Source organism: Ixodes scapularis, unplaced genomic scaffold (genome assembly GCF_016920785.2).
Source record: "Ixodes scapularis isolate PalLabHiFi unplaced genomic scaffold, ASM1692078v2 PGA_scaffold13__105_contigs__length_92229423, whole genome shotgun sequence".
Classification (NCBI taxonomy): Eukaryota; Metazoa; Arthropoda; class Arachnida; order Ixodida; family Ixodidae; genus Ixodes; species Ixodes scapularis.
In genome coordinates, this window is record NW_024609839.1 from 72,366,207 (window position 1) to 72,427,426 (window position 61,220).

Genomic DNA, 61,220 nt, shown 5'->3' on the forward strand with positions numbered 1-61,220 from the left:
CATTTTGAACCCGCTTGTTGACGCAGGAAACTGTAAAAGTTGTCAGATATTCCGTCTCGCAGCGCGAGACGGAACCCGTCGATGTGCTACGCGGATTCCGTCCCACCGCCGTTTAGTAGATAACAGGTCAAGTCGTTTTCAGGCAAGGTGCACGAACAAACCTTTTCTGCAATGCTAACTGGTGGTTCGGCTTTCCAATTGAAGTATCTTTATTCGCTATGCTAAGCATGATAAAATGGGCAGTTCGGTTCGACTGTCTTTTTCTTTCGAGCACGTTTCTGTCACTGATCTATCGCTAGGCTACTGTTTGATGTATTAATTCGTTTTTAGGCGAGATGCACGAACAAACCTTCTCCGGAACGCTAATTGATGTCTTGGCTTACAGATCAAATCGATTTTTCCCCGCTGGATTAACCACTAATCAACTCAAAAGGGGTGGCGGTCTGGCAGCACCTTTCGTCTCGACCTTTCCGTAAGTGTAGCCATCTTGTTTGTGGACGTGACGTACCGGAGCGCGAAGTCACTCGCGCTCCGAGAAATCCCCGGTGCACGAAGTGTGCGCTCGAGTGTCAGTCTCCGGGGGCGCTCCTGTCCGGCTAGCGAACGGAGCGCCAAACTCTCGCGCACCGGAACACGGACTTAAAAAACCTGCGCAACAATTTCAGTGCTTTGCTTAAATAAGTCGTGAGTTGGTGTCCCGACCTTTCTGAAGCAAAGAACAAAACACCGCTTTTGCCTGCATGACCTAGTTTTTATTCTAAAAATGGATAAAGATTGAGGTTTTCGGCACCTCTCAACCCCTTCACATTCTTCCGAGTTACGTACGCTGTGGCGTGAATGGGGGACGCGCGGCGTCCCGGTGAAGCTCTCTCTGTAGAGCCATCAATGAGCAGAGAGAACTCACCCGTTCGCGACCACGTGCTTGCGCAGGCAGCGCGATCAACATGGCGAGAGGAGGAAAGTCTCATCCGGGTCCGGCCATCCCCGTCCGGCTCTGCCCCCGTTCCCCTCCAGCTTCTGGCGGCTGCTCACGGTAGCAGATAGAGGTGACGATTTTGTTGACCTCGGATAGATGGCGCCACTAAAGCTCCGTATAATAAAAGTTTTGTTGATGATACCAGATTTGTCACGCATTTATAATTATGTTGGAACGAAAAGGATTTATAACAAAATTACCTTTTATCGAGCTGGTATTTGCGCAACTCGCTATCTTTCTACAAGTCCCCCATTGACGTCATGCCGCGTGGTTCTCATGGCCGCCACTCGCGGCTGGAGGTCGTGAAATATTCTAATTTTCGCCTAGCAATTACGCGGTGGAATCGCAAGAGTTTGAAGGAAGGAGATGTGTTTTCTGTCCTTTGTGAAAAGATAAACAATGTCAAAAGTAGAAGATGCAAACTCTTTCAGCGTTAAAATCGTTGCCCAGCTCCTTTAACGCGCCCATTGTTCGCGCGGTAGTACCCTTCTTGTGTGCTGTCACGTAATTTGCCTTTTTTTTTCACGTTATATCAAATCTTTTCAGTTAAGAGCTGTCAACCTTTCACAAAACATACTGCACACCTAAATGGATGTCCAAACAGGATACCGCAAATCCTGTCACGGCAAACAACAACAAACAAAAACCTGCAACTTTTTTTTTTTTTTTATCTCGCATCCGTTTTTGGTTTGGACACCAACCACGTAAACAGCTCGGCTTTCTTTCTCGCCTTCTTGCGGTCACTTTTCATCTTTCTTGCTTTCGGAACAGCGGAGGCCTTGATGACCGTCAGCAGAGCATGTGAGTGGCTGTCCGAACTCAAATGATGGGCATGCTCCAAGCCTTTGTCCAAGAAACGAAGGGAAGCTAAATGTTCCCTCGTCCAACAAAACAACAACAAAAACCTACAAACGTTGGCAGATCTTCGTTTACATTACAAAGCGCCATTCAGAGAGGTGTGACGTTGTCTGCACACCGCGGAACAAAGCGCAACTTCTGCGGAAACGGAACGTGGAAATTCTGGCTCCTCGGGGCGAGGTTGATGTTCGCGCCTTCCGGGGGCAAAACCCGAAATCGCTGAAAGATGGACGCCACGTAGAGGAAGACCTCCGCCATGCCGAGGATTTCTCCGGGACACATTCGCCTTCCTGCGGGAAGAAAGCCACATCAGGTCGAGGTCAATGTTTTTTGCTGTTACCTGACCACCGATTCGCCTGACGATGGAACGCAGCGGACTGTATACGAGTCATTCCAAGTGAATCCAAAGCTTTAAACGCGTCACGTGACCAGTTACCCCGCGCGTTGTCGCACCCCTCCTGAAAGTAACGTAATAATCACGCGGCTTGAGTTGGCTTCGATAAATCAAATGGCTTGAGTTGGCTTCGATAACTCGTAGCGTCCCCTGCGGTTCATTGTTAGGTGAAACTGAGTATAGGTAGGAACCAAAGCGATGAACGTTGAATACGATGACTGGCGTTTCCTGTGTGTGTGTTTTGTGCTTTTAATAAAGTTTTGGTGAGTCTCGAAGTGGCGAAACAATCGCTTCCTCATTCAGAGCTCTCCATGAAATTTGTCTTGGTTCCGTTTTACGAGAGCTGACATCGTTTATCCTCAAAGATTGCGCTAAACTATTCTGCTAAAAGGCACTCATATAGCCATTTATAAGTACAACTAGATGAAAAACGATTTCAAACAGGTGTTGGTAAGGTTGTGAAACCTAGATGACAGAAAAAGCGAAATAGGAACTAGCCGCTTCTGTTTACAGAAACCTTCGTGTCGCGTGCGTTACAAGCAATGTATTTTAACGTGTGGTACAGGCAGGCGTTGCGTGTTTAATTTGCAACGCCTGCTCATCATTTCGGAAGAATATTTTGTTCCGGTCAAGCTAATATTCCGGCCGTAAAACGTTACGTACCAAGTGAAAAGGGAATCAGGTATTCTGGCTTCGGGATGAGACAGGTGCCGTCTTCACTCAGAAACCGGAATGGGTCAAAATCTTCTGGGTTCTTCCACAGCCTGGGATCGCTGTGTACAGCCCGGACATTGGGCAGGAGCATCGTTCCCTTGGGTATGCTGTACTCGCCGACGATGATGTCTTCGATTATCCTGAATAGAAGATTTGTTTTTTCTTTAGGCGCTATAAAAACAGGAACTGGAGGAGAGGAGGAGATGAAAGCGCACGAAGCTCCGCTCTGATTGGAGTGACTAGTGGGTGCAAAGGATATACTGCCTTCCAAAGCAGCACGTGATTCGGCCAAGCATTGGCCAATGGCTGGCAATGATCTTTCGGCCAATGGCCAAAAAGTAGCCATTCATCGGTCAATGCTTGGCCGATGCCTGATGTCCACTGGCCATTGGCCAAGGGCCAAAGAAAGGCCAGTCATCAGCCAGTAGCTGGCCACTGTCTTGCCAATGGGTGAAGCACCATTTCCAGCCATTGGCCAATGATTGGCCAAATCTGTGCTGCTTGGTTTGTCTCTAACCACCGTTTCCCTCCAATCAAAGCAAACCAGGGCGCTGTCTGCTCTTTGCACAAGGTCTGTCATTGAAACGCCAAATGTTTTGAACATCAGTACATTCAACCAGTTTTGAAATGTTCAGATATACGTTATAAGTATGGTTACGGCTTGTGTGTACAATGGTGCACAAAAAAGACAACTACTGAAGAAAGTAACAGGCACACAGTGCATCACTATCCGTGTGGTCACCTTTTGTGAGCGCAGTTCTCACCGCGCCTCGAAAGCATGCTGCTCCAACTAGGTCAAACTTCAGTCGCATTTCGTGCAATGAGTTCTAACGGGAAGCCTTGATTAGTGTCAAGCGAAGTGGATGGTCTTACTCTCGTGGTCCGCCAAAGGTTGAGTCGGTCCTCCAGCGGAACATCTCCCATATGGTGGCCACGGTGAGAGGCATATTTTCGTGGTCTTCCCACGATGGCGACCGATCTTTGCCGACCACTTCGTCGATTTCGCGCTGAATCATCAACTGGAGATTGTCGGGCTGAGAGGCCAGGTACAGCACGTTCCACTGTATCGCCGAGCGGACTGTCGTGGAGCCGGCGACAAAGAAGCTGAGCACGTTTCCCAAGAGGTGATCCACTGCGTGGGGAGAAAAGCACTCTCAAATCTTGGAGATCAATCAGAGCTCGTCGTTCTGACGTCACAAGAACCCCTGCAAAAGAAGCAGAGGAACTTGCGCTCCGCATAGCGAAGAGCAATAATAATAACATTCTTATTTCTAGCGCCCACAAACACCAGCGCCGTTGACCTACAAATGTATGTCTATAATCAAAACATAAAACAAAATTTACGAAGAAGAAAGACGATTATCACGAAGTTATGGGAGTTATTATGACAGGTAGCTTAATTTGAAAACATGTTTTAATTATAATATTAATGATCTTTACTTCCTATTTTCAAAGGCGGAGACCGAAAAAAAAAACGCACAAAGCGGCTTCACAAGCTCTCGGCCCCCAATATGGCATTCTGCAGAAGAGAAGACGCAAGATACAAAACTGAAAAACATTATTAGACGAAAAAAGAATAATACATCAAATCACGTAAATCATGCATCGTTTTTTTTTTTTTTTTTCTCTGAGATAGCATCATTCGAGTGAAAAGTATTATGCAGTTTTGGGTAAACTATACCATAACCTTTCTTTTCCAATATTTAGGTCACAACTGACCACATCCAAGTATTAGGGGTTACATATTGTATATTCGGAAACACATTGGTATTAACCAGCCAATTTTGTCATGTAGGTATATTATTGAACAGCTCATTTTCTTATCTTCTAGAAAGCCTATAATTATACATGTTATTATGCTTATTATTTTATGCATTCTGAACAGGTTTTCAGTATGCGAGTAAAAAGGCACATTAGCAATATTGCGTAATATTCGCTTTTTGAAATATATGCATTATCTAGAGATTTGTTGCTGTGGTAGTACACTAAACCTTGTAGCCATCAAATAATAATTATACTGTGTATGTTTATGCTGCAGGAAGTGAGTAAGCCCTCATTGGGCTCCTGCTGTCTTTGTTGTGAATGAGATATTTAACCAGTGCAGTATCACTACCAGCCTGGAATCAATAACGTACATCACGCAGTACTGATACATTACCGCATGCCGCCACGATGTTCATTCAAATCGAATTGGACAGGGTTAGGGGCTTAGCCCAGGTTTTTGTGGCCATGAAGGCTCAGAAAAATACATTCAGGTGCTACGTCATTTTACGCTAGGCGTCGATGTAACGTGATACAAGTAGACAATTTTGTATCTAGTTTGTGGGAACTTTGCATTTTTGTATGTTTAGATGGGACTAGAAATATCACTTGTTCTACGTCCTCAAAAAAAAAAATATCCTTACCTAAAAAAAAAGTTTTTTTGTTTCATTTGTGTAAAAACTTACGCCTGGTCATTGTATTTTGTTCAAATGTTTAGCCAGCAAGATTCAATACACACAAGCTGGTATGTTTTCCTGATGAGCTAGTTCCAACACGACTCAAACCGAGACTAAAAGCCCATGTCACGACGCATTTCTTGCCGTTGATTGGATCAGTTGACCGTAACACATGCTTGCAAAAAATTCCGTGGTCTTCCGCTTCTCGAAAAGCTTGATTGGCCCCATGGGCTCGTGACGTTGGTAGCGCTCGGAAACCAAGATATACAGCTATGCCTCGTTAATATGAACTCCGTTAATATGAAAACCCCCTGTATGAACACCATTTTCGGGGACAAGCTGGGAAAATACATGTCTTGTTATCTAAGACCATTCACATTTCGGACTTTTTTTTTTTTTTTTCTTGTGGAGCGAAGGTGTTAATTTTAACGAAACATCAGCATCTTCCAAAACTATTGCGAAATAGTGTGGCTTCTTGCTCGCTTTTTATTTATTTCTGCTTAATTTTGTTCGCTCCAATTTGTTTCAATATTATCTTTATTTGCTCATAGTTAGACTTACTTGTGTAACTGGAATTCGAATCATCTTCGTGTTCCTTGATTGTCTTCAAATAACTGTCGATGAAATGCCAATCTCCCTTTTCTGTCTGTGACTCCCGATATTCCTTGACTTGATTTCTGCAAATGAAATTAATACCACAATATAAAGCAATTCAATATTTTGATCGTGATTATTTGCGTCCGTCCACTCAATTATCTCGATTATGCCGTCCCTTTTTCCGACAACTTTACTTAAAATCCTTGCTGTGGTTTGTTTCACCGTAAGTGAGAAGTGCAGTCAAAGACTAGGAAACATTCGGACACGGACACAGATCGTACTAAAATCGCGAGGTCAGGGTGCGTTCACTGAGCTCTGTTGGCTAAGCTGATCATAAAAGACGCACAACGAGATGACGAACACTCTGACGTTGCATATGTGGATATCGTATATATATATATATATATATATATATATATATATAAACGAATATGTGCAGATGAATGAACCGTACTTAATCCAATGAATCAAAGAATCCATGTTTTCAGGAACCCGCCGAAAGCCAAAAAACGGCGGAGCCAGGATTTGAACTCTGGGCCTCCCAATGTCCGGTCGGGTGTGCTAACCTCTACACCACTCCACCTTGGCTTTCTGGCGTTTCCTACCTGTCTTATTGATGCACAAGAAACGAAATGTGTCCAATCGGAAGTGTTCTGGAAACACACCGCCGCGTGGAACGCGGTACGACGCTTAGTGTCACGTGGTACGTGCTCGTTTGTGCTCCAGAAATCCTCCCACTGTTTGTCTCGCCCCGTGTACATGTAGTATTCTACATGTACACCGAAAGCCAAAAAACGGCGGAGCCAGGATTAAACTCTGGGCCTCCCAATGTCCGGTCGGGTGTGCTACCCTCTACACCACTCCGCCTATATATATAGGTGGAGTGGTGTAGAGGTTAGCACACACACCACACACACACACACACACACACACACACACACACACACACACACACACACACATATATATATATATATATATATATATATATATATATATATATATATATATATTAGCGCTTTCTTTGTTACTTTTTTAAGAAAATTGTATTTTAAGACTAGACACTTTTCTATTTATAAGAGAAATATATCCGCCAATGCTTTGGTCATACCCGACGAATGACCTTACAAAAAAAATATATTGCGTTAGCACGTTCTTATGTAGCAATAAAATTGATTTACAGAAGTACGCTACTCAACGTAAAATTAATCACGCCAACGCGTAAGATTTTCAGTGTTCAATGTCATTTCTTTGCCTGCCAACGAACATGATCTTCACTTTTCGACTCATGCCCTGGAAAGCACCAAAACAGAGCTACACGCTTCTTACTTTTTTAATGCGGTAGAATTTTTGGGCAACGTCTATTCACTCTTGCGCCCGTGGCAAGGTTCGTAAATAAAGAAACAGGCGACGCGCATCTGTTATATATCCACTTTAATTATGCATAAAAGCGGTAATGTGCCCACGAATTTGATATAGCTTTTATAGCTTCCGAGCGGCTGGATATTATTATGGTCGTATCAACGTAGTAAGTGCGAAACGTTTGAACTGTGGTATTCCTACAACAAACGTCGTTGACCTGTCCGCGGGAAGTAGACAGATAGAACAAATTATGTGGATTTGGTTTAAGTGTGATAAAAGTATTCATAAACGTCGAAGAAACATATTTTACATTTTTTACAGCAGTTTTTAAACAGTGTTAAACAGTGTAACAAAGAAAACACGTTTTTGCTGTACGAGACGGTGTTAAAGTGTTATCGCATTTCAACAATAACCTGCGCAGCTATTTTCTGGCAGCAATCTTTAAGCACGGAGAACCATAGCTGCAGCGACCAAAAATTAACTTCCAATTTGCAGAAAAAAGAATCACGTCGGTTATGTTGTTCAAGGGCTCCAGAGATGTCGTACCTGGTATACTGGAGGAGATTATGCCCAAGACTTTTAATGAAGTTGCACGTGGAAGACGGAATGAGCGCCATCAGGTTGAACGCCCACAGGGGTAGCACCGAGACTATGGAGTCTTTAGTCAGAACGTCGATGGTTTCGTCGAGGCGGTCGTCCATGTACTTCCGTCTGGCGTCGTCGTAGTCGTAGCGACGGCCGAACACCAGAGCCGTGATGTTGTTCGACACGCTCGGCTTCAGGTACTCTTCCAGAAGGTTCGGAACGCCGGCCCATTCGGCTATCCGCTTGACCAAGTACTGGCATTCCTCCTGCGTTCTCAGTAAAATTAGGACTGCTTCACACATTTGCGGCTACTTACGACTGTGCGCCCTAAAAGCTCCTAAACTATCTCGCGACGAGAAAACACACTGCTGAAATCTATGGGTATAGCAGTGGAACACTTTCAGGTTGAGTGTACTTTTTTTTTTGCATCATTTTTTTTTAATTATTTGAAAACCTTTACACAATACCCTAAAGCGACTATTTCTCATTGATAGTACCTACATTTGATCTCGCTAATACCGAAAAACATTCGGTCTCGTGAAATGCAGTTCGAGGGTAAACTCATAGATGACTCCAGCGTCCCAGTGAGTTACTCTAGTCGGAGAGATTACAAGAATGTCGGTCCTAAGCAGATGCAAGTATGTGAACGGGCCCTAAGGGCCCGTTCACATACTTGCCAATCATGTTTTTTTAAACCTGTATACATTCAATTCAATGACAAGATGCGAACGGCAGGGAGGAATAAATTCAGAAAAAAAGTTCGCGCTGGAGGCGCGAACTTTCGTTTTTCGATAATGTTTCAGCGTTACGTGAGCCTTGAGCGTGCACGCGCATCCGAAGCAGGTGGAAGGCAACGAGCGCGTCCTGGAGCATAGCCTCCTATATACTGACAAAGCCTGACAGATCGCCTCGAGAAGCGGCCGCCAAAATGGAAAAGGTGGAGCGGCAGGCAAGGGATGGGATGTAGAAATAAATGAACTGCGCAAAGGACGAGGACAGAGGTAGAAACGAGTACGACACACGGAGCTTTGTCCTCGTCCTTTGCGCAGTTTAATTATTTCTACAAATCATGAACCAACTAGCCCGCCAAGATGTGTTACTTTAAGGGATGGGAGGGGAACCACGTTACTGGCGCCCCGCTGCGGCGAGACGCCAAAGCACACTTCTCTCGAGCGATCAAGTGTGTTCTGGGTCCTTGCCCCTGCAAAAGCTGTCCTCTGACGTCCAGGTTCCCCGAGAAATGGCTCTTTGATGCTTTGTGCTACCAGATCCTCTCGCTCTAAATTTGCGACCGGGCACTCCGTGGCTCCGTCATCGAACTGCCAGGCTTTGTGAGTATAGAGGAGGCTATGGCTAGAGGCATGGAGTTCGGAAGAGACGTCCTGCCATTCTCACTCTCCTCGTGACCATTGGCGATTATAAAGAAAAAAACTAAGGCGTAAGAAAAAATAACTTTTACCCGCCGCAAAAACCAAACCCCTGGAAGCTACTTGCGCAATTACTGTTGAGAACATCGTGAGGCCGTACATTTTGATTAAGATATTACCGTTATCCCGGACGAGGTATAAATACAATAGTAAGGTTAACAGTAGTTGGTTTCAGACTGTGCTTGCTCTAGCTCACATGCGAAATAGTTAATTGATTGGCGTGCCTATTCCCGCTAAGAATTTTACTTATGCTCAAGCAGTTGGGTGCTTCTCAAAATTGAACAGCAGACCTGCCGTGCTGCTTACTGCAACTTGTTGAAATAACCAGTTTGAATTACCTCGATTAAAATTTTTCTACAGCATGATCAGGTGCCACCCTACGTAGCAGTCATATGCTCGTTTGAGGTCATTGCTTTTGCTGTGTGATTGGCTCTGATGAAGCACAGTATAGCTTGGCTCGCTGACATGACTGGTTAGTTTTGTGACAGAAAACTCGTGGTGTTGCGAAAAGGTTCTCATGGCACTTGCCCGAACGCGTTCCTTCATTGACGTCTGACCAATGCCAAGTTCCCTCAGTGCATTTAAGCAGACCCGTCTGTTGTCGACCCAGGGTTTGCCGTTGAGTGTCGCCACACCTGTGTCGTTCAAAAGAGTTACAATAGACAGAATAAAAGCATCAGTAAACTTGGTGATTTGAGGAAGACGCAGTCGCTGCCCCGATAATTTCAACGCAAGCGGTCATACACTTGCTTTTTGTTTGATTGCATTCAGTAAATACTTAAACAACAGAATAAATTAAACCCAGCTATATACTGAAAAAAAGAGACAGATTGCTAATTTTTTGTATGAATAAGATGCATTCTATGACTATACCTTCGCAAATTGATTTTCATTTTATTCCTCAGTTTATTCTAGAATGTTTGAGTGGAATGCTCAAATGAGTCACTAAATCGAAATCGATTTCAAGGTAACAAATAAACTAATAAGGTCAGTTAAAAGGTAATACATTAATATAACTAATACTACCATCACACATTCGTTTAATGTACCAACTTTATAGGTAACGTAAAGCTCGGAGGGCTCGGATAACGCACCCAGAACTCCGGAATGCCTGATGATCCAATCAGAGGGACGGTGAACCATGTCTTTCCTGGTCATGAACGTCTTGATGGACTCAAAGTCATTCAGGATGACCACATTTCCAATACCGATGTTGATCCTGAAAAGTGGTTAGGCGTTACATCTACTACCGAAAACCAGATGAAGCGATGTAACTGGCTCTTCATTTTCTAAATTAGTTATGAGCAGAAATATTAAACGGAATTTAGTATGTGTTGTATATGAACGGCAACAAGCTTAGGGTATAACATCTCTTAATGATCTCCAAGTGGTGGAGTCAAATGTCGGCCGGAGGGCCCGCCATAGACGAAGCCTTATTGCGAGACTTATAACCGAGACTTCGGCTGCACGTCACAAGGTCCCTAGCTGGTAGAGAAATTAATCCTCAGAACTCCGCTGGGGCGTGTCAGATACCCTTCGTTGTTTTACATGTAAAACCCCCAATCTCTGGTTTTCTTGGTTGTGGAGTATTTTGAACGAGGTAGCCTTGTACGTATACATTTTCTTTCCCAATTGTCTATCTATGCTTCAGCTTGCGATCATTTTTATGCTATAAATTATTTTCAAATGTGCAAGCCCGCCAGCAGCTGCTGCGCCGATCATCCGAGGTCGCCATGGTTTGAGTATGCACTTTGAGCACTCCTTGCACACGACTGCTGCGTCCGTGTTCGGCGTTAACTCGGATCCTATCACACGCATCACGCAGGAAGCACTTCTCGAATAGACGGATGAATGGACGCTAACGGCTGTACCCTTTATAACGGGCGGTAGCTTGCGCCACCAAGCCTAGAAATTAAAATACGAAAGTATGATTTCTCCCTGTCCCCTTCTAAGCCAATTTTCTTCCCCTCTGCAATTTTGTAACTATCACCAAGTGGTGTAAGGTTATCAACAATATGATCTTTGGGGGATCGGGCACAAAAAAAAAAAAAAAAAACCTAAGAACCCTAAATTCTTACTCATGTCCAGGTATTTTTGAGGCGCTCTTCGATTAAGCGTGTACCAACCAGCCCACTTAGTCATTTTACTTTAAAAACACCCCCCCCCCCCTCTCTTCCCCGACGAAGGAGTCGCCAATTTTCCTCTGGTCAAACCTTTTCGGCGTTACCCCAGCACCGGACCCACTGGGAGACAGGGTTGACACTTTGGGCCGGAGCCACGCGGGAGGGAGTCCCGATTTTTCCTCCGTCCCGCCGGTCCCCAGCTGTGTTAGTTAGTTGTATGTCATTCAATTCTCCCTAGATAATTTTGATTGGGTGCCAAAATGTGGCCCCCGACAAGTGTTGCTCAATGAATTTTTGAAGAAGAGTATATCTTATGTAGCGGCTTTCCGCGCTCCTGAAACAAACAGTCATTAAGAGAATTACCGAGGCAGCTCTGCTTTCCAAATAAAAGGTCCACTGCAGCGATGCTTACTAGTAGAGCGGAGCGCAATTGGTATGGCCGCATTTACTCCCAAGTGCTCTGCAGAAAGTCTAAATATCTGGAGAGTGAAAATTAACGTACCTGCAATCTCACCCTGCATCTTCGCTACAAAAATGTAAGTTCAGGACTTGGTTTTTATTTAAGCTGTTGTCTTTACCGCACCCCACGCAGCAATGAACACAGTAATGCACACGCCGGTACCGCTGTGTGATGTAGGAATGGCGGGAACGATTTTCACTTTGCAGCAGCTGCGTAGCGGCCAAGGTTGAGGGGGGGGGGGGGGGGGCGGCACTCGGCTCCGGGTACTAGGCGTCCAAAGGAGGGGGGGGGGGGGGGGGGGGGGCGAGGCGACCGTTGGGGCATTGAGTCACGTGACTCGTTTGCAGAGGTAGTTTGGCTGGAATCACTCGCAGGGCCCATCACTATTATCTATCGTAAGGTGGAACGGAGGATTGCTACCGAGTACCTCCCCCCCCCCCCCCCTCAACCTCGGCTCGGATGCGATTACTTTATGCATCGGAGCAAGAAGAAGAAAAAAAAAAAGAGCGATACGACCTAAAAATCTTATTCTTGCACCTCACCTGAATATTGGTCCATATTCCCGAGCCCACTGTGCACATTGGTCAGGCTTGAAGCACTTGCTGATGAAAAATAAGTTCCCCACGATGGGAAGACCTTTGGGTCCCGGTGGCAGCTTGGGTTTCTGACCCTGCTGTCTTCTCCTGGACAGGGCGTGAATCAGAAACCCCGCAAAGACGGCGAGCAGCACTGCGAGCCGCGTGTTTCTTGACTCTAACACCGCATCCTGAACAAGCAAAATGGAGTCACAATTTCAGTGTGCTGAGAGCCATTCCTTGTCGTTCATAACAAGGTGATCATCACATTTATACTCCCACACGTATTCATTAGGTTGTTACATGAACCCCGACCTTATCTTGTGACGCGATCTCCCGATAAGCACAGCAAGTAGACGACGCACTCTTAGGTCTGCTCGCTGCATCTATCGGGAGGTGGCGCCACGAGTTCCAACCATTGCAGTCTCGGTCGGGTTAACAGAAAGGGAGTTAGACCTCGTAATTTCACCTGATGAAATGTACCACCTCAAAGCACATTCGGGGAAAGTTTGAGGTTTCTCGTTTTACAGCGCTAAGATTTAATGTGAACCCCCTATACCTCTACTCTTCTAAAATGATAAGCATCGCAATACTCAACTTGGCCGTACTGTAACGGTCACTATTCAAGTTTCTTTAGCGCAAGAACACCATCAGAAAGCCCTTATTATTGTTCCCTGCACCGTGCGAATCCCGTCGACGGATCCGCGCGATATATCAAACCCACATGTTACAAAAAAAAAAAAGATTGCCGATTTAACTGAGATTTTGTCATCCCGAAGTATGCACCCTTCTCACAATGTGCGTTTCAGTGGACTGAAAGCAGTGAACTGTGATGCGTTGACCTTTTCGTTATCCCGGCAGAGTTGCCCGCACTTTGACTCAGACAGATTCCAGAAAAGGCAACCATGTAACGGTGATTTATTTCGTGCGTGCAGAGATTCCCGGGCTGTCTAAATTAATTAACAACCCTTTCATTGAGTAGTTTCAGGTTCCCTACTATCGTGAACACTGAGATTTGATTTCATTTGCCTCTATTTTCTTAGGTTTTGTCCTCACTTTGTGCGATGAATTCCTTCGAAATTCGGAGGGCTTTCAGCAGTCATTCTTGTTGTGAACGATGCTGTTGTTATTTTTTTCGCGTGTATCGCCAGAGCCTGCCGAAGAGCTGCTCACGGGCTAGCCTCGTGTGAAGTATTATTTATTTATTTATACAAGAGTACTCTGAACGCCATCTATAGGCGAGCATACCGTAGGAAGGAGGTCAAAATATGTAAGAAATACAGAAACAAGTTAGAATTACAAAGTTCATGTGAGCATAACGAACAAAACGATGAGGTACAGAAACTAAACAAGCAAAATGTAGAATATAAGCAAAATGACGATGAAGTACGGATGAAAAAAACTAGACAAAAACAAAACCCCTTTTTTGGGGGAGGGCTGGGGGAAGGGGACGAAGGGGGGAGGCAAGGCGGGCAGGGCGTTTTGTTACACTGTTAATACCTAAGAAAGAATTCAACACCAAATGTCAGAAAACGGACAACACTTTTTTCGTACCCAATATACCCTTTGCAAAAGTGCACATAAAATCTAAGCGCTACTGCGCAAATTATACAAGCCGGCTATTGTTCGGGTATGTTCTCTGAGCATTTATTGGACACGAGAGCTGCGGCAGCGTTCGGTGTGAACTCGGCCCAGCTAGCATTGAAACGGCAGTGACTATTTCGACGTCCAGGCTCAAAATAAGCCTAAAAATTATTTTTACGTCCGTGGCCCTTCCTGAAGACGTGCAAATGTTTTGAAAAAATTTCTGAGGTCCCCCGTCAAAAATATTTCTGTAGTTATTTTGACGTCTCCTACTTTGAACTTTGGAGCTTAAAAGTGCGGGATGAAAAACAATCAAAAGTGGCGGTCAAAAAAAAAAAAAAAGTAGAAGCTTGCTTGCAGACGGTTTCGCGGTTCAACGAGCATTTCCGAAGACGAATATCACGCAGTCGACTGCAGTTTTTATGACCTCTAACGTCATGTGGAATGGGAAAAAATAAAAACATCTCGAAGTACAGCAATAGTTTTCAGGCCACTCTTTACTTTTGGTTTGTTGTGCTAAACAATTCATAATAGGGCACCGTTGCTTTTTATGACGTATTCCACGTATTTCACGTATTTTTTACGGACAAAGGTGCTGAAGCTTCATGAAGCGGCGGTTAATTGGCCATTTGTAATCGGAAAATGCTCGTGTCCCGTACAACCGCGTCGCAGACTGCAATTAGAATGTTTTCCCTGGAGTCAAAGCCTTTGTTGTTCGTTCGTACCGGTCAAGAAACATCAAGGAGGCAATGTTTGAATTCGCAAAATTTTATTTAACATTCCGATCGTTTAGTAGTCAACCCATTCGGTATACACGAGCCAAAAGCAAAATCTGAACTAAACAACGAACTCACGGATGTGAAGCGAGTCTCTGTAACTAGAGCCACTATATGAGCTACGCTCAGAGTAACGGCACTCCGTTCCCCGATCGGCTAGCGAGCGCCGCCATCTTGGTGCTTAGCGCAGAGCAGACGCAACTGTCGATCGTCGCAATTCAAAACTGTGACTTCCTCAGCTTTAGATACGGTGTTGGGAAGCTCAAGTTATCTTGTTTTTCTTTGTCGCGAACTGTCTTTAAGGGGATACTTCAACAAAATTGGAAATATACCCGTCGTGTTCAGAAATAGGCTGAATATGATCCCCTCGTAAATGACAACTGCACGTTTGTGTTTTGAAAAAATAATTTTCGTTATAAACGCCCCACCCTGGCAAGCGCTCGGAGAATAGCCAGCGGAGAGCAATCGTGACTTATATTTTCTCGGAACGAGCAAAGCTGCAGCAAGGTTGACGTCAAGAGGATGTCCTAACTGTTCCTGCCTTCGGAGCGGCCGAAGCACGCCAGCGATCGGGCCACGGCAACTAACCCCAGAGCTGCTTTTGTACGAATAGTGAGTGACGGGTTAGTCTTCTATGATATTGTTGAGGGACAATAGCGAAATGAGGGCCACACAAAACAGTGTCCCAATGATTTCTGTTGCGGTGGCCAGAGGGCTGGTGGTAGACGTCAGGTTCAAGGCATCCCTGTCTAGGAGAGACAGGGATGATCACTACCTGTAAAGTTTCTTACACTGACATTACAAACCAGCAGACATCTATAAGTTAATCAAAAAAAGTAATCAAGTTACTGAGTATTGGCCTCAAATGTAATTTGAGTAGAGTAGAAGCTACTCGAATGGAAAGTAATCAAGTAAATTTCTAACTACCGTAATAAAGTAGGAATTACTTTTGAAGTTACTTATATATATTTTTTTATATTAACAAGAAAGTACATAAATATTGTGATTCGTTAGCGAAATTCTGCGAGCCAAACATAAAGCGGCTTGTGTTTTCACATAAATGATTGAATAGCTGGTTCCGCTTCTGTATGATTATTTGTTTTGTAATTTTTGCTTACAGGTCTATGATGTACCGCGGATGTACCATTTCTACTTTGAGGTTTAACACTGCCTGAGCTTAATTTTTCAGACACTGTTTGCGTGCTTACAGTGTTGCGTAATGTACATCCAAAAAGTACTTGAAATAAAGTACAAAGTCAATTATAGGTTATGTACTTCAAGTATCGTAAAAACACCGGGTGCAATGTACTTGAAGTAAAGTACTATAAATACAATATACGTTTAAAGTAAGGTAAAAATACCTTTTAACACAATCTTTCATGACGCCCTTTCATACCGTATTTTTCTTACTTTATTTTATCTGGTATGCATTGCTGTGATTAAAGGAGAATCAGTTTTTTTTTTTTTTTTTTTCGGAAATGGCGGAAAATGTTTGATGAAGTCAAGTCGCCACGGAGTAGTTGTTTTTGTTGTTTTATTCTCTCTAACGAAATATTTAACACAATACACTTATAAGACACTTTTTTATCTGTCTTATATAGCCGCCATTACTTCACTCAGAGAAATTACCAGATGACGTCTGGAAAAAGGATAGAGCGTTTTCACATGACGGTTCGCCATTTCTTCTTTCCAATTTGGGGAATTTACCTTAAAATCGGGAATGTTACTTTCTTCAGAAATTACCATAAAAATACTTCAGTAAAGTACAAGTACATGGTCAGAAAATAAACTTCAAGTAAATTACACGTTTTCTAAACCTACTTGAAATACTACTTGAAGTACCATGGTCTTAATGTACTTCCAAATTCAGCTTGTTTTTGTATTGTTTTATGCTAAATTATTGGGGGAATTATTAAGCCTCTCGAACGCTATTCGAATCTTGAAAAACCTGCATATTCTGAGTTTCGGGAGAATTGCAACGAAAAAAAGTCACCTTTGCGTTGCCCTTTAGCACGCGATCCTTCAAGAACAGCACAAGCTACAGCAGCACCAGATGGGCTTCAGAGTGGGTGCTGCATTTTGTTGACTAGTTTGTGTGAGGCTGCAGTGTGTACACCTCCTGTAATGGGCGAGAGTTCCTGCTTTCGGGAGAAGCAAGGACAAACCCTTTTTTTAAATACGACGTCTCCTTGAGCTTCGAGACACAAAGAAATCCCAGTTTTCGGTGCTAATCTCCCATTTACTGGGCCTCACTTGCGACGTGTCTGTCCGCTCCCCGCGCCTGGTAGCAGGGTTGTTGCAGTGGGGGGCTCGTGAAATTTTTAGAGGGTTTCGAACACTCCAAACCACTCCACCTCCCCCTCTGGCCTATGCCACATGCTTCCCCCTTAGATGTACTTTACGCAACACTGTAAGCAAGCAAACACTGTCTAAAAATCAAGCTCAGGCAGTGCTAAACCTCAAAGTAGAAATGACATATTCGCAGTACATCACTAACCAAACAAACAAAAAAGTACAAAACAATTAGGCACGCAGAAGCAGAACCAGCTATTCAACCATTTCTGCGAAGAAAACAAGCGGATTCGTATTTGGCTAGCACAATTTCACTAACGGATCAAAACCTATGTACTTTATTATTACCATAAAAAAAAAAGATACAAATGTAACTTCAAAAGTAATTCGCTACTTTTTTGCGGTAGTTAGTAATTTTCTCAATTATTTTTATTTCAGTAATTTTTACTTTACTGAAATTACTTTTGAGGCCAATACTCGGTAACTTAATTTAATTACGTTTTTTGAGTAATTTGTACCTGTATGAATGTAGATCACAATACGAGGAAGTTGGACGACGTGTTTGGGGAAACCGTCGAACCGATCGAGAACCTGAAATCTTTGGAATTTTGCTGCAGCACGATGCGAATGTCCACCCCGTTCAAGATAACCTTGTCCTGGTGACATATGTCCGTCATAAGAGGACAAAACAGATTACAGAGGGTACTTCCTTCAGTTCTATTAAAACGTGACATCAGGCCCTTATCATCCGCGAGAATCTCGAGCTTTTCAGACGTATTTGCCTGGTCTGTTTCGTACTGCATCGCAGAAAGAGAGTGATCGCTACTGACCTGGTTTGCGTGCAGGAGAATATCGAGATAGGAACGATAAACATAATTCTCGTACTGGCTCACCAAAGTCTAATTCAGATACACGTGTAAGTATTGAAAAAGGGAGCTTCAAAAAGTCTGAACCGGTATGGCCTTACCGGCACCATGAGAGAACAGCACACGACAAAACAGCGCGCGACAAAACGGTCAAAATAGCATGCATCAAAACAACGCAGCGTCGAAACAGCACGGCAGCAAAACAGCATTCGTCAAAATAGCACGCGACAAAACATCACAGCGCCAAAACGGCACAGCAACATAAGAGCAGAAAACTCGCGGGATCGCCATTGACTCGCACAATTTTTGTTTGGATGTGCAGAAAGCTTGATTTCAGATCGTAGGAGTGAGGGCCTAGAGAGAGAACGTGATATTCATAGACGGAAGTGGGTGCCGTCGCGTGGCGACCGGAAAGAATTCGATATATTCAGACTTTTCCAAACCAAAGTAAGCAGGCGGAAGAGAGAAGATCGAGCTCTCCGCTGGTGCACAGACAGGAACGCTCGTGCAGGGTAAAATTATCGCCCGTAATTTTTCAGGAAGCGAAAAAGTCATGCACGAGCTTTCATTTCTTTTGCCGTCCAGAAACTGAACAATACTGGGTGGACGCCTTTCTTTCATGTCCTTCGCCAGACTGCAGCTTTAGGAGGAACTCGACTCTAGTGCTTCGATAGCAAGGCCGAATTCCTTTCTTTATGGCGTCCCTCAGCGAGGATCCCTCCCTTATTCGCTCTGCGATATCTCTACCCATATACAGTAGTTTTCGACCCAGGTACGGAGCCACATCGCTTTGTGAACACTGGCGATAGCCTCTGATAAATGTTCGACAGTAGTCCGCTCCCCACTTGGAACAGGGGCCCGGACACGAAATGCGTGAGCAGTCTTTCTCTGGAACCGGAGAAATGTTCTGGACAACACGGTGAGAACTTTACGTGCATTTTGCTAATATGAAAAGTGGCTGCCAGAAATGGGATGCAGCTTCCTCTCTCGCCAAGAAGCTCGAGGCAAATGATGCTGACTTCTTTTACGACCACCTCATATTGTAGCAGATTGAAGGAATATGATCTTTCGTTTCGTTTTGACTCTACGAAGGGCACGACTTTCAAGAGAGAGGCTTTCTCGTCGGCGACGTGCTCCGCTTTTATGATATCACAACAGGTAAAAATTTAATTTCTGGGAATTAATATAATATCACGGTCTGCCACTCAAAAGAATCTGTACACACTTCTCTGACCGAAGCCAAGCATGTGGGATAAGTGATCATTGATCAAGATATACCCGCTGTTGTGCAATTGTAACTCACCGACTTTGATTTAAGGATTATAACGAAGCAATATTTTCAAGGAATTGAGTTTAAGATAAGACTAGTACGCGAAGTTTATCGCGTTAATGATATATTCTGGTGATTCGTAGAAGCCCTCGAGGATCTCAATTCGGTCCTGTGTCATGGCATGCTTAACCCTTGTCAGCTCTACCTCTACCTCTTGATCGAATATATCTTCCTCCACGGGGCTGCCTTCCACGGACTGACCTATTCCAAAAACGATCTCTGAAAAGCCGAGTTTTTTCGACAATGTAGGGGACGTGCGCAGTGTGTTGTTTCTCTTAAAGCTTATAGAGTGACATTTTCCTCTTCGCTCGAAAATCGCTTTGGGACGAAAGAGCTCTCGCAGGGCGCTTTTCACCAGCGCGTTAAAGTCTTGCTTTGGCTGTATTCGTATATTTTGGGTGCCTTTCACTTTCCCGGCTTCCGTAAGCCCGACGCAGTACAGCTCGTTAGATGGACTCGTCACATTCGTGATGCTACATGAAAAATTCAGTTCTTCTAGGGCTACCTCGTTCGGTTCGTTTAATATAATAGCTTGAGAACTTCACTTTGAACTTGCTCAAGCTATTATCGTGAAACATTTTCGACGGGGCATTTGAGACTAGATTCACTTAAAACTGATCGCTCATTTTTCTTTTTTTTCTTCGCAACCAATCTATACTTAGATCAATAGCAGACTGACCGGGCCGCTATCAGTGTCCAGTCTTTTCTTTGTCAACATCACCAACCGCTGGAGAGAGAGACACACACATAGTCATCTTAAGTCTCGTGATTTGTTTATTTCCACGAGTCTACGGTATTCATGACGATCAGGCAATATTGAAGAACGTCGGTGGCCATGCATTTGATTTCATTGTCTTTAATCTGGTGTTTACAACGCCTCTCGCGTTCGATGGTCTTCTGCGTATCCAAGATGAATTCCACCACGTCCGTCGTCTCCGACGCAGTTACTTTGGTCAACAGCTTGCCCGACCATTGTGAGAAGTGCACAAAGGGCTGTTCGTGCGATGTCCACCCCTTGGAACCCTCGTAGACGTGGGATATTGTCCTGAACCCAACGGGGTACACTTCATACGGAATGAACTTGCCAAAAATTGCAAAGTCCCCTAAAAGATCGAACGCAGAGACAAAGAAGTCGTTGTTTGCTTTTCGATGCGCAGTGCAGGCTTCGATATGGCTCTATCAAGTGTGTCCAGACGTTCACGCATTAGCATCTTGACAGATCAACCTCCGTCGCACGAGTGACGGTCTGAGTTCAAATGCAACAGCTCTTGGGGCACTACGAGGTGACGAGTTCAAGCACTGTTTGAATCGCGCTGCTTGTCCAGGATCCCGTCCATTTTGAGTTGACCGGAGGGGTGGCGGTGGCTCGAGGTGAAATGACAGGTCTGAAAATAATCACATTAGTACTCAGTGGACCTTGAACTACAAAGCTGGTGCTGCAGCTCGGTTCAACGGAATACTCGGCCAGCGAAACCATGATGCTGCAGCTCGACTCAGCGGACCGCTTGGTCAGCGCAACGCCGACAGTGCAGATCGATCCAACGGATCACCTAGCCGCCTCGTCACGAATTGATCACAGCCACACGAAATCAGCGAATCCCCTTCACATATTAAAGAACCTGGCAACACGCTCAAGCCACATGGTGCTCAGCGACATCACAAATACCGGAGCAACATCGACAACACATTTCGGCCCCGCCTACAAAGTTACAAAAAGACCGTATTGTCTGCTCAGCGTCAGAGGGCATGGTAGGACTTCACCGGGAGCGATGGATAACCCTCTAATGTTTTTCATGTAGGGGAGTAATGATCGATTTTTGTATTGTAAAAGTACGAGCAACATTTGTCTTTTTTCACTGCCATGCCCTCAGACGTGTGTGTTATTGGTACAGGAGTGTATTGATGTCACCTTTGATCTATTGTTATGCGGGGACATCGAATCGAACCTTGGACCTGATGAGGGGGCCACTAATACCAAACTTACGATAGAAGAAATGGTGAAGGCTATTCTGGTCACACAAAACGTGATTATAAATGATCTTGGTGTAATAAAAACTAGGCAACAACCGTTTGAAAGCAAATTCGACAATCTAGTTAAAAGGGTTGACCAGATCGAAGTAATGGTCCGAGAAACTGGAGAGGTTAAAAATCAAGTCGTGGGTCTTCCACAAAGCGTCACGTCAATACAAGAAGATCTTTTTGAATGTCAAAAGAAGCTTCGCAGTCTAGAAGATTATAGCCGCCGCAATAACCTTATGGTTTTTGGGAATCCGGAAGGCGACGGTAAAACGGCAGATATGTTAAAATCAAAGGTACCGGATGATGTTTTTGAAGAAACGCTTGGAATTCGTGTTAGCGCTGTCGAACGCTTGCATCGCGTTGGGAGGGAAATGAACAGGAATCGACCCGTCATCGACAAATTCTTTGATTCCTCAGAGAAATATGATTTTCTAAAGAGCGCAGACTTCTGAAGGGGAGTAAGATAACAATTGAACATGACTATTCCTGGATGACACCTCATGAGCAAAAAGTTGTGGGAATGCAGCAAACGACATCGCCACAACGGAGAAAACGTTTTCTTCATTCATGACAAGATAAAGATTGGCGATCATATTCTTTTTGTGGGACATCAATGAGCAAATGTGTATAGCAAACAAACCGCAAGCTCACCCTAACAATAAGTGACACCACAAATCAGTTAGTAAGCACCCGTTGAAATCATTTAAGATCTTGAGCTTCAATGCTAGAAGTATATTAAATAAAGTAGACGTACTGGAAATGATCTTGTTGCTTCATGACCCCCACATTGTTGTTATTACGGAGACATGGCTGCACGATAATATTGGGGACAATGAAGTTGTCCCACCTTCATACAAAATGATTTGAACAGACAGAGGGTCAAGGGGCGGTGGTGTGGCTATCATTTTTAAAGACACTTTAGATCTGGTGCCAATAAACTGCCTTACCAACGGTGAGGTATGATGGTGTAAAGTAACAATCTGCGAAAATACATTTATTATAGGTGCCGTTCATAGGCCTCCAAATACCCCGCCAAACTTTTTAAATTTATACTACTCTACTATTTAGTGACAAAGCTATAATTATTTCGACGCGGGACTTTGACCTGGCCAGTATTGATTGGACAACTAGTAAAGTGGGTAAAAATTAGGTACTTTCCTCAGAACTCCTTCTTGATATTGCTTTTTGTTTCCTCCTAAGATAGTTAGTAAACGATCCGACCCGAGAAACAAATACTGGTCAGGCAACATTAGACTTATTTTTGGTAGCAATATGGTTAAAGTGGACAAGATTGATATTATAGGTAGAATGTCAGATCATAAGATGTTGATATTTTCATCGCAACTCTCGAAAAAAACTTCCCAAAACAAGAAAAGAGTCAAAGTACAGGCTAGCTGGTGGAAGTCAAAAATTTCGTCGTTTACCCTGAGACTGGGTTTTTTTTTGAAGAGCAGAAGTAACAGAAAAAACAGACCTGTCTGTTTTTTCTGTTACTTCTGCTCTTCAGAAAAAAAACCAGTCTCAGGGTAAACGACGAAATGGTTGAATCCCAAAACACCCGTCCCGAAAACGCAGTTCACGATTTCTAAAAGGCGGATGATTTGTCTGTTTTTGACTACTTAGAAAAGCATTTTGATTATTACAGTCATCTATCTGATGTCAGCCAGCTGTGGAGAAAGTTTCAAAATATTGGGTCCCATTGTAAATGTCGTATTGTTCCTTCAAGAAAAGTGAGAACACAAAGAAGCCATCATTTTATAAAGGGGGAAATTTCGCAACTAATACGAAAAATAAAATGCCGAAGGAGAAACTAAGTTAAAAACACCTCTGAGATAGCACATTTAGGACGACAGTTAAAGGATTTTGTGACGCAAGCAAAGGAAAGCTACTGTGGTAAAGTGCTCTCACGGTTCTTGAGGGAATCTCCACAGAAGTTTTGGCGTTTCTTTTTGACTCCGACAGAAGAAATTTCGCGAGTGTTAATAATGAAGTCGTCTCTTGTCCTTTTATAATTGCGGAAGAATTCAACAAATACTTTCAGTCTGTCGTTACGGCGTCATGTGACCAACCGGTAGACCCTTGTCGACGTACCCAACGGCTCACAAATGCCAGAGTTGATTTTCTCAGAAAGTGGTATTTTTAATTTACTCTTTAATAAAAATGATAAAAAAAGCATCCGGATCAGACAATATCCCCGACGTATGCCTGAAAAGATATGCCGAGTAAGTATCGCGGTATTTACATTTAATGTTTCAAGCGTCCCTTCTTCAGAGCAGGTTACTAGAAGACTGGCTATGTGGGGAAATTGTGCCAATTTACAAGTCCGGAAACAAGATGGACCTTCAAAATTATCGCCCTATATCTTTAAAATTTGACATGCTGGAAACTTTTAGAACACATACTTTCTGAACATATAAATAAATACTTAGAAGAAAATAACTTACTGTATGACCACCAGCACGGGTTTCAGCAGGGTCTATGGACAGTCACGCAACTAATAGAGTGCACACGTGAGTTTGCATCAGGTATAAACGATCGAGGTACGGTTGACGTAATATTTATGGATTACTCAAAAGCATTTGAGAAGGTACCCCATTAGGAATTATTAATTATTACAAAAATTAAACTTATTGGGGTTAAATCAGGTTTTACTATCTTGTATACGTTCTTACTTAAAAGGACGAATGCAGTATGTTAGCTGTAATAAAGTTTGATCTCCCCCGTTAGCAGTTTACTCGGGAGTGCCCCAAGGATCAGTATTAAGATCCCTTTGATTCTGAATTTATATAAATGATATAGCAACAAATTGCCCTTCCTCTATTCAAGTTAAAGTGTTCGCAGACGACTGTATGGTCCTTTCAAAAGTGGCTACAGTTCAGGACCAGGAAATTCTCAGCCAGACACCGAAAGGAATCTTCTCTTTGGAGTAAGAAATGGGGTATGATAATTAAATTTGATAAAACTGCCTCTTGCAGTATTAAAAATAAGAAAAAGGGATTATCCTTCCGCTATTCTATAGGCGGCATTGAACTTAATAAAGTAGAATAATTTATGCATTTAGGATGTATTTTAGCTAATACCCTGCGCTGGAATAATCACGTGGATTACATATGCGCCAAGGCTTATCAGAAGTTAGGCTTTCTTAGAACGCATCTTAGAAATGCAAATAGAGATGTTCAATTAGCTGCGTATAAATGTTATATATGTACGTCCAATATTTAAATACGCGAGGTACGAATGGGACCCATACAGGAAGCAGCAGGTTGTGCAAATTTAATGAATGCAAAATCTAGCACTTCGAGGCTTTTTTTTATTTTTAGTACAGGCGCACAGAATCAGCTGCGGCAATAAGAAATGAAGAGCGGTTTGACTGTTCAGAGAAAAGAAGGAAAGTGCGTAGATTTAAAAAAAAAACTTTACGGTGTTGCTAATGGCTTGAAAAAGATGAATCCTGAACTGTACATTTTACTTTTAACATCACGCTCCAGAAGAACGAGCAATTTCACCCTAACTATAGCTATTTCACCCAACCAGCACAGAAATGATGTCTTCAAATACTTTTTCTTTTGTTGAACTCTTATTGAGGGGAACAATCCGCCAGAGCAAGATCAATTGGTGAAGTCCCGAATTATTTGAAGCACAGCTGAATTAATTGCCTCGTTAAGTTTCGCATGTGGAAATGTATATCTTGAGCATGCGTGGGCAGCTACAACCTACCTGCGCCAGCTTCACGCGATGAGTGCATGATTGAGTTACTTGTTTTCTGTGTGCTTTTTTTTTTTTCTCTTCCGTGTAGACCGACAGGCAGGCACGTAGCTAGGGGGGGGGGGGGGGGGGGCATGGGGCCCGGGCCCCCCCGGAATCTTCCATTTTGCTGGGACCTCATTTCTCCCCTCCCCCTCATACATCATTTTGTCATGGGCGCCCCCCCCCCCCCCCCCCCCCCCCCCCCCGAAACAAAATCCTGGCTACGTGCCTGCCCACAGGTCCACAGTATTTTAAATAAATAAATAAATAAAATTACCTCTTCTTCTGGATTCTGGAGAGAAAGAAGTGAAGAGGCGCGCGGGATGATCTCTCGGCATTTGTATCAAGCGGCTTGCGAAATGACGACTCACTGTAAAGTCAACACATGCGTTACTGTTGTCCATGTATAAAAAAGCGAGCCAACGGAGCGTCAAAACAGCGTATTTAATTTGCTAATGAAAATAAAGACACATTCCGAGCTGCCGAGGCATTTTCGGCCGTGTCTAGACTACTTCCTGCTAGACAGTCTCGTATTTCGCGGTCCGCTTGGACCTTGGAGAAGCTCCGCTTATTTTTCTTGCTTATCCTTTGTTGCGTAAACATTGTGAATCGGTATTACTTATACGTAAGGACGTCGCTATAAACCGCACTGTTGCGACGATTCTGAAAACTAGCATTAATCGTAAAACGAGAGTCGCGGGTATCCCGCCGCAGGAATGTGCTTCTCTCGTGTGAGTACTTAGAAACGCGTCTGCGATATCTTCTTTTCATTTGTCGGCAAGCGCAGTTGAGGTCCCCATGACTCCAGACCTGGACAGATTTTGTTTCCAAACACCGGTGTCAATCATGATGGCAGATATACTCGCAGATTGATGCGACCTAAAAGAGAAATGTTGACAAAGACTTTCACGTCGTCTACTGCATTTTTGTGTTTCCCCAGAGCTGTTCTTCGGAGGTGAGCGGGGTCCTTTTCACCAAGGAGATTCCGCAAAATTTAGACCCCGAAGAAATTCGCTGAGTATATTCGACGACTTTCTAGCAAATTGAACGAGGCCCAAAGATATTTGTGAATATTTTATAGGAGCTGCTTCTCACTATACTGCTTCTGTCATTTTCATCACGCAGTACATGTTTATTCAAGATTCGTACTTTAGAACAATCAGCCTAAATTCTTCGGCTTTGTTTATATTTCGTTCAGTTAGGATTGCCGATGAACTCGAAGTACTATCCCGACAGCCCTTTGGGGGTAAAAGGAGGCAGGTTCTGTCGCGTATTTATTCGGACGCGTCTAGAGCGGCATTCAGTTGCATTCTCATCGACCTATCGCAAACTTGTTCCGATAATTTCCGTGTGAGAGCAAATATCTTGCCGGACGAGGGTCATGAAGACGTGTACGACACGTCCGTCTGACGATTCCAATGAACCGTATCACAAAGCACGCAAGATTATTGCACTTTTTGTCGCAAGCCAAATTGCCTAGACGATGAGAATCACTAATACGTCACGCCAAGGAGGAGGATCTGAAAATAATGAGGGAATTTTGTTTGACCCTGTGCGCCGGAAACCTTACGCTCTCCGCAGCTATAAAAATTAAAGTGAACAGATTTGCGTCTATCATACGGGCACTGGGAAATTAAAAAGGTACGCACAAGAACGTAAGGAAGACCTTGGTATCTTGATATTGAAGGGAGGTTTCCTACCGCTGATCCTTCCTGCTCTGTTAGGCCTCACATCAACGATCGGGGAGAGACATCGCAAAGGCTATCGGAGTCTGAGGAAATAAAAAAAGCCTAATCTCATACCTTACAGGGAGAACATTCCCGAGATTCTAAAACAAGACGACAAACCGGACGAAATCAAGCTAAAGTAAATAATTCAAACGCTACACAAAATGTTACGCCCGTACAATTCGAGTGATAGTAGCGCACACATCGACGAGCCTGGTTAAAGCGACACTTATTATGGAAGAACGTACATACAGACAAAACGGTAGACGCTTCTGAGTCTACTGAAACAGGTGCTCGCCTGGCATCCGGAATCCTAGAAAATTTTGATCGACGATAAACTTCTTCAAGGATCCAGCTTTGTGGACTTGGTTTCCTATTTAGTTTCACGTTCAAAGAAATTGCCAGCTGCAGCTCCTTTCGAGCGCGTCACGAGGTTACTGGTCAAGCAAAACCTACCAGTGGCCATTGTCAATCACGGTCGGTTTAAAATAAGGACCCTCATAGCGCGGGCGACCATTCGTCGATGTATGTACGTCTTTTTCTTCGATCACTTCATCGAAGCGACTTCGTACTGTTTCTCAGGACCAGCGAACTGTGTCACCGACCCCCTCGCCGATCTCGTCATCGATGACCGCACCTACTCCTGCTGATCTCATTTCTACCGCACCTCGTACCTCAAAACGTCTGATCGAGAATGCATGGAATAAATTCTAGACAAGGTTTACTTCAACGTCAAGGAAATTCTCTCCGCTTATCACCCACGACACCGAAGGAAAGTCGAGACGCTCCTCAAGGCGATTTCGTTGGTAATTGCCTAAACCACCGATGGAACGCTGCTGGTTCACAAAGAGACTATCGAGGAATCCAGCATTGCAGACCTACTGCACTACGAGCTGTAAAACAGGCGCCTGCCTGGATGATAGACACTTCCGCTCTCTTCAATTGTCACCTGAATCTCAAAACGTTTCGTGATCGCCACTACCGACCAATAAAGCGGTCCGCCAAGAAAGCATGTCTTTGTCACAAAAGAAGTGGTGCAAAGCGGTCTACTACAAAGCAAGTTATCCAGTCTCTTTTTGGTGGAATCTACAAGCTCGCACGACAGGCGGGACGATGAGCGGCGGTTAAGTTTTTAGAAGGATGGGACTCATATAGATGGCTCACGGAAACCAAGCGCCCTGGCGTGTACCGCAAAACGTTATCCTTGGGACTTCGAGGCGTCTGTCAAGTGGACCTGGTGGAAAATAAAAGAAATTGCCAAATACAATGATGGAAAACGATGCATTTTGTTTTGTGATTGATACGTTTTCACGATTTCTCACCGTCATCCACATAGCTCGAAAGACGGGAGAGGAAGTTGTGAGGGTATTTAAAATTGTCTTTCGCAGAATTAAAAAAAAAAAAAAGCAAGCTTTTACGTACGGATCATGGTCGTGAATTTTACAGAAGATTGGTTAAGTCGTTTCCGGAGGAAAACGGAATTAAATTATATTCCGTGAATTCGAAGCAAAAGGTTTCGATAGTGTAACCAGACTTGTACACGTTACTGAAAAATAGTAAGGAATTACATTTACAATTACTCAAGGCTAAATTGTAATTTATTACAATTACAATTACACTTCCATGAAAGTAAGTGACCGTTACCCCAAAAAGTAATCCGTTACCTTCGTGGCGTTACTTTCAACAATAGTCTTCAATTAAGAAAAAAAGGGAAGAGGGTTATTCAAGTTCTTATTGTTGCAACCTGTTCCGTTTGCGCACAGGCGGCGGCGGAGTATCGGGTATCGTTTATGAAGTCATCGGAGCGATCGACTAAAATTCTCCATTCTCGAAATCGCAAAGCTGTAGAAGTCATCCCGAAACTGCAATAAGAATTTATTTATGTCCATCTTAAGGGCCGCCCACTCTAGCGAGAAAACGCGCGCGGCGCGCCGAGCGCGTTGAAAACGCGTTCCGCAAAATCGGTTGAGCGGGAAGATAAAAGGCGTGTCTCTGCACGCGCTCGTGGCGCTGACTGTGCTACGGCGACTTTTTGTTACTTCCCGCGATCGGCGTGCCACGCGCGTTTTCTCGCTAGTGTGGGCGGCCCTTTACTCTACCGGCATATAATAGCAAAACATAGTTGTAACAGTAAGGTGAAAATTAAATAGTAAATAAAGATTGGCTCGATATTCTTCTTCCTTCTGTTCTGAACAGGTCGAGACTCGGTTGAGACGTTGGTGAATAAAAAAAAAAAGTTTCCAGTAAATAAATATAAGTAATCGAAAAAAAGGGCACTCACAACAATTAGTATAACATCTGTTAACAAAAAAAAATTAAATGTAAACGCACGTTTGCCGCATGGACCTTTCTTGGTGACGTTCAGAAACGCACCGAGCACGGACCGACTGCAGTTTACTCCGGTGTTCTCCAGATAGACGTCCACTGATGCCACGGGCAGCGAAGGGCACAGTACTAAGTAAGCCACGCTATGGCCCCACTCTCGAGTTTCACTCTCCCCAAGCCCAGAATATCAAGTCTACGTCAGCCACTATTATGTTTATTTGTAGAAATATTTGCTTCAGATTGGGGGGGGGGGGGGGGGGGGGGAAGGGGGAACAGGAGGAAGAAGAAAGGAAGACTATTACCATTTTCAAAGTGCTCGCAAAAAGCTGACTCACAAAAAGGGTGACAGAGGGGCAGATAATCTGGCTGGAATGCACAAATAAAGTGGGCCAATTGTAGACGTTGGACTACAAAAAAGTAAGTAGCTTTTAAAACAGGGTAAAATAAGGTGAAAGAAACAAAAAAAAAATACATCCTGTTTCCGAGAAGATAAGTGTGCAGCAACGAACAAGGATGCTTGTGGCAATGGCACCTTCACATACTGTCACATCTATTTTAGGGTATACTGAGCGTTGTCTGGTGTTCTGACATAATGAAAATGGTCGTAGTCATTATAAACGAGAAAGACATTGTTAATTCTTGTCTGTGCGCTTACCGTCTATAGCTTCTCGAAGAGGTACACAATCACTTCGCGTCCTCTTCTCCCCGTTTTAGATCACAAAAAAACGACTAAAAAAAGCGGATATAACTTGCCGCCCCCCCCCCCCTCCTCTTTTTCTTTTTTCGTAGAAAGGTTTAGGGTCTAAAAAAAATAGATTTAGGGGCTTGGTGTTGCAAACAAAACAGGCTTTGCGGAACTGAAGGGTGCCAAGCCTCCCTTTGCTCGTGACAGTGTCGCTGCGCTTGACTTTACCAAAATAAAAACAACCCATCCTTTAGAAAGGGGGGGGGGGGGGGGGGGGGATCCTAAAAAAAAGTAACGGATTACAAGGAATCCGTTACGTCCAAAATGTAAGGGAATTACTTTAAAATTACTCTAGAAAACATGTAATTATTCCGTTACTAAATTACCGATAAATGTAAGGGATTACAAGTAATTTCGTTACTTGTAACGGATTACGTACAAGTCTGACTGTGTAACACGTGCAACGCACAATAATGAGTCGGGTTTACAAGTACTTTGAGTATGCACGAACAAAGCGATTCATTGAAATCTTCTCAAAAATCGTCCAATATTCTAATCTTAGCCATCACAAGACATTAAATGATAGGCTGTTCAATGTTACCAAGGAGAACCAGACCGAATTTTTTTTTTTTTCACTTGTTCCCCGATCTTGGACCGGTGAAAAGATCAAAACTTCACGTGAGTGAGCATGTTCGCTTCTCCAAAGATCGTCACGATCTTTTGAAAAATAAGAAGCAACCCTTCACGGACCAGGTGTTTATCGTGGACCGAAATCGATTAGGTGTTCCCAATACCTATCACCTAGTCGAAATGGTGAGAAAAGAGCCCGTTCTCGGCTCTTTTTACGAGGCAGAACTGCAGCGCGTTCCATAGCCGAAAACAACACCTGGATTATCGAGAAGTTTATAAGACGCCGACGTGCGACCTATCTGCAATACTTTGTGAAATGGGGGAGCTACAATTCCTCACACGGCAGTTCCCGTAACGCGAACGATTTTAAACAATAAAAGAGAGAAAAAGAAATGTTTGCTTTCTTTACGCGATGCATCGAGTCTTGTGCACTTTGTGCAGATCGCGATACACACAAATAGTGAGTCTTTTTTTAATAATTTTTATTTAAAATATTTGATACGAGCAATATATGTTCATGACTGAGATTTATCTCGTACATTGAGTCTTTCCTTCCTTCGAGCAGTCGCCGAATTCGATAGACGTTCAGAGGACATCTTCGGAGGCCCATAGACTCGCTGATGATGCAGTTGTCTTCACACTCGAGATCATATTGCCGCAAAGCAACAACGTCCATCTCCTCGAGGCAGTGCTTCAGCGCGTCAGTCTGATTCCTGTCCAACTTACACTGGCTCTTTTCAAATAGCCCTCTTTTGTCCATACACGTATTGCCAAGACCGATAGACTGATGTACTTTCTTGTCTTTGGTCAGATTCAGCTCGAGCTTGCAATTTGAGCGCAGGCTTGCGTGTGACATGCTGACGCCGATGGTGATCACGCAGACAATTAGAAAGAAGCCCAAGATAACTGTGAGAAGGGACTTAACGGGCAAGCGCGTCATCGCCATAATGATGGTGCGCTGTCGATCTGAGGACGCCAGCTCTGGGGACGCCACGAGGTGACAAAACGTAGCACGGAAATGTTCCCCAGCTAAGCTTTCAGTTATGATATTTAAAAAATGAAAGACGTTTACAATTCTCAGTAATGACGAATCAGAGCGCAGCTCTTAAAGAGGAGGAGGGGAGGGTACACAGGGGGGGGGGGGGGGGGGGTGCAGAGGGGAGGGTATGCCCCCCTACCACTTCGAACCCTCCCCTCCTCCTCTTCAGCTCCCCTCCCATTTAGCGTAATTGGTTCTTCGAAATCAGACAAAAGCACGTATATTCGTAAATTACCGCATTATAGAAAGGAAATGTTTGAAGAGACGCTGGACGTTATTTTCTACGTGTTCGTTTACGAACAACCGTTTTTTTAAAGATCACCCGAACGTTGTGTTCATTAAGGACATTCCACAAAATTTGGATTTTGAAACAAACTCGCTAATTATTTTCGAAGAATTTCTCTCGAATAGCACAAAACTGAAGGAGATATGCGAGTATTTCACAGGCGCTGCTCACCGCTATAAAGAATGTCATTTTCATTACTCAAAAAATGTTTCACCAAGCTTCATATGTTTGAACAATCAGCTTACATTCTACGGCTCTAATGATATTCCGGTCGGTCAGGATTGTCGATCAACTCCAAAAGGTATCTCGACAGCTCTTTGGGTAAAAAGAGGGCATGTCTTTCCGCGTATATATTCGGACGCGCTTAAAACAGCATCCAGTTACATCCTGATAGATCTGTCGCAAACTTGTTCCGATAATTCTCACTTGAGAGCAAGGACCTTGCCGGACGAGCGACCAGAAGTCGTCTGCGACACGTCCTCATGAATCGTTTGAAGGGACATGTACGATTTTTGCACCTCCTGTCAGCAGCTAAATCTTCTAGACAAAATCGTTCAGCCTTTCCACTCTCGTTAAGAAGGAAGACCAGCGGAGCTGTACTTGATACACTGTGTGTTTTTTCTTCGTCGTCGTCTTTTTTTCGTGCTGTTTCCTACGGTGAATTCCCACCAACACGCCCAACTATCCATTCTTCTATGATAGCTGGAAAGGTTGCCGCCATCTACGAGTGACGGCAGAAACCATACTGGTTGTGTGCTTGCCGCCGTCGTCTATAGATGGCGGTAGCTGTCCGGACAGGTTTGTGTCGGCATACCGGACACGATCCTGGGAAACCTAGCCCTTAACTGCTCCGCTGTAAAAAGAAGTCCTCTGTGATGTCAAAAAAGAACATCTAAACATCACTCGCAAAATTTGCTTAAACCTTTGCACAGAAACGTTCCTCTACCATCAACTATAAAAAGGAAGGTAAAGAGGTTTGGGTACCCCTCCTAAGATCACTGAGAAACCGAATAAAAAAAAAGTCCCGAGAATTTAAAAAGGGTATTGATACAGCAAGACGGCATCTTACCTTTGATCCTTCCGGCTTTGTTGGGTTCGTTATCTGCGCTCGGACGAAGAGCTATTGCCAAGGCCATCGGAGTGTGAAAATGAAAAACTACCATCGCGTACCTTACAGAGAAGAGCATATTCCTGACGTTTTAAGACAAGACGGGGAAGCTGAAGACGTCAAGCTAAAAAAAAATTATGCAAACGCTCCAAACGAGTTTACGGTCGCACAATCCGGATATTAACAACGTCACGCATCACAAATCTATTATTTTTACGAGAGAACAGACGTCACAGACGAACGATGTCATGGAAGATCGCTACATCGTTGCAGTCATCAATTATTTGAGCAAAACATATAAGAAAAAGATCGATCGCATCTAAATTTGTTAAAACCGCTGTGATAGCATAGGACGCGACTCGTTGGAGATTACAATCGACGAGAAGCCTCTCCAAGAGTCAAATATCATTGATATGGTTTCTTATCTAATTTCGCGATCAAAACAGATGTCAGTTCCCGTTCATTTCGAACGCGTCGCGCCTCTATTAGTCATACACAGTCTGCCAACGAGCATCGTAAACTATGATCGCTTTAAAGGAAGAGCGGCCAAAGCAGGATCGACCAGTCGACGGGGTTTGTTCTCTCCGCCCATTTCACCGAAGCTTTCCTCGGAGCAGCAGGAAACACCACCATCGCCGCACTCACTGTCGATCTTCGCTGTTGCTGCTGCAGGTTCCGCTGTTGATCCTTCTCCGTGGATATCCAAACATCTCGTCGAGAAGGCATGTAAGATATTTAGACGATGATTACTTCAAGAACGAGCTAATTTTTTCCACATCTCCTTCACGTCAAAGAAAGAAGGTTGAGGGGCTCTTGAAAAGCAATTCGTCGGTAATTGCCTATACCCCCGATGGAATGTTGGCTCTTCATGTAGAAATAATCAAGGAGTCCTACATAAACAATCTACTACGCTACAATCTCTACAATAGACAACCTTCCTGGGTGAGGTGTACAGTTTCCACCGTAATGAACAACTTCCTACACCTGTCAGCCGAATTTCGCGCTCACTCTTAGTGGCGGAAGACAAGATGCCGTCGCCAGAGAAAGAAAGCAAAGCAGACTACTACAGAGATGCCCATCCCGCATCCTTCGGTGCAGCCATACGGTACGAAGAACGGCGTAAAAGACTTTAGAAAGATCCGACGCTTAGAACCTTGTTTACGGAAACCGAACGCCCTCGTCTATACCGCAAAAAGTTGTCCCTGGCACTTCGACGTGTCTATCGGGCGGACCCCGAGGAAATTAAACGAATTGCCAAATATAATGATAGGAAAAGATACACACTGTTTGTGATCGATACAATATCTCGATTTCTCTCCACCGTTCTGATTACCCGAAAGACGGAAAAAGAGGTCATGAGAGCACTTAAAACTGTCTTTCGTGGGATGAAGAAACGAAGGTTTTTATGCACAAATCACGGCCATGAATTTTACGGAAAATTTGGCGGGTGATATCTGATTAAGAAGGGAGTTACATTTTATTTATTTTTTTTTCAAAGCAAAAGGATTCTATAGTAGAACGCGTCCAAAGAACCCCCATGATGAGCCGAACCTCTAACTACCTTGAGCATACAGGAACGAGGTGATTAGTGGAGGTCCTTCCCGAAATTGCGAAAGTCCTACAACTCCAGCTACGACAGTACGCTGGGTGCTCGGCCCATCGACACCACCAAGGAGAATCAGATCGATTTTTTTCTTCGTTTTTTCCCTCCTCCGTCGGGACCACCCGAGAGGCCGAAATTTCGGAACGGGGACCATGTGCACATATCCAAAGTTCGACACATTCTTATAAAAATGTTCAAGCAATCCTTCACGAATGAGGTATTTATTGTCGACAGAATCCGACTACGTATTCCGACAACATATTACCTCGTCGACATGGTGAGAAAAGTGCACGTCCTCGGTTTCTTCCACGAAGCTGAGTTGCAACGTGTTTCCATCCCCGAAAACAAGGTCTGGACCATCGAGAAGATTTTGAGAAAATCAAATGCACTCCAAAGAGTGCATTTGATTTTTTTTTTCTTCTCAAATGCACTCTTTGGAGTGCATTACGTGAAGAGGGAAAGTATCTAATATACAAAACACGAAGTAAGCTATCAGTCAATATGGTTCGCGTATACAATATAACATCCAAAGTGCGCCAATTTACTTACAGAATAAAGTACATCCGAAAATACGTACGTTTTAATAAAAAGAAAGCACAAGTACATTTTCGAAAGGATATGTATCAACTCAAAAATACAAATACAAGAAAACCACACATGTTTAAAGAATAACAATTATTGTACCACGGAAGGCAGTGAGAAATGACGAATTCATTATTTAAAAATATTATTTACAACTTTTTTTATGGGTATAGTGATTTGTCCCCGATATTACTTCGTTTGGCATGCCATTCCAGTCATTGATGCCCATGGCAAGAGGTGAGGCGGGGAATATTAATGAGCGTGATTGGGTTGCTGGATTACACCAAGTTCAGCGGGGAGGATGACGCTCGAGGTAACGCTGCACGAATCACTTACCATCAATCCGGGCAGGCCTACTGTATCCATCTTGCACGTCAGATGACCTCATGCGCCTCCAAGACAGCGCTCGCTTGATGATACACGTTTGGGGCTCTGTCGGAGACCGTCGAAACGAGTTTATATAGAGAGTCCCGTAGTCAGTTACCCCTCGGCTAGCACAGCGAGTGGACGTCTACGAAGGCGTGACGTCATGAGCTCTCTCCAATGGCTAGGTTCCTGCTCCATCTGTGCAGTATTTCGTGTTTGCTACACGTGCCGCAAGCTGCATTGCGCTGTCTCTTCCCGAAGAAATGAATCTTTCGCTCCTATCTGCCTTCTTTTTTTGTGTGTATCTTTCTCTTTTGCGTTTTGGACAGTCTTTGTGCATGTTGATCTGCGGAGTGGATATTTTATGGTGTCGTCACTCGAGAAAGCGGGAAGGCACGCGCCGTTCTGTATGGAAATCAAGTCTCAGTTCCTCGAGTTTATCGCGGGCAGTTTTGACTAAACGTCAAGCTTATTATTATTTTTTTTTTGCAAGGAATTTGTCTTTTTTTGCTTGATAGTAAAAAGCGGCGAAACCAACTACTTTAGAATAATTTACGTTTTATTATTTTATAAATATGCTGTTGGTTGTGCAATGTTATTTATAGAGTAAATCGGCGAATCTATTCCACTGTCTTTTTGTTTCAGCGATGTTTTTTTTTGTTGTTGTTGTTGTTGTTATTTTTAGGCAGTTGTGTGCTACGGACGCTATAACGGCGATTGTTGGTGAAAAAAAAAAAGAAACTCACAAATAACTGTGCGTGTGCATTCAATTTACAATTTATATGCACTCATAACGATTCACGCGCATCATTATACGATAAGTGCAAACCAATGACAATAAGTCTGAACGGACGATTTTTCTTCTTTCGCCAAACACTACCTAGAACAACTCTCATCGTTAATAACAGAATAAACTTGCCTTAGTTCTTCTTTCTAGGCGATGGCAGTCGCCAGCACAAAATCGAGAAATATGAGTTAACTCGGAGCCAGAACAAGCGGCCACGTGGCCTGGTGCTTATCCTATACCGCCAAGGCTAATCATAGCCACGTGCTGGGGGTTGGCAGTGTAGTGGCTAATTCGGGTGGTCATTTCCCGGCAAAATAGTTTGCCCCATCTTCGCCAAGGGCATTGGCGTGGTCTAAAGCTGGCAAGTGCGCGCCGTTCGGGTGGCGCTTCTCAGGTGTGGGCCGTCAATTTACGGGCACAATTATTGCCCGAGCTTCAAGAATTCGCGAAGCTTGTCTGCCAGACTGTATCCGGTATCGTCACATTCAAATAGGGAAATTGAACCAAACGAAACAATTGTCGCCTATAGCGGGTTTGAGTAAAAAACGAAGCCATTGAGACAGACACCCGGTCTGTGGTCTAATTAAAGACTGCAAAAACAACGGAGATAAAGATAAAATATTTAAAGGAAGCTCGCCCAAGATCAGTTTGTTATGGTACACAACATGTTATTACACCGCTGTAAAAAAAAAAATTCATTTATACTGCTGCATATTGACACTTGAACGCGCGTTACTATCTCAAAGGGCTAGGCTAAATGAGAAGGCTGAAAATTCCAGTAGAAAGGTAATAACAAGAAACTAGACTGTAAACAGCGACGCTGGTGAGCCTTTTAGGATCCTTGTAAGATGGCAACATCTATTCGGGATCAAGCTTTCATCATCAAGGTTTCCGAGGGCAAGGCAAAGAAAGAGTCCCCTTTTATCCTCGCATTTTCACCTCCACAAAGAAGCTTCTGCATCAGTGGCAGTCTGTGCAAGTATGTTTGGGAGAGACTAGCACCAGTACCCTTCTGCAAAGTCATGAACATTCCAACCCGATATTGTTCGTGACTCTTTAACGTATAATCACGCGTCCGACACTTTTCGTTCGTTTTGAATTATTTTTGCCCCTGGAGTATATTTATTGGTGATTTTTTTGTTATAACCTTAAAGTCTACGCTGCCTAGCTGAAGATTATTAATTACTGGATTTATAGGTGTTCTGTACAAAAATATTTACAAAGTGGAATTTTTAGCTGAGAAATTCGTGGTTTAGGATTCATTCAGTGACCCTTCGGTTACGTTTTGCGGACACGCGTCCAACGCTCTGACATGTTTTGTTTTTAATACTTCGTTGTTCTTTGCTTCTGTGTTTTTGAAAACATTTGCGATACAATAAACTTTGAACTTGTGACATTTCGACAATTATTGACTTTAAAATTTTATTGTTTCGGTAGACCATTCCGAAAAAAAATGAAGCGCCCCGTCCTATTTTCGACGCATTACGGCGATATGATCTACGGCACAGGAAGGATTACCCATCAACAGAAAGAACGGTCCACAACGATTTTGCGTTTCTCCATCTCTAAACGCAAAGAAGGCAGGATAATAACAAAACATGGTACGTTTCGGCTTTTGTCGTGTGTTCCTTCTGTTTTCGTTGCTCTCTGAACCAATATGATTTCCCTACCCCCCCCCCCCCCCCCCCCCCCGCTTCCTAGTTTGTTTGAGGGCGCCCCCTTATAAAAATCTTCCTCTGAATACAAAAAAAGAATAACTTAATATTTATTTGGCTCAAATAGTTGTTTTTTTTTTTTTTCGAGCGCGCTGGCTCAAAAGTGGTTCCTATAGATATTTTCCACAGGGGCGCCGCCATCATGAATTGTCGTCACTTCCAGTATGGGCGACGACAAAATAATAAAACGTTTCAAAATGTAACTAGCAAAAAAATAGAGGAGAGCCAAAACGAGAATGTGTGACGGTTAGGTTTACGTCCTAAAGGCCTTCTATTGGCGTGGCGACGGCAAAACAATGTTTTCGCCCATACTGGAAGTGACGACATTTCAAGATGGCGGCGCCCTTGTGGAAAAGGTCTATACGGAGCTGACATAACAGTAGGGAGTTTTAGAAGACCGTACGTGTTTCCCCCTCCGCTAGCCCTCCGCTACGAAGAAACCGCCACTGCGCCTGCGCGCCGATGGCCTTGGCTGTAGAGTTCCGGGTAGCGGAGGGGCTGAGGGAGCGGGAAACACGGTCTACTAAATCTCGCTACTGTCTACTAAAACTCAAACACGGTCTACTAAAACTCGCTAAAAGCATTAGAGCGCGAGCCGTTTTGTCGACCCTCCTCCGCGCTGCTTAGCTCCTTAATTGACTCCTCCTCTTCCTCTCGGTTCGCGTGCATCATCTGGGTGGAATCGCAAAGTGGAGAGCTCTGATATGCATCTTCCGCGCCCCTGTGAACAGTGTTGAGCATACACGGTTAGGAATTTCGGGGTGCGTGTTTAGTTATGGTGTTGCGATCAACTGCATATAGGAACGTGTGTTTCCCGTTTGGCCGCGTGTGTGTACAAGTGTGCCAGTTTTCGGCCGCGTGTGTGTATACAAGTGTGCCAGAGCAGTGTCGCATGGTTCCTGTAGTCTAGGTTCACTTTATTCGCAGTGTTTTGGTGCATGCTTGCTCTTTTTCCCTGACTTACTTTCTTTGTTCGTAAGTATAATTATTTTCCAACATATCACCTTAACGTTCGCGCTAAATCAAGAATGATTCATTATTTTTTCAAACAAATAAAAAGTAATCATATTAACGAGATATCGCCGTATTTACAGTCATGTTGCTTTTGCCGGTTCCTACGTATTGCATGGTTGGGTTATGTGAAGCCAGTACTTTTTTTGTTTTAATTAAAACGGAGAAGGTAAAATTAGCGGCAATATGAGCTGGATCAGTCTAGTGCTAGCCAAAAGAACTAAAAGGCCGCATGTGGTGCCATCCGCATACTAAGCTATAAAACCGACTGCCACACTGCAGATATAGAAAATGTGGCAGTCTTTTCCAACCTCTTTTTGAACAACTTAACCCCAGCGATACACCCGCCATCCCCCACTGCGACTCCGAAGAGGGCGACCCAAATCGCACGAGCTGTCCGCGTCGTGCGTACAGCCATTTCCGGTCGAGGTGCGCGACGTCGTGAGTGTAGTGTCATTTGAAAAAAAAAAATGGTTGTACGAAAAGCGATCATAAGCTTCTTCATTTTGAGGTGATTTCCCAATGTTGATTAAAAATAGTTGTGTAACGGCTATAAAGGACTACACCGAAGGTTACTGTTAGTATCAAATATCACCTTAAAGTGTTTTTTCAAGAATACCTGTTTAGTTTTTCCTCGCGTACGGTAAATGAAAGCTGGCATTTATATAAGAAGAAATTGCTTGAATAAACTGACAAGAACATACCCACTATTTCAATAAAAAATTACAATATTTACTTGTGGTTTAACCGTGAGCTTTAAAGGTTTCTGAACAAAAAAAAAAAAAAAGCGTTTCTTTGTAAAGCTAAACGCAACAACACCGTCAATGACTCGGATCGGTATAAAGTTTGTCATCTCGAATACGCGAACGAAAGCGCGTAGTAAATTTTATAATGGAGATCTTCCTTTAATGTTACGGAATAAGCTGCGAAAATTCTGGAGCATAGTGAACCCCCAAAATTCATCTGAAACAAACTTTGTAGCAACTAACGGTACTGCTGTTCCAGAGAGTGAATGTGCGAAGGTTTTTAACAATGCATTTGCTAGTGCATTTACAAAAGAGCGCTTTCGAGCCATGTCAACTGCTCTATCTTATAATTTAAATACGATGTCAATGGTCAGCGCGACGCCCAATGGTGTTCTAAACTTAATTAACACCTTAAAATTTGTTCTAGTCAGCAAGGAAAGATTGTATCATCTCCAGATTATTAATATGTGCTAAAACAAATTTCCTGTTGTTATTTATCACATTTTGTTTCTCACAAAGTTTGTCTGTAGGTCACATACCATCTGATTGGAAAATTGGTAAGGGCGTTCCGGTCCACAAGGGAGGCTCGAAATCTGACGTAAATAATTATAGGGCCGTTTCTTTGACCACTATTTCATATAAATTACTGAAACATAAAATATATTCGCATCTTACAAAATTTTAAGAGGACAATAATTTTTTTTTTTTCTATTCATCAACATGGTTTTCGAAAAAGATTTTCCTACGAAACACAATTAGCTGGCTTTGCTTTTGACATCCACTCTATACTTGATATAGTCTATCATACTGACGCTATTTTGTTGATATTTCAAAAGCATTTGATCGTATACCTCATCAATGTCTACTCCTTAAGCTTTCTGCCCTCAGCACTAACCCTAATATTCTAGCATGGTTAACCGAGTTTCTAACGCATAAGTCCCAATATCAAAAACTATATGTCTAATGTTTCTACTATTACTTCTGGGATCCCACAGGACAGTGTTTTAGGTGCTCGACTATTTTCTATATACATTATTGACCTCGATAACACTTTAAGTTTGTTAGTACGACTCTTTGCAGAAAACTGCGTCATCTATCGTCGTGTATGTGACATAAATGATTCTAATGCCTTGCATATTTTTTTGCTAACAATACAATCGTGGTGTTCCGCATGGTTAATGGTATTAAATACTAACAAGTGCACACATCTTTCTTACAGCAAAAGTAACTCTAACCTTCAAGTGACTTAATTTATTAACGATACTTCACTTGAGACTGTCATTTCATATAAATTCCTGTGCATCCAAATCACATCTGATCTTTCATAGAATGCTCGCGTTCATGTCGTTTCTAAAGCAAATCGCAGCCTCGGTTACTTCAAAAGGTCATCTTGGTAGCGCTCCTTCTTCTTAAGACCTCCAACGTACGTGTCACTACTCCGTTTTATTTAGGAATATGCCTAAATGGGACATGAATATGTGTTTCGAACCCCAACCTGCGTTACCTAACGGAGTCACAGGAAGCATTCCAAAATCACTCCGTGCGGTTTATTTATTATAGTTATTCACGTAACACGAGTGTCACTAACTTAAAGCTTTGTGCGGATCTTGAACCTTTACAGTTTCGACGTGGAGTGCCCAAATTGTGTCTCCTTCATAAAATTTACTGTTCTTCATCACTACGGTTATGTTTACTCGCACCACCCTCCTACGTTTCTGCTCATCTCGATAACTCTTGAAAGACTGCTCCCTATCAATTTCACTTCAGTTTCCTTTTCTCGCTCTTTCTTGCTTTCAGCCATTGTGAACTGAAGGCAAGCTTTTGAGGAGGAGGAGGGGAGGGTGCGGAGAAAAGGGTATATCCCTCCTCGTTACCTCCTCCTCCTCCTCTACTTCTCCACCCCCCCCCCCCTCTGCCCCTCCTCATCTCCTCGTCCTTCCTCCTCCTCCCCCTCCTCCTCACTGTCCCCATACTCCTCCACCCTCCTCCATCCCTCATTCTCCTCAACTCCTCCTCCCCTTTCCTCCCTTCCCCTCGTGACGCCACTTGGTACACTAGCGACGTCACTCGTGAAGGCCTCGTGAAGGTCGTGACCTTCGTCGTGACCTCCGTTACGTCACTTGTGACATCAAGCCGGGAACACATTTGCGAAAAAACGAACCTAAAATCGGAGAGAAATCGGAGGCTGCGAAAATCGTAGCTTGCGATTTTCGGAAGACGAGCCGCATGAGGTGGAATGCGCGGCGCGGAAATCGCAATGCACTGCGGTTTTCGTGCTCCGACTTCAGGAGGCTGTTCGGTAGTCTGGCGAACTGGCGTCCCATATTTCGCGCCTCTTAAAAACTTCAGCTATTAAAACCTCGTTGAATGCCACGCGAGCATTTGTACCACCACCCTTCGATAGAGACAAAGGGGTTTCCTACGAAGGTTGAGATGAGAACGCAGGGACGGCATACGATGTTGCCTGCGCTGCTTCCGAAGCTGCGTGAGCCGCCATGTTGCGAGCCGATCGTATCTTTTCGTTCCGTCCCGTTCCGGGCATTCGCTCACCGAGCTCCTCCGCCCCGAATTCGGAGGCGCCGTGCGAAAATATCTGGCGCTACAGATCTTTCGAACCGCTCTCGACTTTCGGAAAAGGGGAGGAGCAAGGGAGGAGCCTAGCTGCCGTGCGATTTTCGTGTGCGGTCTTCGCACAAAATTCGACTTTTTTTCGCAAATGTGTTCCCGACTTCACTCGTAACCTTCGTGACGTCACTTGTGACCCTCAAACGTCACTCATAACGTCACGTGTAACGCCATTAGTGGAAACGTCCCATGATGCAACGCGCGGGTCATTCGTGACTCGCGCGTTGCATCATGGGACGTTCCCCATAATGCAACGCGCCGGACCCTCGTGGCGTCACTCGTGACCCTTATTACGTCACACGTGACGTCACGTGTGACGTAATTATGGGAAACACCCCATGATGCAACGCGCGGGTCTGGACGTTTCCCATAATGCAACGCGCGGTTACGCCGACGGCGACGGCGACGCCTGTCAAGCCGGAAGCGGGCGCCTAAGAGCTGGGCTCTAAAAACGGCCTTTCTGACGACATTAGGGAGTTTTAACAGGTCGTTTCCACACGAGCGGTTTGCCCTCGAACGCATCGGCGACGCCACTGCGCATGCGCGCGCGAGTCGTTCGGGGCGTCGGGAGGCTCTTCTCGTTCGTTTCTCTCGTTCTGGCCGCTGCAGTCGTCACCGCAACGCAGCCAGCACCGCTCGCGACTCGGGTGAAAAAAAGGACATGGCGGTCGAAGCTTCGGTGACTGACTACGCCGACCCAGCCGAGCTTTAGGCTTAGGACAGCGGGAGGCGATTTGCCATCCCGTTAGTCTGCTTCATTTGAGAGCTTGGACCAAACCTGTTCGAGGACTGCTCACAATGGTAAGCGATCGTGAATGCTGTAAACTGCGCATGCTAGTAAATTTTTGCGATCTGCGGGCAGACTAGCCTGCGTGGCGACCGCGAGGAGACGAAATTATTCGGTTCGACGGCTCACAACGTGAACAATCATTCAAGTTCAAGAAGACGGAGACACACAACATACCTCTACGGTCGTTCAGATACTTTTTACTCTCAGTTTTTCGCTTTGCAGTTTTTGAAATCCCGACCGGAAAATGTTACGTCGACCGTCTTGTTTACATCAGTCGTACGCCGGACATACGAGCCGCCACAAATTTACACGTTGCAGAATGTTTCACATGTTTACTAGAAGATGGCGCCACCGGTCAAACAAATCATCATCATTGTTAACACTGCAGCGCCAGTTTTACGATTCGCTAAAATATGTCAAATTTCACGTACGGTTTCAGGGCACGGATTAGCTGCATCGTTCGTGTTTTCGAAACCGTGTGCTAAAAAAACGACTCGCTAAAACTCCCTAATGTTACCATCACTGAACCTCTTAAGTTTCGTCAAGCTAGTTTTCATTATTTGAAACTTGGTTAACCTTTGTTCTCATTTTTATATTTTTATACTAGGGTGCTTTTCCTGTGTGTGTTTTCCGCAATGAATCGTGTTATAAATAATTTATATAAATATGTACTTTGTGTCCATTTCAAGTTTAACTTTTTTTTTTATTGTTTATGTACATTCCCCCTAACATAATGCACTTCACGAACCTGCAAGGTACTGAAATAAATCTTTAAAGAAATAAATGACGTAAAATTCCTTTACTCCAACTCTACCTTCACCGCGGCTTTACCTTTACTTGTTTAGACTATGTTGATTGATTGTCGGTTTATCCCTTTTTATGCGCATAACTTGAAAGCTAACATCTACACTGTTTGTACTACCGTGTCTGTTCGTCAACAGCAGAATCGTTACATGTGCTGTTCGTAACTTCTTCGTATAAATTATGCTATGTAGAGTGAAAATAAATACTTGCCTGCCTGAATTAACTATTGTTTGAATAAATTACCTGTGGTTCCCATCCAGCGGAGCGCAGTTTGCAATAAAGCGAACGCGCAATGCAAGCGCACGCGACAGGCCAATAAACAAAGTACCATCGGGGCCGCCCTATGTGGCTATTTCCCCCATCCGAAATGAGAGGGCGTTATTACCAATTTAAATAATTATTCCAGAAATTTTCGCTCTTTTTAAACTGTTTCGTTGTCAATATAATTTAGATCGTGTGAATAATATATGATACACTTAGTTATACAAGGCATTTTTTTATTGACACAAGGCCCCCGATCACGTGGTTTGCGATTACCACAGGACTATTCTGGAGTGGCCAAACTGTGTATGGTAGACTGTGGTCGTGACCACGGATCTCCCCCTAATAACCGGAAGGCAGGAGTTCCCAGGCACGTGAATACACACGGCCAGCGAAGCCCTCCAAGCCAACGACGGGAGCAATCCCCTCGCTGCACTGACCGCGTTAGGGGGTGTACTTTGATCTCGCAGGTAATGCCAAGATCCAAACGCAGATGTGTTACCCGTTGAGGCCGCAGGCCGCCTCGTGGCGCTGGCTCCCATGGTTGCCCCAGCTCTGCGCTACCATATCGGTAACCGTTCGGCGCGGCTCCTCGCCTTTTTTTCCGGCGGTCGGGTGCTCCGGGGTCTTGACTCCGGGGACTTGACACGTTTTTTTTTAAGAATAAATGAGGCTCTGTCTATACTCGTTTTCACCTAAAAGAGAAGAAAAACGTTTTGCGCATTGTTCATACGCCGCGCGAAATAGTTCTTGCAAGAGTTGCGTGTGGGAGGAAGAAGCGACGCTTTGGGCGTTTGGAGCGTGTGCGTCTTGATGAGATAGCATATATTCAATCTAAAGTGTAACCTTATACATCTTAATTCTTTATATAAAGGAGGAAATGTGTAATGCTCCGCGAGGGGTCCGGACTTTTTTGTACTACGGTTCTTGAAGTGAAAACGAGTAAGCTCACACCAGGTTGGAGCGTGTGGAGAAATAGCTAGCGCTGCAGAACCTAGGGGTTCTTGGGTTCAATCCAGCTCCACCCCTGCCCTTCTCGATCCGGGTCAACATCGTGCAGGCGTGCGGTCGTGTATCACTACTGCGTGATGCATTTTAAAGACCCTAGCGGTCGTACTGCACTGGCTAGATTGCTCACCTACAGCGTAAACCGGTGTCGCCGCTTATCAAAAGCAGACCGACCTTACGCTGTAGAAACAAAAACGTCAAACTTGTTTTTAATTCTTTTTTGTTTTTTTTTTTGGTAGCGATGTTTGTTAGTTTTGGCGTTTTTGCCGCTTGTGGCGGATCGATATCAACGAACCGTGACGTCACGCGCAGGCCTTTTGTTGAAGGTTGTTTTGTTTCAGCAATCCTGCCAAGCACGCTCGCTTGCGGAGTGCAAGCAAATTTGCGCGTAACCCGTAACAAATATGACGAAATTAGTTGTAAATTCCTAAAATGTATCAGTAATTTTGGAATGATAATTGTATATTTGCTAGACTAATTGTAAAGTAATTTTCTTAGACATTTACATAAAGGCTCTAGCAGTAAGCCAATACATTTTTTCACAAACACCCCCCCTTCCCCTCCCCCGGCCACACCCCCTCCCACCACAGGAAAAACATCGCGCCGGCGTGCAAACGCTCGCGTCGCAGACCTAGTCTGGACTAGAGATTCTTCAGAAAATTCGCGAGCTGCACGCTGCAGAAACATGACGGAAGGTCTACCCTCATCCGCAAAAGCTTACTGTGCAATTCGCGCTTGAGAGCGCGACGGGCTAGAAGCATAAAGGAAAGGTAGATGCTATCAATAAGCCGAAGACTGCTGTGCACTTCGTCGACATTGCGACAAAGCGTGCAACGAAGGAAGCGACGTCATTTCGCATTCTATGCGAGTACAACCGTACTGGGACGGTGCGCACGTAAGCAACATTTAACCATCTGTTTTTCCGCAGTTCCCTAGCCACGCGCGGACTGGTTGCGCCAAACATCGCCCGTCATCCCGAACTCCAGTTTCTTAGCTTTATCTTCATCCAAGTACCTACTTTGTCATCTGACATCAGAGTAAGGGGGTAATACGGGCAAAAGATACATGATTAAGAAAAAAGGCTACATGTTCTGAGCGCGCAAAAAGGAGTCATTGGAAGTTATAGTGATCGTGCGTGCTGGAAGGGAATTTCAATCACTCGTGGCCTTTACAAAAAAAAAGAAGTGTCGCATCACGTTGCCTTTTTAAAGGAATCCAATCTTTAAAGGATGGTCATTTTTACATGATACGTTGAATGCGACTTTTATATATTTGTCCTTTTCTACACTAGTTTTTTTTTAGATAAATATCATGAAAGAATTTGAGACGGACGCGCTTTCTACGATCACCAACTAGTGGTGAGTTTAGGTTGTGTTTACACTCGGTCGTACTAAGTCGCCAGTCATAATTTCTTAAAACAAACCTTCCAGCAAAATCTTGAATCTTTTTACGTTTTTGTTTGAAATAGAAATTGCGGTGTTAGAACCCAGACAGCACAGGCATTATCAAAAATAGAACGGACATGTGTAAACTAAATTGTTCCTTTGAGCGACTGCGCTACAGGTTTAAAAATTTGGCGCAAAAATCAGAGCATACGCGAGGCCTTCAAGGAAATTTAGTTAACATGGACATTCCACCGCAGATCGGAAGCGAATAACTCACCAGGTATTTAAATTCCTTAACTATTTCTATGACTCTTTCATTTAGTGCATAAGTAAATGCTGGTGGTAATACTTGTAAAAATGACGTGCATGGTTTTCTTTTTTGTGTGTTTAGAGGTATACGGCATGCCTGACACCATGATTCAATATTGTAAACGTCTTTTTGTTTTTGCGAAATAAGGCTATATCATGCACGTTATTGATCTCTCTATTTACAACACAATCATCTGCAAACATTCTAATGGTAGAACAAAAATCAACTGCTATATTATTTATATAAATAAGAAACAAAAGCGGTCTCAGAAAAGGGCCTTGCGGCACACCTGAAGTGACAGCAACCATTTCGGATTAGGAGTAATTTAAAACCATATATTCTTTTCTCAATGACAAATACTCAGGAACCCAAATACAATCTTTTCCATCAATTTTTAGGCGTGTAACGTAGAAACTAAAAGCTCATTAGGAGCAACATAGAGAGCCTTTCTGAAATCAAGAAATGTATAATAAACACTAGCTCCTTCGCTTGTCGATTGCAATAAAAAGGTTACTAAAAGTCAAATTGTTCCGTGCTACAAGAATTGCCCAGGCGGAACCCTTGTCATGGATTAAAGTTAAACGCGCTAAAATAAAAGTTCAACGCACTAAGATGAGTCATGATGTTACTACATACTACTCGATACATGCAATGCTGATTTCATCGTACTAACCGAGACCTGGCTGCATCCGCATTTTCGTGATCATAAAATTTTCTTATCTGCTCGGCATTTCTCGATTTATCACTGCGACCGCACAACGCGACAAGGTGGTGGTGTTTTGCTGGTTATTTCAAAAATCTTTCTATCCCAGTGGGTTTTTATTCCTTGCAACCTTGAGGTTGTTTGGGCTGTCGTTGAAATAAGTAATATGAAAATCATTCTTGGTGTTGGTTATCGACCCCCCACGTTTTCTTCCAATTTTGTATATGAACTTCATGATGTAATTATTATAGTTTCATCTCGATACCCCACGTTTCCTTTATTTCTGCTTGGTGATTTTAACATTCCCAATATATCATGGAACAGTGAACCGGCCAGTATACATCTCGTCTCCTCTTTAGCCACTGAATTCTTGAAATTGTGCGCTGTATTTTCCTTTACACAGCTTATTAAGCAACCTACAAGGACAACACAATCTGTCGCGAACACCCTTGATCTTGTTTTGACATCTCAGCCTGATCTTGTCTCCGAGATTAGTTACCTACCTCTGGCTTAAGCGCTCACTGTTTGCTTACTTTCCAGATTTGCTTGTCGCGGCCAAAGAACCTTAAAAAAAATTAAAACTATTCGTAACTATGCAAAAGCAAATTTTGAAGCAATTAATTATGAACGGTCTATTTTTCTTGATAATTTTTTTAATGGTTTTGATAATCGCACTGTACAAACTAATTGGGACATTTTTGTGGCTATAGTGAATGATTTAACTAATAAATGCATTCCCACTTTCACCATCACATCTAATAGCGATGCTCCGTGGTATAGCCGTAACCTCAAACGTTTATCAAACAAAAAAAGCGCTTATATAGATCAGCTAAACTATCTGGTAATGGTGCCCGCTGGGCTGCTTACAAACATGCCTCTGACGAATATGTAGCTGCACTAGAAAATGCTAGGGAAGAATTTCATCAAAGCACTTTGCCATCAATGTTAATAAACGACATTAGAAATTTTTGGCGTGTTATACAGCCAAAAGATGAGGATACGATCACTTTAGTTAACAGCACTGGAAACGTAATTCCTTCTAGCCAGTGTGCATTGGTGCTGAATAAAGTGTTTTCATGCAACTTTTCTGTAACGTCAGGTGTCCCCATACCCGATACCCATGGCTTTGACTTTCTCGTCATGTCTCCCATACTCAATGAACCTACTGGTGTAGAGAGACTCATTAGATCACATAAACCTTCTTCGTCTCCTGGATGCGATTCAATTGATCCCAAGTTTTTGAAAAGTTTTTGGAGTGTCTATTCTTCTATTATACTTTCTAAGATTTTTCAGCAGTCGCTCGACTACGGTTATCTTCCTGGGGAATGGAAGGTCGGGAAGGTGATTCCACGCTATAAATCAGGTAGGAAGTCTTCTCCCTTCAATTACCGACCCATCTCACTAACCAGCATTCCTTGTAAACTTCTTGAGCACATTCCTTGAATCAAACTGCTTTTTCACACCTTCACAGCATGGCTTCCGCAAAACTTACTCCTATAAACCCTCAATTGGTATCATTTACGCATAAACTAAACCTCATTCTTGACCATTCCTCATTTGCCGATTGCATTCTTTTAGACTTCTCTAAAGCATTTGACAAGCTATGCCACAAACGTTTACTATATAAACTACACCAACTTAACCTTGATCACAAACTTCTCACATGAATTGAATGTTTTCCTCTTAACCGTTCACAGTTTGTTTCAGCTAACAACTCTAACTCGCAGCCAACTGGTGTTTACTCCGGTGTGCCACAGGGTTCTGTATTTGGTCCTCTCCTTTTCCTTATCTACATAAACAATCTACCTTCTTGCGTTTCTTCTGACAGTCTCTTGTTTGCCGATGACTGCGTGGTTTGTCGTCAAATAACTTGTGACCACGATATAACTAATCTTCAGTCGGACCTTAATGCCATCTCTGAATGGTGCAAAGCATGGTATATGGACCTCAACGTTAATAAATGCAAATATATGCGCGTATCTAGAAAAGCAAATAGTTTTCCCACCTACTTTCTAAATCACCGTCCCCCTTGATGCCGTCCCTTCTTACAAATACCTTGGTATTCACATTACAGCCGATCTCACCTGGAACGCTCACATCTCGTATGTTACTAACAATGCTAACAGAATGCTTGGGTACATTCGACGTAACTTTTCAAAGGCCCCTTCGTCCCTAAAACTTTTGTGATATAAAACACTAATCCCTTCAAAACTTGAATATGCTTCATCTGGGTGGGATCCTTAGCAAGGAAACTTAATAGGTTCACTTGAAATGGTTCAAAATAATTCAGTTCGTTTTATCCTATCTAACTATAACAGAACTGCCAGCACAAGCTCAATGAAATCTAGCCTCAACCTACCAACTCTAGCATCTCGCCGTAAATTATTTTGACTATGTCTATTTCACAAGCTCTTTCATCACCCATATCTGCGCCACGATTTTATTTTGCTTCCCCCGTATATCTCATCCAGGTTGGATCGTGCTTTTAAGGTTGGAATTCCACTCTGCAAAACTAACGCTTTTTCTTTTTTGTTGTATGTTAATTGTGCATCATTAAAAAGGCGAAACCTGTTCATGAGCACAAAAAAATAAAACAAATGAATGAAATGAATGAATGAAGGAAAGAATGAATGATCTATTAGGGTACGTTGTTAGGCTAGTTGGTTCATCTTAGTTAGACATAAAATAGCGCGAAAAAAGACAGGGAAGATAAGTAAACAGGACAAGCGCAACTTGTTCTGTCTACTTCTTGTCCTTGCCTTTGTTTGCTCTATTTTATATGTTTAACATGATATAGTACTGCAGAGTTGTACATTACAACATAATTGAATCCGTGTAAGCAAAAAAAAGACAATAAAGACATCAAAAGGCGAAAGAGCACAAATATACAGGAGGTACTTGTTGACAGTCACCCTGTAGCGACACCCTGAATGCGACTTCCGCGCATCCACTCCAATCGTCTTTCGAATGAAGCCGACACGGCAACGTTTACTTGAATGCTTTCGCTGCATATATATATATAACGTTGCATCGCACGGAGTGCTTTCGTGCGATGCAACGTTTTCCGTAGCATCGCACGTGAAGGTCTTTCGATGCTTTCGGTGAGCGTAAAAGTTCGTGCCCGCTGTCTTCGGTGCTGAACAAGAGGTTACCAGACGGAAGAAACATAAAACCCCAAGCGTTTTATTCTCCGGGCCAGGCCGTCGGGCCACTCTAGACCAGAGGCGACGTGCGTGCGCACGCCCTGGCGAGCGACATCGTTTTTAGACGCTTTGAGGACGCCCACCGCGCCCCGCCTCTCCAAACCTCGCCGACCGCGACCGGGCCGGACCAACCGGACCCCGAGGCCGACAGGCTCCGGCGTGGCCAGGAACGGCACCGAGGCAGGAGCTGCTCGTTCTGCACTACCATGCAGTGCTCGGAGCCCTCGGCGTCGTTCGTGCTCGCGCCGAAGCCTTTAGGGACTCCCTACTTCGCAAGGCTTGGATCGGGACCGCCCTCAACGAGCAGCTCAGCTATATTCCGCTCACTTATGATGGCAGTAGAAGCTCGCGTTTCTTTTCGGGATAAAACTGCGGGCGACCACAGAGAACCGCTCTCTGCGCCGCCGACGAGGTTGGCAGCCATTGTGTTCTCAGCTGTAGACTCACTCGCGCACCGAGCGCATTCTCATAATCCTTTCCGTTTCATTATGCGATGTGACCTCCATTTACATGGACTCCATTAATGCGCGTTCGTCGTCTCAATCCATCTCTGTCTAGCGACTTGAATGCAATGCGCTTGCTTAGCGCATTATGCCGTTTACATGACGGCATTGAATATGACAACTGGAATCGATGCGACTAAGTCGCAATCATGTCAACGCGGCTCATTTCAAGGCTGCGATCTACTTCATGATGCCGAAATTTTCATGTGTTTACTTTTTGAGATATTAACATTCATGAGCTAATCAGTACACCAAGTTCCAATTATATCAAGATTATTCTGCAATATTAAATAGCCGGATGTATTGGATGTTTTTCTATATCTGATGCAATCATCACTAAAAAGCCTAATTGTGGACGCTAATGAAGAAGGTAGGTCATTGACGTATATTGGAAACAGAAGAGGACTGAGAACGCTCCCTTGCGGTACACCAGACGACACTGAACATTGGTAAGAAAGAGATGTGTTTATTTTTTCCAACTGATTTCTATCAGAAAGGCACGAAGCGATCCAGTCAAGGATCATCACTGCATCGATCCATGCGCGGTTCGATACAGCGATGGGATAACTTTAGTAGAAGGCGACTATGTCGGGCTCAATTAAAAGCTTTGGCGAATTTTATGAAGGTGATATCGCTTTGGTGGTTGACATAAGTGTTGGCATGAAGATCAGTACTGAAATCGAATACCTGGGTAACACACGAGTGACCTTTCCTAAAGCCATCTTGGTTTGGAAGCAAAGTTGAATCGATCTAGGTGAGCTAGGAGGTGTGTATAAATGACGTGCTCCATGATTTTACGGGGCACACTGGTGAAGTATATTGGTCTATAGTTCGAAGGATTTGATTATGGACCGGTTTTAAACATTGGTATTAATTCAGTATGGCACCAATCGCTTGGGACAATAATAGAGTCAAGGCTTTGCTGAAAAACATAGTGAAGGGAAGGGAGATGTCAAGTCCCTCGTTACTTTAAGGAGTCTTGAAGAAATCTGGTCTTCAACTGGAGAGCTATTGACCCGAAGGTTTTCAATTAATTCTGGAAATACCTCGAGGTGTAAAGTTTAAAGAAGACTAGGCTGACTCTTGTCTCTATGTAAAGCAAAAAACAGCAATGAAAAACCTTCATTTGTAAAAACACTGGAAAAAAAAACGTTATTGAACGCGTTGGGTGCGTCGCCGTCCGACAGTCGCACATCATGCTTATTATTAAGGTATATGTGGCTATCGTTTTCCTTCAGATTAACCATACACCAAACCTTTTGGGTCAGATCGCAAAATATATTCTGGTGTCTGACCATTAAATTTCCTCTTTCGGTTTTTCACTTCATGCGTACAGGTATTCAAAACAGTGTGGCAATTTGTATTTCTATTTCAGCACCTCCATTATCACTGACAATGAAAAAAGGTCAAATTTCTAACGCCTAAGGTAACTAGATTACTGATACCTGGTCGTGGCGCCAGCGCTTTTTATACTTTGTTTTAATTTATAGTAAATCTTCCTTTCCTTTAACAGCTTTCTTTTTTTCTTTTTCGATAACGTTGAGACCTTTGGGGAGCAGTTTTATATTTTGTGTCATTCTATGTTGTTGCATAATGAAAGAAGTCCTGTTTCCGTCCACGTCCTTGATGTTTCATCCTTCCATGTATTCGTATTTATTCACCAACATGCTCGTTTTCAATTATTATTGTAAACGTTCTTTGAGTCCTGTGTCGTCCAAACCCCAACTGCCTTTCTTCGGTCTTCAACTCGGTGTTCCTTCTGGAAGCTGCCATTTTCATTTAAAAAATTAACCAAACTTCGCCTCCGACTGGGCTCGCTTGGCCTCTACTTTCGCAAGGATTGGCCTCATCCCTGTGTAGAGCAGGCAGTTGGGTTAACTGCAACAACTGGGCTTCATGCTACCAAGTAATGCAAATTACGAAAAAAGTTTTTTTATGAACTTTGACATGGTAGAAGGAGTGCTTCCCTCTCAAATGGAAAACTTATTCGGGCGAAGATTCAGCGTCCGAACGTAGTATGGGTTCCTCGTGGATGCAGCTGCCAGTCTTTTTCAAGCATCGTAGAAGAAACTGCTGAAGGAAGTGAATCCCTCGTGTTTACAGTAAAAGACCGCCAAATTTGAACATTCCGTGATATTTTTGGAGAAACTTCTTTCCGCTGGCAAAATGGATCTGCTGTTGAGGATACCAAAGTTTGCTCCGGATCTTTCTTCTTTAAAAATGGACCAGCCAGGCTCTGTGCATCAAGTCGCGTCCTCTCTACCTGAACATCAAGGGCAAGCTTTTCTGGGCTTCGCAGGGCGTGCGGTGTGTCACCATACACCGCTTCGGCCAGGCAGGTTTCCACTTCGTGCGGCTGTGCAAGAGCTTCGCCAAGAACACCTAAAATTACTTAAATCGGACAAACCGGGTGAGCTTGCAATTTTGAAGGAAGGTTCATTGTCTATTAATAGTGTCCTATAGAACACTTTGAAGCCCTTAAAAACAAGGACTTCGGGTAGGCTGCCACAAAGGAACTTTATTCCTCCCTGAACCTGACGTCTCTTAAGAACGTCATTGGTAATTCTGCGAAACTTAAGTGTATTTTTTACTGCAATGGCTCACAAAGATGGAGTTCCCTTCATAAGCATAATTTCATAAATTGACCTTTGGCAAAAACCTCTGGGTCGTTTTCAACAAAAACTTTTGTCTATTGTCACACTTCCTCAGCCTTTCAGAGTCCAAAACCCATTTGAATTAATTTCCCACTTCTATTCGCTTCATTTTCTTTTCATTCCGTGCTCAATTATGTATTTCGACATTGAAGATATGTATTACAGCCTAGAACCAAAACTCATCTTAGATTCTGTAACTAACGCCATCCATGCGCACGAAATTTGCGGCTTGCCGAACGCCTCAGGTTTTTCGGTTGAGGGTTTCATCGACATGATAAATATTTATTTTCAGTCTACTTTAGTGGAATATGAAGGAAAGATTTACAGGCAAAAGAAAAGGGGATTGTGTATAGGCGATTGCCTTGCATCTTTCTTTAGGGAAATATTTATTATTTTTGTTGACAGGACTACAAACGATCGGTTGAACAAGTCATTTTAGGGTTGCCTACTGTTTAGGTAAGCCGACAATTACTTGGTCATTTACCCAGATATTTGTTCGCTGCCAGCATTTTTGAAGTATTCAAAGACTGCACAGCGGGACTAACTTTTACGCGAGAAAATCCTTCAAAGGAATGATTACGATTCCAGGACTTACGGTTACATCTTCATACCTCAAAGCTTTGTTGAGCCTTCTAGCGGAGATCGGAGAAGCCAGTCTTCCCTTTCACCAGTGCTCATTTCAAGTCAGTTAAGCATGGCATAGTGAGGCCGTTTTTCAAGTTCTCATTCTCCAAGCCGTGTACGCATTTCTACGAAACTAGCCTCAAGCTGCAGCATCAGAGGGTGGAAAAAAGCAGACTTTCCTGCGGATCAACTTCGTCCCACCCTTGAGAGATTCATTCTCAGGTCACAACTTCCGCAATTCGGTGCCAAAAGGAAAGGTCGTTTCGCTGCGATTTCCTACATGCACAATTCCGCGCAACGTTTAATAACTATCGCGTCCAAGTTCGACACGAGTGTGTTTTTTTACTATCGTATGCGCCTTAAGCAGATGTGTAAAAAGGTGAACGGGAGTGACAGTCTCAGAGGGTGCAATTTAAAACATGCCATAAAGTTCGTAGACTGTGAAGAAAGAAAGGTTTGTTCAATTCCACTAAGCTGCGACAGTTCGTACATCGGACAAACTGGGAGATGCGTTTACTATCGACTCCGAGAACACAACTTGGAAGCTTCAAGACAGTATTTTCACCCAATCGTCGTTCACAGCCCCACATGCGATGACTCTACTCGTTATTTCTTTGAAAATAGAATACTGGGCGGCAACAACAACAGATTTTGGAGAGAAATTGTTGCATTATTTTGCATGGGGACTGTCAACAACATTTCTGCACTTTTATTAATTTATCACTGACAAAGACAGAGGTCGAATTCCTATATTTAACACCAGAAATAACTAGGTTACTGATACCTCGTCGTTAAGCCAGTGCTTTTTAATAATATAAGTTTATAGTAAATTTCCCTTTCCTTTAACAATTTCCCCCTCTCCTTCTTTGAGAACGTTGGAACCTTCGGGGTGGTTTTATATTTTCTGTCATTCTATGTTGTTGCTCAATAAAACCAGCCCTGTTTCCGTGCCTTCCTCGATATTTTTATCCGTCCGTGTATTCTTATTTATTCACCAACACGCTCGTTTTCATATATTATCACAAACTAGCTCGTTTTTAATCATTAATAATTTTTCCTATGCAGGGATGTATTGAACAGCGCCGCGTTCTGAAAGAGACGTTTCTTTTTATTCAAGACAGTCTTTATAGATCGGGTGAACCTTGGAGAGACCGTTTAGATGCTCTTGAAAACGTGGAAATGTCAGGAGAAAACACCTCTTGAAGTTTACTTTTGATGAAGGTCCAATTTTCATCGACAGAGAGTGATCCATGGTCATGCGTGTAGTCTACAGGGAATCGGGCCACCTGTTCATGTCTTCAGCGCTTACACGAAAATAGGAATAGAGTTTTTTTCGTGGTATTGGCAGAACGGAGAATAGCAAAGGTTGCATTAAAATTATAATCCTATGGTCACTAATATGACCAATAATATTGACGTCGAGCACATACTGAGGATGTGTAGTTCCAAACAGGTTTAAGGTGGCATTTTTTGTGTTCAAAAACCATCTCGTAAAGATCGTTGATACGCAAAGTTTAAAGGAAGGCATTAGACTGAACCGGGTGTACACAGTAGTTATGGAATTGTAAACTCGACCAATTTATACCAAGAAAATTAAAATCCCCCGCGAGGACAAGTGGATAATTAGGATTTTTTTTTATTTGTGGTACTCACGGAATCTCCAAAACTTTCATTGATTCATTTGTCTGTGAATTGAGAGGGCGATAACAAACAGCAAGGAGTAGGATTCGAAAATCAAGTTGTAAGCGTCCCCAAAATATTTTTAAGGGCGAAACATTTTCGATGACTGAGCCGGTGATACCCTTTCTAACCGCGATAAAAACGCCGCCTCCTCTTTGTGTCGTGCGGTTTTTCCTATAAATGTTGTAAGTACTGGATAAGTTCGTAACTGTTGATATCGGAGCATAACCAAGTCTCCGTTTTAAATATAACATCTGGTTGACAGCTGACTGTAATTTTTTTTTATTCTACTTGTTTTGACAGGCTACTTTGAAAGTTAGCTACTAAAAATGGTAAGCGAGGCCAGTGTGTGGTGTCAGTACTATGACGTTGGGAAAGTCATTCGTTCGAATCATTCACTTGGGAATCCCCTCTGAGCGGAAAGATAGCTTGGCTTGAATGGGAGTACGCATAGGTCTGGTTGTCTACTTAAAGCTTATCAAGCTTAATTTTATTCCTTGTTACTTCATCTCTGGACACAGAAGCGTAGTCCCATAGTTTCTGGCGCGCTTGTCTGATTTTTTTTTTTTAATTTTCTTCTGTTATCGACACTTTCGCTGAAGCTTTTTAGTTAGAAAGCGTTGCGAAGTAACTCCTCTTTAATTTTAAAGATTAAAAGTTTCACAATTATCGGTCGATGGAAACCGTCTTTCTTCCGAATAATGCGGTGCACTTTTTCCACCTCAGCCAAGTTCACACCCAAATTTCTCGCTACGAAATCACTGATGATTGTTTCAGCCTGGCTCCAAGTTTCGTTATCGCTCTCTGAAAATCCCTTCAAAATAAGGTTATTCAATCTTAACCGATTGTTTATGTCATTGAGAACATTTTCGAGAGGCTCTGAAGGATTTTTGAAGACAGCAGTGTTTTGTTGTAGCTCGCCCAGAGTTGACTTCACCATGGTAAATTTCTCGTTTATGTCTTTGATCCTTTCCAGTCTAGTTTCCGAAATGCCAACGCGGACTCCTCACCCAGTGATGCTCCCTTCTATTTTGCCTAACTTCTTCCGAGTTCTCAAGTTAGTTTTGTTTAGTTAGCAATCAGGGCGTTGATTGATACCCTAAGTTGATCAATCTTTTCCGAGTTCATCTGAAGCCCGGTGTTTGACTCGACGTCGCCCGCGTTTGACAAGAGCATAAGCATGCAAGTGTAAAAATCAAGTAGCTTCAGACAACTCATATCACAGAAACGCTTAATGTACAGGCAACTGAGCATCGGCAAGTGTTTACTCCTACCTTTCCTCGGGTGAAAACAACCCACCCGGCATCTGTAGGTTGCAGCATCAACGCCCATCTATGCACAAAGAGGATTCACGGCTTTACAAAACTAAGCAAGAAATGCCTTGTTTTGAGCTTACCTGCAAATGTCAAGTGATTAGCACGGAGATTCTGTCACGAATCTCTTAGACACTTTGGTGCTGGCTTCTTATGCAGGCTGTGCTAGCTGTGCTTCGATGGTCTTGTGACGTTGCCCCGGCACACCGGACGGTAGATGCCATCTGCGCAGATCCGTGCAGGCAAGCGCTGACATGGTCCGTGATAGCAGAGTGCGTGTGGCATGCGTATCTGCAAATTTGAAGTGGTTAGCACAGTGCTTGGGCTGCGAATCCCGTAGACACTCCGGCACTGGATTCTTTTGAAGGCTGTGCTAGCTGTGGTTTGATGGTCTTGTGACGTTGTCCCGGCACACCAAATGGTAGACGAAGCCTGCGCAGATACGTGCAGGCGAGCGGTGACGTGGTCTGTGATAGTATGGCGCGTGTGGCCTGCATTGCATATCTGCAAGAAATGCTTGTCAGCGATATCAGTCGGTAATTTCCGACTATGTTTCAGGACCCCTCTTATGCAATGGCATTACTCGCGCAAGCTTCTAATCTGAAGGCAGAAGGTTCGCGTAGTTATTTTTCGAACAATAACACAAAGTACAGGCACAATAAATTACAGCGAGACTCCAGAATACACGCAGGAACATCGTCTTGACCCGTCGATTCATTTGTGTCTAAGTTACGCAATTGATTTCAAATTTCAGACACACCAAATTCAACTTCGGAGGTTGGTTGCCGTCGGAACATTAGAGTATATCGAACGCGAAGAGCGAGACGTAAAAACCGACCCACAATATAAATTGAAATGTTCCGCATTTTCAGTATCGCTATCGACGATAATATATTTGTGCTTGAAGGTCCGAACGGAATAATTGTGTTTACCGTTACTACGGATATATTTCAAAAACTCTTCAGGGAACGCTGAATGCTATTTTCTAAATTTAGAAGGAAGTAACCTCAGCATACTCCAACCTGTATCGAACCACTCTTGCGAATTCTTTTAGTTTAACGAGATGACTTGCAAGCAGTATTTCACGAAATTTAAGATAGACCCCTCGTTTTCTTGTTGAGTAAGATACGCAACTCACGTTTAAACTAGTGCGTGTGGCGTACTCGTTTTGACGTAAGCATCCCCGATGGGGCAAACTCTGTATGCCAGCGAAATATCTTTTTCTTTAGTTTTATTTATAGTTAATTGACGCTCAAGCACACGGACAAAGTTTCAAAAACTTCAAGAAAAGATTCGAGCGTGGAGTTCATTATTGCTTCGTCTGCTCGGTCGTAAAAGAATACCATTCGCCTATTCGTTCATATGATTTGCTCTAGCTTGCACAATTTAAGTTGACCTCGAGCACAATAGCTTTATGGTCACTGATCACTGAGACAGTATCCGTGTTTTCAACAACCCCAGAAGTGTTGCAAAGCAAAAGTCCTCAAATATGGCCTGTGTTATCATTGCGTCCGGGCTCAGTAACAAACTGTTCCAGCGAAAAAACTTTGAAAAACTTGGTATTGCAGTTCACCAGCAGTGGCTCCCCTGAAGCTTTTATTATTTCTTGCAATGGCTGAAAGGTTGAAATAGCCGCCAATAATTATGTGATCGTACGCAATCGTTTCTGTAGTACTGGAAAATGATTAATTGTGTTAGACGTTGAATTTGATGGCTGATAAAAATCATCAATGGCGGAGCACTTCTCGTTAGACAGCCTAATTTGACAAAAACACAGTTTCGGCATCTTGAGCGTTCACCGGAATCTCGGTAGAAGAGAAAGATTTGTCAACTAGAACAAACACGTCAATACCACAGGAGCAGCGATCACGTCTTGAACGTTCATAAAAGTCGAGAGATACCTTTCCCGACGGTTCCTGTCACTACATGGCGCTTAATCGTCAAGAGAATGCTACTGAAAGTCGTCAACATTATTTTCAAGCTTCTACAATTGCCAGTAACACGGGAAATCGAGCAAGTTGCTCGCGGGCTTTTATGTAGTCAGTGCCGGACTATATGTTTTATGTCCGGATTCCAGGGACACTTCGCATCGCCTAAAAAGAAGCTATCGTATTTTAGGATTAAATTTGTGCAGTATTGCTCATGTTCCTTTGCATAATTCCCCAGCTGTTTCTTTTTTTTTTTTTTTTTCCTTTTGCAAAAAAAACTTTTGAAAAATCTTCTGACATGCTATAAGTGGAATTCTTCAGCATTCGACCGTTCGCGAGGATGTTTTGCTTTTCCTTTAAAGATTTAATTTGACGATTTTTCCTAGCCGAAAACTTGTCCTCTCTATAAGCTCGCTGGATCCCAGAAACGTGAATTCTAAACAGATTTACAGGGGTTCGTAACAGGTGCTTCCATGCCCCTTTGCATTTAATTGCATTATAATTAAAGACAGAGGCGTTTTCCATAAACCGGTGTGTTAAATTTCAAAGGAAAGGAGACTGCTTTTTTCGACGACTTTTTTAAGTCATCAAATCTCGCGGAAAGAACGTCCTGGTAGTTTTTCTGTTCCTGTCATTTCCTTCTCAAGTCTGCAGCCGTGCGCACTCGAGACACATCTAACCATCTTTTGTTCCGTATGTGAGAACGTATTTGTTGTATAAACTCAGAAAAAAATCTGTGCAGTGCTGCCGAACCAAGCAACAACTCTTATTATTTTGAAACTGCCGCTGTGAAAGAGACGAAGTTCCCTGTCATCGGGAGTTGCTCCACAATGAGTTGAGAAATTAAAGATATTGGGAAAGTCATTATAGGTTTAAAACGCAAGCTGAGGGCTGAACTCAGAACTCTAAAAGTCGGCCTAAAGTTTTGTAACGGCATGTGACGGACTAGACGATACTGAACACGAGATGAAAGGACTTCGAAAAGATGTCCCCAAACTAACGGAAAATAACAAATAACTAAACGTCGAGAACCTTAGGCTAGGCAAAAAAAAAAAAGCGAATAACTTGAGCAGTATGAAAGATATAACACCCTTGAAAAAATGGAGTCTTCTGAACGAGCCGATCCTTGACTCGGATGATATTGACGTATGTCACCGCGTCCCCACCTTCAAGCCAGTTTCTTCCTTCTGTACGGTTCCGAAGCACTTACCATCAATCCGTGCAGGCTTGCTGTATCCATGTTGCACGTCAGATAATCCGAAGCACCTCCAAGACTGCGCCCACTTGATGATAGGCGTTCGGTGCCTCAGTCGAAAACCGTCGCAACGACTTTCTATGGACTTTCTATGGAGAGTCTCGTGATCAGTTACCTCTCGACTGGCACTACGAGTGGACGTCTCGGAGCGCGTGGCGTCAACAAAATTATTCCAATTGTTACGTTCCCTCTCCATCAGTGTAGCGTTTCCTATTTGCTTCACGTGCCGCACTGCAGGACTACGCTGAGTCTTCCCAAATAAGCAAGTATTTCGCTATTATCTTCGTTTTTTATGTTTCCTTCCTCCGACGATCTTAGTACATGTTGATCTGCGGGATGAATCTTTTAGTGAGTCGCCACTCTAGAAAGCGGGACAAGACGCGTTGTTCTATGCGAGAAGTCAAGTCTCAGCCCCTGAGTTCAATAAATTAAAAGCAGCGC

General features: G+C 43.5%; 1 protein-coding gene across 1 annotated transcript; it reads right to left on the bottom strand.

Annotated features, from left to right (window-relative positions):
* Positions 1-1,624: 1,624 nt before the first annotated feature.
* LOC8032223 (cytochrome P450 2H2) lies at positions 1,625-35,521 on the bottom strand. Its single transcript, XM_029975955.4, has 9 exons — positions 35,445-35,521; positions 12,477-12,700; positions 10,446-10,570; positions 9,880-9,986; positions 7,886-8,190; positions 5,942-6,057; positions 3,816-4,074; positions 2,892-3,082; positions 1,625-2,124 (listed from the first exon to the last, which is right to left on the bottom strand). Exons 1-9 carry the CDS (start codon positions 35,472-35,474, stop codon positions 1,925-1,927), a joined length of 1,557 nt encoding a protein of 518 aa, XP_029831815.3. The 5' UTR covers positions 35,475-35,521; the 3' UTR covers positions 1,625-1,924.
* Positions 35,522-61,220: the final 25,699 nt, after the last annotated feature.

What these genes read in the sequence shown, in the direction of transcription:
- LOC8032223 (XM_029975955.4), bottom strand. Translation starts at nt 35,474, where the DNA reads ATGGATACAGTAGGCCTGCCCGGATTGATG. An exon ending in ACCTTTGGCGGACCACGAGA is followed by an intron (nt 3,083 to 3,815) that starts GTAAGACCATCC and finishes TCTTCTATTCAG; the next exon opens with GATAATCGAAGACATCATCG. An exon ending in CCTGATTCCCTTTTCACTTG is followed by an intron (nt 2,125 to 2,891) that starts GTACGTAACGTT and finishes TTCTTCCCGCAG; the next exon opens with GAAGGCGAATGTGTCCCGGA.